General features: G+C 42.3%; 1 protein-coding gene across 1 annotated transcript; it reads right to left on the minus strand.

The window, feature by feature from the left end:
* Positions 1-7064: 7064 nt before the first annotated feature.
* Positions 7065-60417, minus strand: LOC125546946 (cysteine-rich receptor-like protein kinase 44). The gene is made up of 6 exons (XM_048711032.1): positions 60220-60417; positions 58935-59035; positions 58558-58711; positions 58228-58464; positions 51795-51800; positions 7065-7166 (listed from the first exon to the last, which is right to left on the minus strand). The coding sequence occupies exons 1-6, from the start codon at positions 60415-60417 to the stop codon at positions 7065-7067; spliced, it is 798 nt and encodes a 265-aa protein (XP_048566989.1).
* Between the last annotated feature and the right edge of the window lie 11672 nt (positions 60418-72089).

The raw sequence follows: 72089 nt of genomic DNA on the forward strand, positions 1-72089 counted from the left end.
GCACGATCGAAGCCCATCAAACGGCTATCGACACGGTTTAAGCCAGCCAAATTCCAGCCGGCTTAGAATAAACGTTTTCCTATGTTCTCAGAGATCTTGTGTAAAAAGGTAAGTTTCACAAAATGTATGTCTTCGATGTCATAATGGGCCACTCTCTGTAATGAAGCTATGCTAGATAAGTAGCATTGTTCTGTTCTATTGACTAGCAGCACACTGTTTTTCGAATTTTCCCTTTATGCGGTCATTCCATTTCTCAAAACTAGCTATCATGACCACATCTATTGTGAAATTTCATGAAACGTTAGAAACAGAAATAACAAGTTATTTGGTAAAATAACTGACCGGTTCTGAACTTTTATATTGTGGAACTGCTAATTAATACACCATGTTCATCGTGTGTCTCTTACAATATCAACATCTTTGTTTTTCTCATCATTGCCCCAACAGAGGAATTGCCTACACGCACTGTACCTGCCACCATGTTGTTTGTAACATAATACCACAAGGCCTGGGCAAGAAGATAGACCGGCCTTCGATTGTATTTAAAGGGTAGAGTGCAAATCATTTTTTCCTGGTGTATCATTTCATGATAGTTTTTTTAGAAATGGAGGTATACCCTGGCCTCTGCATCATGATGATGCATGCGACCCTTTTATTAAAAATCCAGAAAATATCATCATAAAGATCTTACAGCTCGCAAACGAAGCAAAGTCATAGCACATAAATCTGAAAAATACAAAGGGCCTAAAAACAACCGATACGGTGATAATAAGGACAAGCTCTGTAGCCCTCTATCATGTTATGCGAACGCCATCCGAACCGGTTGAATATAGCCCGAGCCACCATCTCTCATTGGTTGCACCCAGTAATCAAAGGCTCCCTGGAGTCCATAGGAGTGAGTAAGGACCACGTACGGATCCAAGCTGTAGCTCTGAATATAACCTGCAAAAAAGTTAAGTTGTGTTGTCTGTTAAAAATCATATCATTTCTGTAGTTCCATATAGCCCATAGTAACACAAATATTCCAATCCAAATACGAGCTGCCGTGATCTGTTCAACCCCCAGCTAACCACGTCCCAAACAAAGACGCAATATCTACTGGGGGATTAATATTAAAAGCTATATGAATCGTTCTCCAAAATAACTTGGCAAGTGGGCATTCAATGAATAAATGTTGTATTGTCTCATCCTGAGCACAAAAACAACACCGCGAGTTGCCTACCCATCGCCTCTTAAGTAAGTTGTCCTTTATGAGTATTACTTACTTGTGGACAAACCACATAAAAATTTTAATCCGCAAAGGAACCTTAACCTTCCATATATGAAGTGACCTTGAGAGGGGGCCAGAATTAATCAAATCCGTATAAAAGGATTTCAGCGTAATTATCCCATTTTTAGTTAACTTCCATTGTGTAGAGTCCGGCACGTCGGAGAGTCGAACTTCAATCAATCTCCGAACCAAGTGCATCCAAGTTGTCCATCTCTCACCCACTAACGTACGTCTGAACTGGATATTCAAGGGAATAGTTTGAAGGACTATACCTACGTAATCTTCCTTACGTTGCACAATATTGTAAAGGGTAGGATATTGTAAGGCCAAAGGTGTCTCTCCTAACCATGTATCCTCCCAAAATCTTGTTGACATCCCGTTGCCAACCAAGAATTTGACCCTACGAAAGAACAGATCCTTCGTTCTCATAAGTCCCTTCCAGAACGGTGAATCAGTTGGTCTGATGGTAGCCTGGGCTAGCGTTTTCGAGTGCAAATACTTATTGCGCAGGATTTGAGACCACATGCCCTCCGGCTCTGTCCCTAACCTGTACAACCATTTTCTCACAAGGCATTTATTCTTAATTTCCAAGTTCTCAATACCGAGACCCCCTTGGTCTTTAGGTCGACAAAGGATATCCCATCGCGCGAGACGGTATTTCCTCTTGGCCTCATCAGACTGCCAAAAGAATCGAGATCTAAAGAAATCAAGTCGCTTTCGGACCCCTTTCGGAATTTCGAAGAACGAAAGTAAAAACATTGGCATGCTAGTTAGTACTGAGTTGATCAGAACTAATCGACCTCCATATGACATCAGCTTGCCCTTCCAGCAGCTGAGTTTTTTTTCAATTCGTTCTTCAATACATTTCCATTCTTTATTGGATAATATACGGTGATGAATCGGAATACCCAAGTAACTGAATGGTAAAGCACCTAATTCGCATCCAAACAATTGTCTGTAAGTATGTTCCTCGTCTTTGGCCTTCCCAAAACAGAACACCTCGCTCTTATGGAAATTGATCTTTAAGCCAGACAATTGTTTGAATAGACATAAGATAAGTTTCATGTTACGTGCCTTAGCCATGTCATGTTCCATGAAAAGAATAGTGTCATCAGCATATCGTAGAATGGACACCCCTCCATCAACCAGATGAGGAACTAGACCCTCTACATGGCCATGTTGCTTGGCCCTGCCAATAATGACGACCAACATATCTACCACAATATTGAACAGAAGGGGTGACATGGAATCCCCTTGTCTCAACCCCTTATGCGTCTGGAAATAGTGACCAATGTCATCGTTCACCTTAATTCTGACACTACCCTTCTGGACTTGAGTATCCACTTGGTGCCTCCAGGTTTCACTAAAACCCTTCATGCGCATTGCCTACTAAAGAAAAGGCCATTTTACTTTATCATAAGCCTTCTCGAAATCCACTTTTAAGATAACCCCATCTAGTTTCTTCGAGTGAATCTCATGAAGTGTTTCATGTAAGACAACTACTCCTTCGAGTATGTGTCGTCCCGGCATGAATGCTGTCTGACTAGGTTGAACCACCGAGTGAGCAATTTGTGTCAATCTGTTGGTTCCAACCTTTGTGAAGATTTTAAAACTCACATTCAGCAGGCAAATGGGTCGAAATTGTTCTATCCGGACCGCCTCATTCTTCTTCGGTAATAACGTTATCGTACCAAAGTTTAGGTGAAACAACTCCAAATGGCCATCGAAAAAATCATGAAACATAGGCATAAGATCATCTTTAATGATATGCCAACATTTCTTATAGAATTCAGCTGGAAACCCATCTGGTCCCGGTGCTTTATTCGGCTTCATTTGAGTTATGGCCAAATGAACTTCTTTTTTAGTAAACGGTGCAGAGAGAACATCGTTCTCCACTGCCTGTAATTGAGGTATATCATCAATCACAGACTCATCAAGAGACACCGTGGAAGTATTGGGAGGTCCAAAAAGGCTTTTATAATAGTTGGAGATATACGTTTTCAAATTTTCATGCCCCACTATTGTTCCCTCGTCCTGTTCAAGCTGTATGATTTTCTTCTTCCTATTTTTAACATTTGCAACCATATGGAAAAACTGTGTGTTGTCGTCCCCTTGGACAACGTTAAGCGTTTTCGCACGCAGCGCCCACTTGAGTTCCTCCTCTCTCAAGAGAGCACGTAGGCCTTGCTCAGCCTCGGACTTGGTTCGATGTTCATTAACGGAAAGAAGAGTGGTTTTAGCCTTTACATCGAGTGCCTCAATGAGTTGCGTTAGATGTTCTTTTTTCTGCTTATAAATCCCACTCTCATTCCTGGCCCATCCTCTCATAAATTGTTGGAGGTGTTTAATCTTATTTTGCCATCTCTCGACATGTGTCCTTCCCGTAACCGGCTTAGCCCATTCGCGTGCAATCATCTCCATAAATCCTTCTCGCTCAAACCAACTTTGCTCGAAGGAGAAGATATTTTTGTTTGCAACATGGGTAGCCTCTCCCGAATCTAAAAAGAGTGGTGTATGATCCGAGATCGCTCTTTGCATCGCATGAACCGACACCAACGGATATTTTTGTTCCCACTCCGCACTAGCAAGTACCCTGTCCAGCTTTTCATAAGTTGGAACAGGTAACGAGTTGGCCCATGTGAACTGTCTACCGGTGAGCTCAATTTCTCTCAAATCGAGACTCTCGATAATCATGTTAAACATCATAGACCACCATCCATCGAAATTGTCATTATTATTTTCTTCTCTTCTCCGGATGATGTTAAAATCCCCCCGACTAGTAGTGGTAGATTTTCATCTCCACAAATCCGCACTAAATCGGCAAGAAAATCAGGTTTAAATTCAGGATGCGCTGCCCCATATACCGCAACTAGCGACCATCGAAACCCATCCAATTTTGATCTCACCCTGAATTTAATTGAAAAGTCTCCCTGCACCACATTAAGCACCTCTAACGTCTCACACCGTACTCCTAGTAAAATCCCGCCGGATCTTCCTCTAGGTGGTAAAATGTGCCAATCAAAATCGATATCACTGGAGAGGGTTTGAAGGAATTGGGATGTGAAATTATCTCGTCCAGTTTCCAAAAGTGCAACAAAATCTAAGTGATGCTCTAATGTTGTCTCTGCTAAGAATCTTTGTTTAGCCAAGTCTGCTAGACCTCTGCTATTCCAAAAGAGTCCTTTCATAAGTCATCATGGAATTTTTTCTTAAGTTTAACTCTAGCACTTCTCCGTACTGCCGAAGTAGGATAAATTTTCCGCTTCCAGAGTCGTTTGGGCTTCTCCCCAACACCCTGTGGGACGATATTAGTATCTATGACAGACACTGCCTCCTCCGTCAAGAGAGGCTCTACCGTATCTGTGTTCTCAACTTCCTCCTCATCTTCAGCCTCAACACTAGGCAAGAGATTATTACAGATATTTGCAAGATCATTAATACATAAATTATTCATGTTATTGTCATTCATAGGTTGGATAGAGGCAAGATTACGAATGATCTCAGAAGCCCTCTCCGCTTCCATGTCTAAAAGATCATTAACAGATTTGAAGACCTCGGTTTCATTTGATCCCAAAGAAATGCCTAAGTCGTTTGCCTTATCAACTAACTCATTCTCAAAGAAGTGTAAAATTGAACAACTTATATCAAATGACGTACCTGCAGTAGTCTCGGCACGACGAAGCATGGCAACCCTCTTGGCACGCGCTAGCTGAAAGTCATCCGCATCCGGTTGTCCCTGGATCCGGTTGCTGACACGCCTGCCAGCCGACATCGGATCCGTAATCCTACCAAAAGCGATGAGATCCTCCATGGTCCTCTCGCGCGGGGTGCGGTCAGGACTCCCACGCCCTTCCCGTATCGTCGGTGAAGGAGGATAGGACGTGGTGGAGTGAACTACCGCTGTGGGTGACAAGGGGGAAGAGGACCGTGGAGCCGCCTGCTCACAAATCCCGTCCCCCTTATCCCTCGTGGAAATCGTCGTACCTCGGCCACCCTGCTCGGTGCAAAACTGCAAAGGGGTTACGACACGGGACTCCTTCCCGCATCTCACCCCAACTCGACCGGAGACGTCAAAGTAGGAAGCGCGCCGTAGGTCTCCTGTCCAGGCGCCCCTCCCGCCGGTGAAAGGTCAGGCTGTGGTATCTGGGTGTGATGGACATCCTGCCCAAGGCCTCCCAAACCCGCGGCCATCCCAACAGAAGCCACCCTCGCACCGGGAGTAGGCTCCGTGGTCGTCACATCACCGACTAGACTCGGCACTGGTGGCAGCTCAAGCTCTGTCGGGTGGTCTGCCTCGACCCTGGTGCTCCATAACCGGCTAGGAGCGGACCCTGATGCAAAAGAGCCAAAGCAAAGCGTGTTCATCGGAGTGGTGGACGGGGGCGCCTCTTTGGTAGAACTGTCTACCTTATCGGACTGTGTAGCAGGCCCTCGTCCGACTCCGGCAGTGTGTCATCAGGCCCCTTCTCCTGGTTCCCGGGTGCACCGCCCCCTCAGTAGTATACATGTCTTGTGTCCCATCTCCATCCTCGGAAACTGCAGTATCCTCAATCTCAAGCTCTAAGACATAAGTGACTCCAGCATGTGTCCATCTGACTACATCTGGTATATGCTCAACACTCAGAACACTGACCAAAAGCCTCGCAGCGTTTTGTGCGCGAGTGAATGGCATGTCCACCTTTTCTTTCTTACCAATCAAACCACCCAAACTCCAAGCAATCAGAAAATGTTTGACATATTTAGGTGGCACGCCATAAAAACGAACCCACACCTTCTCCAAAGGTGTACCCTCAGGATCCTCCTGCTTCCACTCGTCGAAAGCGATAACAGTGTTTGTGCTCGTAACTCTGCATAAACCCCACTTAAGAACATGCAACTGATCCTCTTTAGTGGGAAAGTCAACCTTATAAGACCAACCTTCTAACTGCTCCAGGTGCCACTGATAATTACCCGGCACTAGCTCACGTAGCTGTCTGACGATCTGAGCCTCGGTCAACTGTCCATTAGTAACTCTGATAACTTCCGGGAAGGAACTCTCAATCATCTGTGGTAGAGGATCCACCTCCGGTGTCACAAAGAACATCAACTCCTTACAGTAGACCCCAAAGATGTTAATGCCAGGCTTAGGACCGGAAAGGAGAGGGCATTCCCCGGTCACATGCTGGGAACGGAGGCAGTAATCACAAAGCTCATTCGTACACTCTGCCACAAAATGCCCCGGTTCACCACATCTATAATAGGGCAACTTTTTCTTTTTAATTGCACATTTAGAGAGCTTTTCGCCCTACGCTTTCTCCGGCCCTTTATCAAACGTACCATCCTTAGACTTAACACCTCCTGTAGTCACCGGAACATTCACTGCTGCGAGAGCCCGAACCATGTCCAGTGCCACTGCGGGTAACGTGGATGTGTCTCCCACCCCCTCAGCTGCATGCTCAAGCTCCTCCTCCGAAGGCATCTCCGCAGCAGGCGGTTGATTTTGTTGTTCAATGTTGAAAGGTATAGTGGAACCAATGCCCTGGGTCTTCAAAATCCAGTTGGTGCGTCATGATGTTACTCTTCAAGCGAATGTTCATGAGCTGGCTTGAAATGGAATCAGTGCATTATTCGACAGGTTCATCAATAGTCAATTCCATATACTTCAAAGGTTCGTCATTTATGCTTTACAATAATTCCGAGTTTCCAACGCATCACATGTATGTGTATTGTTCACAGTCTGGCTTCTTCAATAATAAGTGAAGGCCCAACACAACGCTGCCATATCGTCCTCTGAAAAGTATTCCCGGCTCTCGCATTACCTAGGCTGGAGATCGGAGATGGTCACTTCATTGTCTGAACCGGGGGTAGGCAGGTGGCCGCTGGCCATAGCATCCCGGGTGCCCGGGTACAGGGCCGGCTCTGAGATTTCGGGGGCCCGGGGCAAGGCAACACAGAAGGGCCCTAAAGTCACATAAACATGTGCATTTTTTTCTACTATTTCAGCTGCAAATAAATTCTCAGTACCACTACAATTTATGGTGCCTTTTCTTTACTAGCAGAAAAATCGGGGTCATAAACATTGTCAATCGACACTTTTAGTAACATTTTTGTGCCTACTCAAATCTTTATCTTCCTATAATTTTCACAAGGTTTTTCTTCAATAACTAAAGCTAACTCAGAATTTCTAGTAGTATAAATACTCTTTTTTTGAAGGGAATCAACAGAGTACTTGTATCTATTCTAAAAAAATGCCAATACCTCACGTGGGACTCAGGGGGTGTTTGTTTTCAGGGACTTTTTTGTGTAGGGACTAGAAAAAGTCCCTCTTAGAGACTTTTTTACCAAACGGGAGGGACTTTTTAGGGACTAAACTAGGCATTTGGGACTAAATGAAGAAGACTCTCAAGGAGAGTCTTTTTGGGACTTTTCCAACAATGCCCCTCCATGCACCCATTGGCCCGCCACCCCATGGTGTTGTTTGATTGTTATTTTTCTATATACTAGGGGCAACATGGTCATTTAATAACCTCTAAGAAGAGACTAGGGAATTTTTAGTCTCTGAAAACAAACAGGGAGGGACTTTTTAGTTGGGACTAGAAAAAGTCCTATGACTAGAGAACCAAACACCACCTCAATCATCTCACATGCATGATTATACTTCTCATTATCACATGGACACATTCTAGTCTCTAGATACTAGCAATACTAGTAGAGTGCCCGTGCGTTGCCACAGGCTCTTGAAATAGTTTACCAGAGTTACATATTGTTTGTATGTGTGGATTTTAACATGTAACACAAACTGAAGTCCATTATTGCAATGTAACAAACTGAGTGATGTTACAACTTAACATCTATTACAAAAATATTAATATCTAGATGATGCACTTAAGAAATTCTTTCACAATATCAGGAAAGTTTCCTCTAGCTTCATTCCCATGATGATTTAGCAAGTATAATAAAAAATGCTTCCTCAATTCATACCCATCCTGCAGAAAAAATAAATGTAGTTAGTATGAAAATTTCACGCCGAAAGTATTAAAACATGTAACCCACAATACTCACCGCGCAAACCGGCTTGACCAATTCTTTACCGTTCCACCAGAGCATAAAATGAAAAACAAAATAGCCAGACGCATTCCTGGAAAACTTTCAATTAATAATATAAATAATATAATGATAACAAAAGTAAATATTCTTGTTATGAATTCATTACCCGTCTATACTCGTTGGAACACCGGCCGGAAATAAACGATGCTATTTAGATATATCGGAATTCCACCCAGGCAGCTTTATTTTGAGTGCTTCTTTGAAATCCCTTGAAAAACTTTTTAATTTCAGTGAATGCCTCAAGTTTTTATCCTCTGACGATTGTGATGATTGAATAGGATCCATAATATATAGACGACGTGCCTCTTTGTCGATGACGTACAAGATGTATCGGCCGATAGATGCATAGGGAAGATAAATCTACAAGTGGATCTATTAGAAACAAAAACAAAGCATGATAACAATGGACAAAATATTTTATTTACCTTATTGCAAGATGAGATGTCGGTCTCCATCCCAGGCCAGCTATCAAATAATGTTGCCAACGTCTGGATAGTTTCCTTCTCACAAAACTTCTGACCTCGTGTTAACTCTAGCAGCATGGACTAAGTAAAAGAAGAAATATTGTTTCAACATGTTGATACTAATGGCACCTAGAATGAAGAGTTACGGTAACTAACACAAAATCGTAGATCCATGTAGTGTATAGGAGGGTCTGTGAACAATACTCCCTCGTCACATGCCAGCATAAGCACGACGGTGTTGAAGCAATCATTGTCCATGGGCTGCTCCATGTTAAGTATGCACTGAAGTTTCTTAAGACTTAAACTCATTGGATCGGGTGTGGAGCTCCGGACCCATACCTTCCTGTAATTTGGATGGTAAGAAGAACAATAATATACATCTGCACATTAAATATTGATACATGATACTTACTCCAAACACCCAGCATCATTGATCGGCATGATGTAGTTGCAGAGGCCGGCAAGTATTTCACGTTGGTCCGTGGGAATGATAGTGATTGGGGCAGGACGTTTGTCTTCGACCACGTCAGATGGATTATCCAGGATCTCAAGATCAGAATTAGCTAAAGTTTCTTCGTTGACAGGTTGATGGTACATGGGACAACCTTTTAGCTTATTAAGCTCTGAATCGAGCAAAATAATTGCTATTTTTTGTCGAAAATGTTTCATATCCTCCTACAAAAAAATATGAAAACAATTTATAAAATATTTTGATAAAAAATTATGAGATAATGTATAAAACTGAAATACCTACGTGAACTGGTCTGACAGTCCATGTGATGTCCAGTATTCCATATAATTTAGCATAAACAATCCACATGATACACTATAATATTATAAAATAATGCTTTAGAATATCACACAAATGAATCTAAAAACAAACCATTGTAACAAGTGCTTACCCATCGGTTTGTATTGCGTCCTGAATTTGCTCTACAACAGTCCATTTTATAACATTGAGATCAGGCCACTTATGACCTCTGATAAACTCCGGACTATGCTCTGCAAGTTTCAGCCATTTCTCAAGCCCTAGTAACTTATATATATATATATATATATATATATATATATAAGAAATGCTAGGGATGAAGTCAAACGAAATAAATGTTAAGATGAGAAAAGAAATAGATAGTTACCGTAGTAGCAAGGTCATGCGTTTGACATTCTCACCAAGTGAGTCCAATACTTGGATCTCTCGTTTTTTGGCATTGGCAACTGCTAGATACCAATGGTAGCCCAGCATGTTAATCGGAATAAATAACTGGTATAAATAAGATACAAGTCACAGTCACAATTAGATATAGTTATTAATAAATCATTAAACATATGAACTAAATAAAAACAATTCATAATTATATGCATGGATTACGAGACAAAAACTAACCATATATTGTTGTAGATAAGTATTAACATGACGCACGATGCGACGATATTTTGATGGGTCTATATCTCTTTCCCCGTCTTCTTTTATCTGGCCCGATACAAACGTGCTAATAATGTGTACCTTTTCACCCGCCCTGTCTTGTAAATGCTCGTGAGCAAGCATGCAATATATGTAAGCATTTATCACCTACAAACAATATATAGATTATATTTACAAATTATGATATTATATATAATCAACTAATTACAAAGTTTGTGCAATTGGTCTTACACCGTCATGTAAGAACATGTCATTTTTAATAAGGCATTCCAAATTGTCAGTTGCTAACAAGGCATCTCCAATGTCCACAAACTGGGTATTCTTAGGGGCAGAGTTGATTGATTCGATGACTGTAATATCTTTAGGGGTACAAACATAGTCTATGAAATTCATAAAAAAGTGAGCCAGCTTAGTAAATAATAAAAGCCAAATTAGTTGAATACAAAATGCAATATCACAAAAAATTGTTGATAATAATATTAAAAAATACCTTGTGGGATAACATGTAAATTAGCATCCTTTTTTGGTTTATTATGAGATATAACTTCTTTGACATGATTATGTTGTGAATTTCTGGCCCCTTGCAGCGACATTGCATCTGAACCCTCAATGGATTCTTTCCGTGCATCTCCAGAGTTCATATCCATGTATACTATATTCTGAAAAAACAAAAATATAAATAGACCATTCATTTTATCATACATAATATAGATACAGAGTAAGGTTAGCTATATGCACCTCTTCTTGCGGTGTTTCATCGTTGCATCAGTGCGTATGTCGGAACCCATCAATTTATATCTATGCTGAAATATATTTAATATTTTTTACGGCATCATAAAACTATATATAATATACAATAGAACTGTATCTGAAACTAAAACAACTGTTTTATCTGATAATAAGAAAAGCATTTGGTTATATTAGAAAAATATGCTGCTTAAATCATTTTACAAACAGAACAATTCAGGGAAAACAACAAACTATAATGTTCATATAAGTTAGTAGGCGTCTGAAATTGCTTAAAATATTTTAAATTAAATGATAGGCTATGGAAAATTGACAAACAAAAACTAAAACAAACAACCCAACATTAACAAAGTTTATTTGTTTTTTATATGATTTTTTTGTGATACCCTTAATATATGTAACAAGCATAAAAATATTTATTTTTATGAACCATGTTTATGTATATATATACAATTTTTTTAATTACAAATCAATAATTACAATTGTTTTTGTTTAATATCATTTTGTGAGGTACAAAAATAATTACAAAAAAATCATCCTAACATTAATAACAAGTATACCATGATGAAATATAAATGATATTTCCTACTGCATCATATTATTATATGTAATATATGATAAAAATAAAAATGATTGTAACACAACTTATTTGTATGCAAAAAAGAAAACCTATTTGATATTATTAGAAATATATGTTGTTTAAATAAATGTCACACCCCATGTTTCTATAAAAATGTTCAGAATTTTCAAAAAATGTTCATGATATTTGAAAAAGCTTTTTGCTTTTTACATAAATGTTCTTAATTTCCAGAATATGTTTGGATATTTCATAATATTTTATTCAAATTATGCAAGTGTTATTGCTTTAAAAAAACTGATATATATTTTCAAAAAATATTAGGTATTTTCAAAATTTGTTCCTCAAATTCAAAAAATGTTTTTGCTTTTTAGAAATTTTTTATGGATTTACCAATAAATGTTCTGACTTTTCAAAAATTGTAATGGATTTTCAAAAATAGTTATTTTTTATTGAAATTAGTTCTCAAGTTTAATACAATGTTCATATTTTAAAAAATTGTTCACGTTTATGAAAATATTCTGGATTTTTTAAAAAGGTTATGATTTTCAAAGTTTGTTCTCAATATTCAAAAAAAGTTTGTGCTTGTAAAGAACTATTCACGCTTCCAAAATTGTTTGGGTTTTTTAAATGGTTCTCATTTTCGATTTTTTTAAGATTCAAAAACTGTTCGTGGTCCCAAATTTGTTCAAATTTGTCAAAATTATTATTTGTTTTAAATTTTATTCTCAAAATTCAAAATATGACCGTGTTTGAAAAAATTGTTCGCCTTTTCATATTTGCTCTCTGTTTTAAAAACATTCATGTTTTCAAAAAGTAATATTGAAATTCAAAGTTTTTTCGATTAGATTTTCAAAAGAGAAATAAAGTGATGAAGCAGAAAAGAAAGAAAAATAAATAAAAAAGAAAAAAAACTTTGGGCCGGCCCAGTCGGGACGAACCCTTTACGCGGCCCACCTCCCCCGCCGCGCTTGGCTTTCCACCTCCCCGCGCGACGGCCCACCTCCCCGCCTCTCCACCTACCCCGCCGCCTACCTTATCCAATCACTCGCTCCCCTCCCCTCCACTCGCTCCTCTCCCCTCCACTCACTCCCCCCTCGCGCCACTTTCCCATCTGCCGCCGCGTCGCCGCGTGCGTCCACGGGCTGGCGGCCGCGCGGCTCCACCCGGCGATCGCCGCATCAGGCCCTCTCCTCTCATCTCCACTCAGTCGCCACCTATCGGCCTCTCACCTCCCCCCCGCCGCATCACCGCGCACGTCGCCGAGACCGCAACCACCAAGACTCCGCCCGGCGACAGCTGCGTCTCCGGCGAGCCATGTGCGGCTGAGGGGATGCACGCATCGAGCTTCATCGCGCATGCGCGGGTGCTGGATCCGGTCGCGGTCCGTTCAGATCCGCGACGTTGCTGGTCTCCGGCGATTTCAAGGTCGATCCGAAGCGGGGTGCCTCGATCTGTAACGCTAGAAGCTACGGTACGCTGGTCCGAACCCTTTCCTCCTCTACTTCTTCCATTTGTGGATTCCCTGGCCTGGTCTCCTCCTCGCCTTCTGTTTCGAGGCGGCTCCCCGACGGCCAAGACACGGCCACGGTGGTGCAGCCTGTCGTCTTCATCGCCGGCAAGAAGCACCACCACGACGTGCAGTCACGGTGGTGCAACATGTGGTCTACATCGTCTACCACTCCGCCGTCTTCCACAATCCCCCCACTTCCGCGGCAAGGTGAGACAAACGGCCCCTCCCCCCTCCCCCGTCCCCGCTAATGGGCTTCTCTGGTAAAAACAAACCAAACAACATGTGTTCCAGATTCCTTTTTGAGTTCACTCTTCCAGATTTTCTTCATCCATGTGATTCCATGTGTAACTGTTTGTCAATGATCAGTACTATATGGTCCGTGCCTATCTTTCCAATGAAAACGATATTCTATTTGGCACATTGAACTTTTCTCTTAATATTTGCATTTTCCAATAATTAAATGAAATGCAAAACACTTATCCTGAAATAGGATTGAGAGGCACTCCACTGGCAAACATCAACTGCTTTTGTGAAGATTTTCATTTGCTGAATTCAACCTGGCTTAGAGGACAGTGACTGAGTGTGCTGTACTTATTCTAGCATTTTATCGCCTCATTTCTCACATATTCTTGTTTATTGCTTTGACAGGCTGAGTCACTAACGAACATCGGAAACCCAATTCAGGCAGGGCAAGAGTTGCTAAGAAGAGGAACCCGAACTAAATGGGTTGTGATCAAAATGGGTTCCAAGGGATCGACCATGATCACTGAAAGTGCTGTTTCTTGTGCACCTTCTTTCAAGGTACTTGTTGTGCTGATAAAGGATCTTTGCGATCTCAGCAAAACTAATGAATATTATTTTTCCTGAATTGTCACATTTTAAAGACGTCTACTTCTTGTTTGTTTGGAAAATCCTTGATCTGCTTGTTATTAATCCTTCAGAGTACAAAGGCGATCAATAGTTTTTCAATAAATGTCAAGATATTAATCCTTTGTTATTTGCACTCTATAGTTATAAATATATTTTCTATGGCCCAACATGTTATTGGCAACATTTTGCTCTTTAAAGAACTGACTATAATAAGTACCTTCTTTCAATACAATAAACTCTAGATCTTGTATTGAATGCTTTTTACAGCCTTTTCAATGTAGTTTTGTAAATCTGAAAGCCATTTTTTGTAGGTTTGTTGCTTTTATATGCACGTTCAATGACTTTCATTAACATATTTTTGTGGACGGAGAAAAGTTTATTTCTGTTGCTTGATGTTGAATATGGAGCATGATTGGCATTGGTTGTATGCTGCATATTGGTCTTGTCAATATTAAAGCGTAGAAGTGATGATAAAAAGTTTTATGGGAGAAGACATGGTAGTTAATTAGTGGAGAAGATGTGTGGTGGTGAAAAAGAAAGCCATAGGTACACAGTTATTTTGCTCGAATGCTTGTTCAACTGATGTTGTTATTAAGGAGGCACATGTAGTGGGTGATGAAGAAGAGTAATTTAGCGATATATGTTATGCACAGTTAGTGTTAAACCACTATGATTTGTATGCCCTCTTGATGGCGCTGGCGGATCAGCACAAAAAGGGAGAGGGGATCAGGGAGTAGAGAGGAGCGGTTGGCGGGGGACTCCTCCTTGGCTGTCTGTCGGGAAGTAGGGTGTGAAGGAGAGAGGTCATCATGCCAAATGTGAGATGGGCGTCATCCGGTTTTAAAGGAGATGGCTCCAGCAAAAAATGTCCTGCTACAGGGGAAAACTGAGCGAATGGGAGGCTCTCGCAGGAAAAGGGAAGGGTGTGTTGTAGGGTGGGGTTTTTGCGGGACCGGATGTTGAAGATAACACGGCTGATAGTCTGGACAATCGCATTTCTCTCCCACATATGGGATGGATTTGGGGGCGGTTGTTTGTTATCCAAATACACCTAGACATATGAGAAAGAAATGAGCTTTGACCTTAGAGACAACATTAATCATTTGTTTGAAATTGAAGATATTTCAGAAATTTTGAAATGTTGAACATAGTGACGCGAGAGGTTTTCAGGGGTTGAAGGAGGCGGGCAATGTCGTGGCAGGGAGAGAAGGGGGCTGGCGATGCCGTGGATGAGGGGGGAGATGGTGGAGAGAGGAGCGGGTGGGCTTCACTACGGCATGGAGGGGAGGTTGCTGGGAGAGATGGCGTCGACGACACTGTGGCAGGGAGATGAGATGCGACGACACCCGGTGATTGGCTGGCTATGTGGGAAGAGTAGGAGGCGGCTATGCGGTGAGTGAGTAGAGGCTGCTTTTTTCCGTAAGAAAAGAAGAAAGCAACAACTTCTATGAAGTGACATCAATGTGACATGGTCTAGCAGTCATTTCTAGGAAAACACCAACCAAATTATCTATAGGTAGCCTACAATTTAAAGCTCACTAAAATTAGGATGTGACTTACATTGTACCAGGGAAATGAAGTTAAAAACAACTTCCTCACATTGTACATAAATATCTTAAACACACCAAGTGAAGTGAAGTGGATGACTGCTCTATGTGTACATTACAAGTGAAGTGGATTTCAATTACTTTTACGTGCTATCATTTCTATGCATGAAATTTTTTGACATGCATTATATTTATATATGCAACTAATAAAAATATATTCATGGCCCGTAGCAACGCACGGGCAAAATATATTCATGGCCCGTAGCAATGCACATGGCCTGCTATTGACCGTAGATTTTATTTATTGTCATTGCAAAACAAATTGATGGAGGATATTGCCTTCTTTTCAGCACGAAGGGCCATTTTTTGAGTCGCTTGGTGACCATGAGATGCTGGCCTCCTAATTGTTCCCCATACCCTTTTACAGAAGATAAAGATCCAGAATTTTGGAGGTATGCTTTTTTTAAAGTACTATTAAGGACAAATTTAATGTATTAATTCTATATAGTGGTGGAAGTTGGATGAGGGGCCCATTTTGTGAATAATTTGAAAAGTGTTTGTTTATTTGTTTGTTATCTGCCATGTTCATAATTGCATGCATGCTTGTATTGCCACAAAATGTGGTTCAAAAAATCATGTGTTCAGATTTGCATGCATAATGTTGTAGGTGAACATACAGATAATGCAAGATAAAACATACTTTCGATAGTATACCTCAACCAAACATGATCCTAATATAACAACTTTTACACTTTAAGATAAGCTAAAGATCCTGAATCGTTCATACCTAGAGGAACTCACCTCCTTGATGCTGCTTGCTTACACAAGGTTCTCCTTGTGAAATTTTCCTCCAGGTCTGGCTGTTGTGATGGCCGAAGGGAGAGCAAGGAGGGGGAGGAGGAATGGCAGAGGAGGTGAACATATATGGTTAGGCCATGCGAAGGATAACTGGGTAGCATATCATGGCTTAATCTAGTTCTATCATATATACCTGTACGGTGCAGATCTATTTCGTTCTTCAATCTAATGGTTACTTGTTAATAAATTAGAAAATATGTAAAAAATCAGAACTTACTAAAGAATTAAATTATTGTATTATTTAAATAAATAACTTTTAATTGCTTGCATGCCAAGTTTAGCTACCGCAAAAAGAAATTCACGGCATGCGCACTAATCTTTTTCCTGCTTAGCTATTTTTGTAATATTACTTAATTTCATATTTTGCTAGTAATGTACAGTCTCAATATACTTTGTGCAGTTGTAATATATGAGAGATCACACAAGTTCGATGAATGATCTCAATTCCATATTTTCCATGATTTCCCAATGCCAGAGGTAACCAATACTAATACTGGATGCATGAAAACAGCTTGCCATACAGGTTATTAGTGAACCAACACTAACACATATTTTTTTAGGAAGTAACCAATATATAACTGATGGTGGCAGTACAATACATATATACTGGATAAGTCCGGGCAATGTGTAAAACTGAGAAAGAACGAGAGTTCTAGGTATGCTGTTGTTATTGCTCATCACATTCCATATTGCTCATCAAATACAAATCTGCAATGTTCAGTATTCCTTTTTCACGAGCTCTTAACTATTCTACTCAATCATATATTTTTTAGCACAAATATGAACTGCTATGAGGTGTGCTCAGTTTGATACTTCTTAGCACAGTGGTTGTCACTGGATGTTTGGTTGTTTATTTGTAGATGGAACTATTGTGGGATCTGGATCATGTTTTTTAGTTTTTGAGCTAAGTCACTACTACTTTAATTAAGGTAGTTATGGATAATTAGTTCACACATAGTAAATTGATATGTTCCAGTGTTTACCAGACATGGCATGGTTTGCCAGTTCGTCACCAAGTCCCCAACGCTATCACCGGCCGGACCTACGACGGTGCTAAGATGAGTCTTCCTCTCTAAAAGCTTCTGTTAACTCTATAATGGATCTATTCTTCTAACCAACAAGCAATTTAAGTAGCAAGTTCGTTTCTCGATGGTTAGTGTATCATTGTCTGCCAACACTGACACTAATTGACAGCCAACCATGACCATCAATTTAATTTCATTTTTTAGTTTCCAACTATTTTTCCAGCTAAGGCTCAATATATATGAAGCTATGAAACTTACCTACGACCATGACTTGACTCTTGGTTGTGAATTATAAATGGAGAACATACAGCCAATCTTTTTGAATGAATTTGCTCATGATTTGTCTGGTTATTGTTCACTATGGGTGCATGTGTATTCTTGGGTTTGAGCCTTAGGCATGCAACAATGAGATCTATTTGTATTGTTTTGTTAACTACTTAATCCGAAATCATTCATCAATTTTGATCCTAAATCTTATCACAATACTTTTGATACAACACAAATTATTTCAACTTGCCATGTGGAAAATCAAGTAAGAGCATATCCATGTGTATGTTTCCTACGAATGGTACGGGATTTGCAAACTTAAAAGGTATTAGATGTTTGAAAAATATTTTTAACCAAAATTGTTTGAATTATTTGTTCTAATATGGCTATTTGACTGATTGCAATGTTGTTTGTTCGTAGTTTTTTTCAACTGTGTAAGCATAGATTTACATTTTGTACACCCGGTGCAACGCACAGGGCTTTTATTACATGAAAGGACTTATTATTATGACTGTCATAATATTAAGATTTTCATAAGTGTTTGTTTATTTGTTTGTTCTCTGCCATGTTAAGAATTGCATGCATGCTTTTATTGCTATAAAATGTGCTTTAGAAAATCACGTGTTCAGAAGTGCATGCATAATTTTGTAGGTGAACATACAGAAAATGCAAAATAAGACATACTTTTGATAGTATACCTCAACCAAACATGATCCTAATATAACAACTATTACACTTTTAGAGAAGATAAAGATCCATAATTGTTCGTACCTAGAGGAACTCGCCTTCTAGATGGTCCTTGCTTACACAAGGTACTCCTTGGGAAATTGTCCTCCAGGTCTGTTGTTGTGATGGCCGAAGGAAGAGCAAGGAGGGGGAGGAGGGATGGCAGACAAGGTTAACATATATAGGTAGGACATGCGGAGAATAACTGGGTAGCAGATCATGGCTGAATATAGTTCTACCATATATAACATTGTTTTCTACCATATATACCATTGTTGATGGTGCATATCTATTTCCTTTTTCCACCAAATGCACACCTGTTAATAAATAAGGAAAGATGTAAAAAAATCATAACTTATTAAAGAATTAAATTATTGTATTAATTAAATAAAAAGATTTTCATTGCTTGCATGCCAAGTTTAGCTACAGCAAAAATAAATTCACGGCATGCACACTAATCATTTTCCTGCTTAACTATTTTTGTATGATTTAACAGTTTGTACTAATACTTCATTCCATAATTTGGTATTAATGTACAGTCTCAATATACTTTTTGCAGTTGTAATATCTGAGAGGCCACACAAGTTCGATGAATGCTTTCAATTCCAGTTTCTCCATGGTTTCCCAATGCCAAAGGTAACCAATACTAATTCTTTTTTTTTTGAGGGGAAAAACCCGCCGCTGCTTTTATTTCTTAAACAAAGTTTGGAATGTCATTTGAAATTACATCTAAGATAAAATCTGGAGGAGATTCAAGCCAAAGCTCACTTCTCCCTTCACCTACACCTACTCTCGCTAGCTTGTGCGCGGCCACATTGGTAGACCTCCTTACCCATGAAACTCTGAACTCCTCCACTGAATCGAGCATCACCTTGATATCCTGTACCCATGGCGCTACTACAGACAAGTTCTTTTCCTTTTGTTTTAACATCTGTACGACTCCTAGGTTGTCCAGCTCCAAATGAACCTTCTGCACGTTCCTCTCAAGTGCAAACTGAACCGCTTGCCTGCATGCGAGGATCTCTGCAGCTTCCGGGTCAGCTACATGTTGAAAATGTTGGCAGAATCCTCCCATAAAAGCTCCCACATGGTCTCTAATGACAGCCCCGCCTCCAGCGCTATTGCCATGTTTCGAAGTGGCACCATCTGAGTTGATCTTGAGCCAACCTTCATCAGGAGGTTTCCATCTCTCAGTTATTTTGGGAACTGAAACACGCACCTTGGGAGCATGAACTGATCGCCATTCGCACATATGCTCCCACACAGATTCCATTATTTCATGCGGAGATGCTATCTTCTTACAGTCTCTTGCTGCGTTGCGAGCCAACCATAAGCCGTATACCGATTGAATCATCGCCTCCTTCTCCCCATCGGTAGCCCCGGCGAACCATCCCAGCAACCAGCTCGCCAATGCACTCTGAGAGTCGATATGACACGGTGGGATCGCCATCATAACTCCCTTTTCTGACTGCATCGTTTGCAAGAACAGCGATGAATGCTGACATGCCCAGAATCGATGGTAAACCGTCTCTTCCCGTCCACATGCAACACAAAAAATGCCAGGCTTAATCCGACGATGGTGAAGTTCCGCCCCAACTGCTACACCATTTTTAATAACTCTCCACATGTGTATCTTGGCCTTTGCTGGTGCGTTTGTAGCCCACAGCCCCAAGAATCCCTTATGACCTTGGACAGAGTTCGAAGAGCCCGACTGTCCGGTCCTCGTGCTGTTCAGCGCCATTCGAAGATGATATGCAGACTTGACAGTAAACACTCCACTTTTTGTAAAGTTCCATGCTAGGAAATCATCCACTCCCAGGCCACCAACTGCAATTTGTTTGATGTCATTTGTATCCGTTGGTGAGAACATGTCCTGTATCTTTTGAGCATCCCACGTCACACCATCTTGTTGAAGCAAGTCTGCCACCTTAGTGATCCCATGTACATAGTTCTGCCCTAGTGGTTTCAGACTCCCTTGTCTAGGAATCCAATTATCATGGTGTATGTTGACTTTGGCCCCATCCCCTATCCTCCATACGAGCCCCTCCCGGAGCAGGTTCCTACCATGGATGATGCTTCTGAAGGTAAAAGAACCCCCCGATGGACACGTGGCCGTCAAAATCGAGTGTTCAGGGAAATATCTCGCTTTTAGCACTCGTGCACAGAGAGACGATGGGACCTGCAAAATACGCCAAGCCTGATTTGCTGAGAGCGCTTGGTTAAAAGCTTCCGGATCACGAAATCCCATTCAACCACTCCTTTTTGACGCACACATCTTTTCCCAGGCGATCCAGTGTACCTTCCTTTCACCATTCATTGGCCCCCACCAGAATTTCGAAGAGATTGATGTCAGTTTCCGGCACATTTTCTTTGTGAGGTGAAAGCAACTCATTGTGAAAGTCGGTACAGCTTGGAGACCCGATTTGATAAGCACTTCCCTTGCAGCCTTGGAGAGTCCTTGCCCCTTCCAGCCGCCTACTTTTCCTTTCGAGCTCTCTGTTACATACTTGAAAGTGCCCTCTTTGGACTTTCCAACCAGTGTTGGGAGTCCTAGATATCTCTCAATACGTGAAAGTAACCAATACTAATTCTGGATGCATGAAATCAACTTTTTATTTTAGCGCTGATGTTGATCAGTAGGCATTGACGTGATATTTACATATAGTTATTTTTGCCAAATATAATTCATGACTTTATGGATCTTTTGACATATCGTGTATGGACTTTACTATTTAGGGCTGCCCATGTGTTAATGTGGGAGTTGTAGGATTTATACAAGTATAGTAAGCTATAAATCTGCTACGTACTATACATGGAATAAAACTTACATTCACTGCTATGATTCAACATTTGGTGTGAGCCTAGGACCACATACAACAACTGAATATTGCAGCAAGTTGAGAACTACCTAGAAAGCTAGAAATATTTGCAACAAAAAGGCACCAAATCTCTATCTTCTGCCACATAGAGATCCCAAGACCACCTGAACTTTTAATCAAATGGATGATTAATCACTACACATCAACATTAGATCCAACATATATACTGTACAAACCAAACTGTGACTTGAGAGGGAGATAAACAGATCGAGTTTAATCATGGTCCCACATATTCCAAGTTTTCCTTGCTACTGTTATTTCGATCTGTGCACACAAATAGTCAGGAATTAACTGTTATAGACAGAGGAATTAGCAGGGAGGAAGACATAGAGGAATAGTACAGGCTGCACAGTATATTCTCTGAACCACAAGAGAGAGCACAACCAGCTTCCTCTTCCCAGCGCCAAAGCCGCCAACCCCTCTGCATCCTCCATGAGCAGAGCAGAGCAAAGCCGGCACCATGACAACACGCCTGCTTCACGCCCTTACAGGAAACCCCTCTCCATGCTCGGGCGCAGTCGTGCCCCTGCACACCAAGGCACCAACCGCGTACAGCAGGCCGGCCGCGCGCTCCTGCCATCTGCTCTCTGACCGCGCCGCCGACGAAACGAAGCCTGTCAGAGGCAATGGCTGAATTTATCTTCACCTGCACCATTAAGCGTGGCTAACACCTACTCTCGACTCGGATGCCGATTCCACTACCTCGGCTTCTTGCTCGTTCTCTTCTTCCTTACAGTATTCCTGCACATCTCAAATTCCTAGCGTGGCAGAGGTCAGGGCAAAGGGCTAGGGAGAGGCGCATGGTACCGGCAAGCGAGTGGAATAGGATAATGGAGGAAGAAGGATAACTCCTGATGCGCCACCCCCGCCCCATCAACGACCGCTCGTCGACGTCCAAGACACTCATGATCCATATCTAACCCACGTCCGCCTCCACATCCTTCTTCGGTTTGCCGTAGGCGACCTGAGCGGTGGGGGCGAGAGTTAGTTATGGTTGGAGGCGCTGGAAACCAGTGGGGGTTTTGAGGGAAAGAGCAGCGAGAGGGAGAGGGCTACGGGGATCTCGGGAAGATCCGTAAGGGGAGTGATCCTCGGCAGAATTTTTCGTGAATGGAGCGTGGCACGGCGGGGGAATATTCATCCGCTCGGCAGAGTATAGACCGTCAATTAATTGCTACGTGCAATCCTAACCTCTGTTTTAGGCCGTTAGATATCATTAAGTGGGATAATCTGATGGCACCAATTAATCTTGGTACACATAATGGGGTGGTTATAGAAAAGAAAATGTTCATTTGGTTAATAGTAGTATAGATATTAACTTACTAATGTGTCGGCCCATTGTTTTTTTAATATTATTTGAATGTTCTACATGATGATAGTGTTTCTAAAACTGAACGGTAGAGGAAGTGATAGGGGGTTTTGAGCTGGATGCGGGAATTGATAGATGTGACAATTTCCGCTTTGTACCTCTTCGAGGAAAATGACAGTAGGTGCAGAAACAGTTGGAGGCACAATGCTGCCGCCGAAGGATGTAAATATCCTGTGCACACACATGCATTTGCCTAGTTTAGGAAAAACATTAAACCCTGGTGACTCATCTCATCTAGCATCAAACCCTATTACCCATCTACAGCTTCCCAAATGGGGCTAATGGCTCATTCATGGCAAACAACCGAATGATTTGTTCATGAAGTTGCAACAAAATCAATTAATAATCCAACAATATGGTAATAAAACCAAACTTCAATAATACCAAAACACCATAAAGTTTGAATAGTTTGATAATACCAAAACATCCTAAATTTTTTGAACATACGTCTATAGAAGACCCCATAAAGTTATTATCTAAGTATTCATATCAAAAAAAATTATCAAATTGATCCATAACAAATCTGAAGTATAGGAAAATATTATTGGCATATCTGCATGCATCAGTCCATCTTCAGTTGCTTAAAACCCTCAGGGCCGCTCTAATCTCTGGCGGGATGTTTGCAGCAGCTTCATTGTCTTTGAACATTAACATTTGGACCGTAACTTGGTGTCTAAGCTGTATTGGATCCTAGGAAAGGTGCAAAAACTCAATCATTTAATAAACTGGTTGGATAATAATTAGCACACATCAACTCATAATTTATGTACTTACGGTAGTGTTCATCCAGCCCATGCTACGCAAACGACCAATCTGGTGGGCCATCTCCTGTAGCACAAAGAAGCCGGAGTGTTTGCTACGTCAAAAAAAATTAAACATTATAACGGTCTGCATCTTATGTATGCGATCAATTTAGTAGATTACCGACGAGCAGCACAGGACATGGTATCTTGTTCCCAATCCATGATTTGGGTATTCCAACCAGCGATCCTAGCCTGCAACACAGTGTTGAATTCTTCCTTCAGCAGTGTGATTTCCTTCCTCATTAATATGTTATAAGTGCTATCTTCAGGATCAAACGTGTTGAAGGATGGATCCATCACGACAACCCTCCTCCTCAGCCGGTTGACTACAAGTAACCCGTACGATGAATCCGAAAGTTTCAATGGGAGTAGATACTGTGGCAGGTCGACACATGTCAATTGCTATTATAATAAGTAAAACTAACTTTAAGAATGAGCGTCTCTTACAATTATAGAGTTGAACACATCATATTTAGGAAGAGGCTGGACCACAACATAGTTAATCAGCATCGTGATGCGCTCTCCTTGAGTCATCCAGGAGTACCTCAGGGCCTGTGACTAAGCATGAAACTGCAAGTCGAAATAATGTTTGCTACCAACCCAGTTGGTGCCTGCGGTCCTCTCTACTTCAGCGCTCGCAAGCTTACGTACAACAAGGTTGAAGCATTCAAGATGAAGTTTTTTATGAAAAAAAGGGTGTCCTGGATCATTCGGAGGCTGATGTCGATCTGGTACGGCTGGGAGCTTCTTATCCATATTGAGCTGGAAAAAAATGCCCAAGAACATTTAGGAAAAGACCTCAATGGTCATCTTCTAGTTTAACTTTGTCTATACTAACCTATAAACCGAATTCATGTTTATATTGCATGACATTGCACGATGCCATTATGTCCTCACCTAGATGTATCTACACATATCAAATCTAGAACCTGAATTCATGGGCTTTGCATCACATTGTTCATGTAGCGTCGGATTCAACTAAAAAACGTATACATGTACCTATGGATATTTTAGGATTGCCCATCTAGCTATCTTTCCTTGCTGTGTAAAAGAGTGTTCCAACATGATTTGTATATAGCAAAAGAATGTATAATAAGACAACTTACTTTAATATATCTTGGTCTCGAATGCCCATGATAAAGTGAAAAATGTATTCGAGTGCATCTTCCACGGCATGCATTGGTGGGGGCAAAAGATCCATGGGCGCAGGCACATCCTCCTGGGCCGCAGGCGCACCCTCTTGGGGTGCGTGCGCAACGTTCCCAATGATCACCTCCATGGGATAGAAAATTAGTTCTCGATCGGAAATTGCAGATGGGATATATGTGAACTTGGGTGGGTGGTTAAATAGTAGGCAGATGGAGTTTATCATTTTGTTACCATGACATCTAATACATTGGAGAATTGATATTGCCTTCCAAATGATCAACATCGTTTAATTAAAGCAGTTATTCATTTCCATGTATAAAATATTTTTACTTGTGGACGGATCTGATCTTTCTCCCAGTATCAGATAATATATTCCCGATTCCATTATTTCAGCCCACTTGTTTTGTGAATACAATAGAAAAGGAAATATAAGAAACTTCCTTTTCCTCCTCCCCGTGGTCGTCGGTATGTACAAGCATTATATTTTTATTAGGGTAATCATATCTCTAGATTTAATACAATCTTATTTTTCTATCCCAGAAAAATGAAATATCTAATTTATTAACTCATATTAATATATACACCGAAGGATTGCAACGGAGTAAGTATGCTAATAAATCAGAGAAGATGTAGAAGATCCAAACATGCTTAAAACAATTTTGTTTCTTTACTATTTCTTTAAGTTACTAAATAGTTTTTATGAGGTATAAAATTTTCGCATATAAAAATGCAATATATACAATCTGTGATTTGTCTATTAAAATATTTAAGTTGTAACGGTGAAATTATAATGAATTATTTGTTCACTTATTTTCTCACTGAAAAATAATGCTTTGGCCTTTTATGTCACTTGTTTGGTTGACTGTATATGAACTCATTGTAGTTATCTTTTGATGTTTTGATTTGGCAGATTTTATTATGAAGCTAAGCTTCTAGACACACATCTGTTCTGGTAGTTATTTGTATGAGTTGACATTCAACATTAGTATCAAGGACATTCGACATGAAGCTATTATAATACATCCCGTTCGACTGGTATGACATATTTTCTGCTTTCTTGAACTCGTCGTGCTCATGGTAACATGGGATTTCCTTGATACTAATGTATCGTATTACATATGCCTATTTTCAGTGTAAATGTGTTCATTTATCAACCAAACCTTGGTGAATGTACAATCAGGGGGAGCCTTGATGCCTTCTCATGTAAGAGTAAGATCCACAACATTTTGATAACTTGAGTCCATTACATCATGATAATAGGGTCAAGCTCCACTTTAATTTGCAGGTAAAGCATGCAGGAAATGATTGTTGACTTTCAATAAGCTTTGAATATGAGGTACATAATTTCCATCAGCCATAGATTTACGACAAGTGCTTTTTCTTTTAGCGCTGATGTTGATAAGTAGGAATTGACGTGTTAGTTATATATAGTTCGTATTGCCAATTATGTAGTTCATGACTTTACTGTTATAATTGACATGATATTTCGAGTTCTAGGGTGCTCACAAAACAAATGTTTAATATATCCAAAACAAAAAAAGTATTTAAACCTATATAGTTCAAGCTCCCCTCATTTTGGACGCTGGCTTAAACCAACCTATGACCTCTTCGCGCTTCCAATTCGATGCTTCCTGGCTTCTAGTGGAGGGATTCATCAATATTCTTGCCACTAAGATTTCTAGCCTTCTTTACCCTTCACATCGATCCTTTCGGCCCATGGACGACTGGCACAAATGCTTGTATGAGCTTCGTAAGTTTCTTAGGGGCTGGTCTCTTAACAGAGCAGCGGAGACCCGCAGGGAGAAAAATTCTTTAGAGGCCCAGATCGCGGGCTTGGACCTTTTAGTAGATGCGATAGGCCTCTCGGAGCATGATTGGTCAGTCCGATACAACCTTGAAGCCGCTCTGGTGCAGCTGCATCAGCAGGCAGAGATCTATTGGCGTCAGCGTGGTACCCTCAATTGGACTCTTAAAGGGGACTTCCCAATGACCTACTTCTTTGCCATTGCCAATGGTAGAAGAAGAAGATGTTTTAGATAGCCTCATCATTAATGGAGTTAGGACTTCGGATCAATCCCTCATCATATCCCATGTTGTGGAATTCTTCTCTTCTCTTTTGGGGGCTAAGCAGGAGGGTGGTCTCTCTATCTCTCCCTCTCTATGGGTCAATTGTAACATGATCTCAAACACCGAGAATGAGGCCTTAATGATTCCTTTGTCTGATGAAGATCTGGGAGGTCATTAACTCTGCCAACCCGAAGGTAGCCTTTGGCCCTGATGGGTATTCTATTCCCTTCTTCAAGAAGTTTTGGCCTTAGCTGCATCGGCTGGTGTGTCAAATCATTCAAGGTTTCTGTGTGGGGATAATTGACATTTCTCGCCTTAACTATGTTGTCATTACTCTTATTCCTAAAGTGAAAGGAGCTGAGCGTCGTGATTTATGACAAGTGCTTTTCTTTTAGCGCTGATGTTGATAAGTAGGCATTGACGTGTTAGTTATATATAGTTCGTATAGCCAATTATGTAGTTCATGACTTTACTGTTACAATTGACGTGATATTTCGAGTTCTAGGGTGCGTCGCAAAACAAATGTTTAATATATCCAAAACAAAAAAAGTATTTAAACCTATATATACCATCCAATGCATTTTATAGTTATCCGTATTGCCAAATAGATAATTCTCAATTCGATCCCTAACAAAGATGTAGTAGCCATTTATTTGCGACATACGAAAATGCAATAGACCATATTCAGTCGTTTAAAACCCTCAATGCCCCTTTAATTTCATCTGGTATGTTTCCAGCTGCTTCATTGTTTTTTATCGTCAGCATCTGGACCAGCAGGTTCTTTCTGAGCTGTATTGAATCCTAAAGAAGATGGAAAAATAGTAATTTATAAATTGCTGGAAAATAAATCGCATGATAAACTTTGTTATTGTGTACTTACGTGAGTGATCTGCCTACTAGAATCAGTAGTACCATTCTAGTGGGCCATCTCCTGTAGGACAAGGAAAGCAGAGTCTTTGCTGTTACAAAAAAAGTAACTATATTAAAACTATAACGGTCTGCTTATAACGCGTGTGATCGATTTACTATATTACCGCCTGCCGTTTGAAGCGATGCCGTGCGTTGACCAGTCCATGAGATTGGTATTCCAACCAGGGATCCTCATCTGCAACACATTGTTGAACTCTTGTTTCAACATTGTGATTTCCTTCCTCGTTTCAGTGTTATGAAAGTTGTATGGTCCACCATAGACGTCGATTGATGTATCAATTGGGAGAACCCTCCTAGTTTCCATGCCGACTACAAGTAGTCCGTACGAAGAATCCACAGAAACAAATGGTAGTAGATACTGTCGTAAATAGACACATGTTAGTACAAAATAGAATAAGCAAGTTAAATTATAAGAATGAGTCTCTTACAATGTTAGAGTTGAACACATCATATTTAAGAAACGGCCGAACAATGGCATTGTCAATCAGCACTGCGGTGCGTGTTTCTTACTCCATCAAAGAGTGTCTGAGGGCCCGTGCCAGAGAATGAAACTGCAAGTTGAAAAAATGTTTGTTTCCAAGCATTCTTGTACCTGCAGTGCTCTCTACTTCAGCGCTCGCAAGCTTACGGACTGCAAGATTGAAGCACTCAGGATGAATTATTCCAAAAAGGCTAATTGTTTCCTGGAGCATCCGTAGGCTTATTTCAATCTGATATGGTCGTTCGCTTCTAATCTAGATTGTGCTGACCAAAAAATGCAGACCAGTCTTTACCAAATAACATCCATCCATATCTGTATCACATTTAGACTAACTCTTTTGTATAATATAAAGCAGTACAAAAAAGTTACTTAATTTAAAACACGCTAGCTCTTTTGTGATAACCTGGTAGCTATTTTGTCTTTAATAATGTTATAGATGTATAAAAATAACATGGGCACATGTACCATAGGTAAAAAGGTGTGATACAGGGGCACACATAAAATATTTAACAACGGTGTAACAGTGCAAAAAATATATACACTAAAATATATAACACCTAGACAACCAAACATAATATAGTGAACTATCATGGTTAATTATGTCTAGCCTGCTGTGTTTCCCAACGGATATCTAGCATGCTGTGTACGAGAGTAATATGAAGAGCAATACAACTTACTTTAGTGCCTCATCGTCCTGGACAACAGTGATAAATTGAAAAATGTATTCAACGACATCTTCTAGGGCATTCACGTTGCCCGCAACCTCCTGAGGGGCGGGCAAAGCCTCTTGTGGTGCGAGCTGAACATCCACTGGCTCGTGCACAACCTCCATTGATGAGAGTCGTGAGTGATCGAAAATTGGTGAAGACTGGGATGGGTGTTAAAACAGGAGCTCGTCAGAGGTTATATGAAGGGATCAGATCCTGTTTGGCAGCTGCATCATATAGACTTAAGTGCCTTCCAAATAATACGACAACTTCCATTGTTGAAAGCCAAATAATAAGCAAACTTTTCATTACGCTTGATTTTCAGCATCGGATGCATTAAGTCTCACAACACATGGTACCTAAGGCAGATGGAAGGTGCCCCATATCATTCCATCCGTGCATGTCTATATTATTCATTTCCCAGTAGAAATTATTTTCAGCTGCGGACGAATCATATCTTTCTACGATAAGTGGAAGGTGTCCCATATATTTCCGAAACAAAACATATAAAGAAACCGGCCTTCTATTACCAAACAAACTTTCTATATAATTTATGTGTATTTAATTTGTTCAACGTGTACTATAACATTTTGTCTACATTTATTTGCAAACTATTCAACGTGTGTTAAAAATCATCGTGCATAAAAAAAGTCTACAAATATGTTAAGACATGGCAAACGTGTTTATAGAAATGTTAGAATAATTTTACACATTATTTTTTGTAATACATGTAGATTAGTTTTATATTTTTCTTACTATCTTTTGAGTGCATGACGTACGTTTTTCAAAAATACTTCTAAAATTTCCTAATACACGAGAAATTCTGAAATATATGTTGAACGGTGTTTTCTTCAAATGCATGAACACTTCATTCAAATTTGTGCCAGCTGTAATATTTTCTTACATTTCCTTGTTCAAACAGGAAAGAGAACATCAAAAAATGAACATGAATTAGGGAAATAATTGAAAATAAACCTATTGAGATCAGCTTAAAATGCTTTCTTGCATTTAGTGTGTAATACCTATTGAGATGCATATGCCTATTTTTCGTCCTTTGAATCAGTCATTAGTGCCTCCTTTATTTTATTGTTATTTAACGTCATAGGTAGGTATATATGGCTATTATGTTTAGAGAAAGTTCATCCATACAACACAAATGTTTTCTTCCTACCCCCCCCCCCCCCCCCTCAAATTTGAAAATGTTGGCAACGTATACTGTTTGTCGAAAAATGCTGGCACCGTCTTGTACTTTATATAGTCAATAAGAAAACACTTTGGCGGGGGCTTATGTTGGTTACTCTAATCAGGAACACATACAATATAATCAGATGGTTATCAGAGACATCATGAGCATGACAGAGAAATGTGGATCATGTGCGAACTTGAAGATCAAAGGCAATTGAAGGTACGTGCATTATATCCGGCATGTTTTTAGTTTGGCTATTCCATAGATTGCATGTGAGGATGGCCGCCAAAGTAAACCTCGTATCGTATAGCAGTGCGTGTATGGATGGAGTTACACGATACGAGTTAGTATATGATGTGAGGCATGACTATAAACCTCACTTGCCGGCTGAACCTGCCATGGTCCATTACAAAATGCCTCCGGTTCACCTGGAGCAACAAACCTGCTCCTGACCGCACGGGTATTATAGTACAAAATATACATAGAAGTCAAAATTAATAGATAGAACCAAAACAAGCAGACAACGTTGAAGCGAATAGGAAGCTAGAGGGATCCATCAAATCCTTTATTCCCTGCATATATATATATATATATATATATATATATATATAATCCAATACATTATTCATATTGCCAAAAGGATAAATCTCAATTTGATCCCTACCAAAGTTCTATTAGCTTATTATATTTGCGACATTTGAATATGCATCAATCCATAGTCATTCGTCCAAAAACCTCAAGGACGCTGTAATTTCAGCTGGGATGTTTCCAGCTGCTTCATTGCCTTTGATCATCAGCATCTGGACCAGCAAGTGCTTTCTGAGCTGTATTGAATCCTAGAAAACATAAACAAAAATTTAATAACTTGTTGAAAAATTAATTGCACAACAGACATACGTGATAGGAAGAACATAAATTTATAATTAACAAAGCTATGGAAGACATAAACTTGTTATATATGCACGTACCGAAGTCCTGGACATGTTATGCCCGCGAGTATCATCTTGGTGAGCCATCTCCTGTAGGACTTTCAATCCAGAGTCTAGGCTATGACCAAAAGTCTACATATATTAGAACCTATAGCTGTGTGGCTATAATACGCATGACCAATTTAAACAATTACCGCGGGGCTGTAATAAATGTATGATCTTGTGGCCAATCCATAAAATGGGGATTCAAACCAGGCCTCCCCTGTTGCAACACACTGCCAAATTCTTGCAAAACTATACGGGCTTCCTTCTTAAGTTCCTTGTCATGAAAGTCCTCTGAGCCTAAGAATGACTCATTGGAATGATCAATCAGGAGAGTCCTCCTATTTTCAATATTAACTGCATGGAGGGCGTAGGAGGAATCCACCAAATACAACGGCAATAGGTACTGCAATAGGTATACAAAGTTAATGGTGAACAGATAGTATACAAACCAATTGTTAAGAATGAAAATCCTTACAATGGACGGGGTCATGAGCACGTCGTATTTCGGCAAAGGCCGTACAATGACATTGTTAATCAATAAGTTGGTGCATTCAGCTTGGCCTAAGCCAGTCTGAATCAGCACCCGTGCTAGGCGATGGAATTGCAAATCAAACATATGCGTGGAGCCAACAAAGTCTGTTCCTGCATTCCTCTGTATCACGTCGCTAGTAAGCTTACGCACTGCAAGATCGAAGCAGTTCGGATTGACCCATGTACCACCTCGCATGGTGTCTTGGATAGTCCGTAGGCTTAACTCGATCACAAATGGACGAGGGCTCCTTATCCATATTGTGCTGCAAACAAAACAGCATGATAGCAAAGCTGTTAGAAAAATAAGGGTATCAAAATAATGTAATACTTCAATTTGTGGGCAAACAATAGTACATTTTTTCCAAACTTTAGTAAGGTCTGAAATGTATGTATCTTCTAATTGGAATTGTAGTGTCATTTCAGGAGAGAAGTACTATTTATTGAGATAACTAAATCTATTCTGACATGTTCGGTTGCAATGTATTGCTGTAGTATTACAGTTATGAACAAATCTGTAGATGGCACATGTATCATGCACCAGGACCCGTTGCAATATAGTACCGTTCATAAAAAAATATTGTAGTTTAAAATAACGTGGTGTGGATGGTACTATCATGGGGTAATGTAAAAGGATAATATTAGCACATGGCCATTTTTTTTGCAACCACTACGTTAGATCTTAAGAACCTTATGTATTTAGAAAGGATAGCATGATCCTAACCAGTAAATGCATGCAACAAATTATGAACGTGGCCAACTAATCGCCCTGGATTAGGTGAAAGAACGTGTTTTTACTCGGGTTTAAAATAAAAAGACAATAATACAAACTATAATGGTAGTGATCTGCAGCTAACAATTGCAATTAAAGTATAGATGAAGTTTAGGGCTGCCAGAACAAACTCTAATTCCTCCTCGTCCGAGGAAACCATGACGTAGTTGTAGATGTACTCGACTGCATCGTCCACTCCATCAAAAATCGGCATTGCAGCCATTACCGTGGGAAGAAAGTCGTCTTAGTACCAGGATGAGCGAGCGAGGGGGCATTAGACAATGGTCGACTCACAGCCAGGCCATATATATGATAGTCGGAGGGGAATTGTCCTTCCAACAGGTCGGTGAGGCATTAGCATGTTGTATGGATTGGAAGGTGCCCATATCATTCCATCCGTGCATGTATCCATTACAAAACCTTGCTAATAAACGGACAAGCATTTATTTTTATTCCATACTACAATGGGCAAATAAATAAACGCCGATTATAATTCGGTTATATACGTCTCCCTTTCCAGATCGGAACAAGCAGGATTTAACTTTCCTTATAAGCAAATCCGACTAAGGGAAAATTAATGGCCAAATTGCGAGCGCTGATTGAACGTATTGTAGGCCACACCGTTAGACTGGATACTACATCGTATTGGAAGGAAATGACTTTAAGGAATCGTTGTCATGTACTCGGAAGGTGGCCCATATCCTTCCATAATTACAAGTTGCCATAACAAAAACTATAGACATGATGATATAATCCATAGGCGCATGTTCGTTGCAACGGGGTACATATATATTTTTAGTGGTTCAACACCTATATCACATAATATAACCTATACCATGTGGAAAAATCTATATCTTTACCGTTAATTGAATTATGCAACTACAACACACTTCTTTTACATGTATTGTTCCATATTCTTAACGCACGGGTATATCTCCATGGAGAGAAAAATTTGAGTTATAAAATACGTTTTTGCTGAAGCACATCTAGATGTGCTTTAAGTAGTATTGCACATCTAAATCACATGTAATTGGTGTGGGTAGCTTTTTTCTTTAGTTTTATGTTTGAGTGCCTCATATCAATGTGGAATAACTAAGACACATCTAGTTAAGCCCTAGAGATACACATAGGACACCTTCTAGAAAGAAATATTCCCGCAAATCATGTCTATAGTTTACTTGATCAATAAAATACAGCAGTAGTGAGTCTTGTCACAATATAATAGTGCATGAAACACCTAACATTGGCCTTTTATTCCCGCAAATCTGTAAAGATCAAGTAAGAGTTTATAATGCTCATAGTCTTGAGAAAAATAAAAGTTGTAAAGGAAAAAATGAAGCAACTATTGTTTGATATATATTCCAACCGGAACATAATCCTTACATGCGCGCCATGCGCGCACCATCGTGTTAGGATCGATAAGGCATAAATGGAGGAGGGATAAGAGAGGGAGAACATGGACCAGAGGACTCGGGCGGATGGGGGCAAGCATGCGTCGGCGGAGGCGTGGGTGCGCGTGTTGTTATCCCAGGATCATGCCTGTGTTGGGATCGCACGAGGGGAAGAGGACTTAGTTAGTTATTCCAATAAAAAAACTGCTGGGTGCGTGTGCTGTTTCCTTTCCTGGCTTGTGTGAAAAAAGGAATGGTGGGGGAGAGACGGACAAAGGACGATGGCGTAAGATGAAAGACTGAACACTGCGTATTATTAAGGTATATATATGTATAATACATTAATCATAATGCCAAAATGATAATTCTCAATTTGATCCATAACAAAACTGCAGAAGCCATTTATTTGCGACATTTGAATATGCATCAGTACATAGTTAGTCATCCAAAACCCTCAAGGATGCTCTAATTTCAGCTGTGATACTTCTGATGTCCATTGTTCCTACCTTGAACAACACGATTGACGTACGCACGTGTTTCATCAAGTGTCGTCAGGCTGGCTTCATGGATATCTACGATAACAATCAGTGTTATATAGTAGTGACCTAGTATTATAGAAAAAATATATTGAAAACAAATTTAAAATAGCCCCTACCTTGTAGATAATGATGATCATCATTAATGTTGGGAGAGAAGAAGAATGTGCTCTCCCTCATAGTTTGCAAGCAACGCTGCCTCTGATTTACCTGTATGTAAGTTACAGCAAACTTCTCGAACAGATTGTTAGTGCATTGCAAATGCCAGAAGTGAGGCCCAACGTGCTCTTCACATACACGTAAGAAAATTATCTGCCGTCTACAAACAAATACAAATGTGAGTATCATTGCAACAATAGAATTACAAAAAGAAGCATATGCTAATCTCATATTATAATTGGCGCTTACTGAAAGTTCATGAGGCCAATCTCGAGGGAAGGGACGCGATGCCTATATATTGAATCCCACTTAAATTCTATCTGACCAACATAGGCAAGGATAGCAACCACATCTGCAAATTTGAAATCACAATGTGGGGTTGAACCCGACGCGATTGAAATCATAGGTCCTACCGGTTTCTAGCACGCTGTTGAAACGGATTGCCTGGCTGTTGTATGCAATCGCTTTCATCTTTGTTCCCTAATATATTTTCATGAAACATAACAACAATGAGCAAAAAAACATGTTTATCAAAATTGTATTTAAAAATTGTGGGCTATAAAGTATTCTTACATGCCGATCGAGTAGTATGCACTGAAGGTACAAGTTTCCCATGCCATTCTCTTTGATGTGAGCCTTCCACATGACCCTAGCTTGAATAATCCAGCAATTATGATATATGTGTTCCATTTGGACGCGATAAAAATTCATGTTCCTGTGCGTGTAAAAAAACAAAAGGATCAGGTAAAATTATTTTCCAAGGGGAGCATAAAATTTAGCACACAAGGAGCATAACATTCTAGTGGCCCAACACTAATCATGCCAAATTTATACATATTATTCATGTTCTGCTTATTTGTTTTCTTCTTGCAATCAGAACTATTGCATATGGGATAAAAATGGTTTTGAAAACATGTAGTACCCAATGGTTATAAGAAACAACCCCAATGAGATTACAGCCAGACCATCAATCTATTAGCTTAAAAAACTATATAAATGAATGTTAATCAAATATTAATATACTCAGGTGATTGTGTTAGTGCTTGCTACATCTGGTTTGTACACGATGAAAAAAAAGATTATGTAATTCAGACTCACTGTCCATCTGCTTCTAACTAATATACAAGATGAAAACAAGCCGACAATAGATGATTTGATCGCCAAGCCTATTACTATGTTCTAGTGTATCCCATGTGCTCCATCTTTTTAGATAAAAGAACAAGTGGCAAAACAATGGTGATTATTTCAAGAAAAAAACCCGTTATATAGTGATGGCAAATAGACGTACTAAAAGATTATTCTATCTTTCCTGTTCATCGGAGGGGAGATGAGTTGACTGATGACAGGAGCTGGCGGCGGCGCCACCACCCTCTTAGATGTGATCGATCTGTATGAGATCACCATGGTCATCGTGGAGGAGATGAGTTTTCCTTTATAGAAAATTTGTGGGCAGTGGGGATTATGTATATAAGCATAGTGGGCGGCGGGAAAATGAAATAGTGATGAAAATTTGTTTTTGGCTGGCTAGGCCCCCGTGGGTGACATATCTATATTCAGATATGTAATATTCAGCAACCTATTAAATATTGATTATTAATCAAGGAAACGTACATATCAAAATCGGTCCATGATCTTCAGTTTGATTCACATTATGATCACTTGCCTATGTAAATGGATATGGTTTATCACTTGCCTTTGAAAAACAGACTTTCTTTTTTATGGATATTTATTAACCTTTCTGATATTCACATTAATATATTAATATATTAATTATATTTTAATTTTCCATTACCTTGATGATATATAAAATTATGATATAGGTAAATGCCCGTGCGTAGCTATGGGACAATAGACAATTTTAGTGTTTTCACATATATCATGCCTAACACATAATTTTACGATCATCATCTATATCAAAAAATATAATTGCACTATGGGAGAATATTGTTTATTCTTTTTCATCACGACTGTCTTAATGACACACAGACGTACAAATGAGAAACAATAGTAGAGCACGTCTCGTAATAGTAGTAGAAGTACACGCTCCGATAGCTAGCAAACAACATAATGTTGTCTATTTATGCGTATGCATTAGCAGCAATGTTATTAGGCAAATGCTCTCTGTTTATGCATTAGCAGAAGCAACAGATCAGCGGGATCATTCAGTATTTAAAAATTATAGCTCATCTCTCTATCTCTCTCAACGCGTGAGGCCTGGCTGCTGCTGCTCGTCGGCATCAAAATTACACAGATGGATAGAGCTGCTCCGGCCCTTGCGCCTTTCTCACAAACATGCCGGCGTCGGCCCCCCTGCCTGAAAAGTGCAGATCCAGAAAAGCCACTCTGTTCTGCTTGATTTGAGAAAAACAATGGAGGGAAGTGAACGAACCTGTAACACGGATTAGTAGGATCATAGTGGATTGGCAGAGGAGATCAAAGGCGTGGCGGCACCAGGAGCCACCTGGACGGCAGCGAGAGACCGGAGAGATCGTGTTTATGCCTGCAATGAGGACTTTCGGCTAAGAATTAGGGTGACAAATTATATTGTGATATTAAGCTGTTTTTTTGGTCACGCTATCATCGTGTAGAATTAGTTTAAGAAATTAGAGCGTAATTAGGGAAATAAATAAGATATAAGGGAAAATTAGATTGTCATTGAGCATATTTAGCACACACGTAGCATGCATAAATCAACTGAAAATCAAACTTTATTATTGTTCAAGTCCGAACGGTTACACGGGATGGAAAAAAACAATCTATCATCTCAACATTATTGTAGATCTCCTTATGCTTCGTCCTTATCAGCTGGTGGTGGCTTCTTGTCACATGCTTGAATATGCTTCTCGACCACCTTTGTCAAATGATTTATGTGGTCAATCAAAACCTGCACCAACATGCTAGTATGCTTTTGTGCCTGAAGAATCTCATAGTTGTTGGTACCCCAAACGTCTTTCCTCGCTACACTTGACCCCGTGTCACGCTGGATATCCCAGCCTGAGGGGACATGTGCACGAGGGATGTGATGCACCTTACGACATCAGATTAGGTTATCAAAATGGTTCGACGAAAGCATGGATGGGAATTGAACAGGCAGGTTATGATCATGCATCTTTAGTTTCTTACATCTCGGTGCAGATCCCCCACCAACATTCCCATCTCGGCTCGGTTCTTCCTCATCTTGTTCCAGCTGACCAAGATCATCAGGGTGCAGCTCCCTCGTTTCTTCTTGTTCTTGATGATTATCATCAGCCCCATCGATGCTGTTGGATGACTACATGTCAAAGTAAGCTGTAGTGGCAAGGGTGTTAGAGCGTTATGGTTTGGGTTTGGCTAATTAAAGGGTTTAGCATTTTATAGATGTTTATAAGGAAACAATAATTACAAAATCGGAAAATGAATCAACTCATATGATCACAATCACAAAATATTCAATGGAATCAAAGTTGTGATTCGGCGTGATCAACCCAGTAGTATATTACAATGAAAAACATCAAACATGCCATTATGTAAACACCGGATATGACCACCTGCCGTAATTAATACTAAGTATGCCGATAATATATCATTTGTTTTCGGATATTATATCTGGATATTGGCATCTTATATTTTGGATATATATTAATAAGTCTGCATTTTGTAAAATTAAGTTATTTCTAATTTTGGTTTGAGGTTATGTTTTAAACATGCCATTAAAATATAACCTGCATGCTAAATAGTAGGAAAATATGATAATCTCTAATCAAATCTTATATCATACGGGGTTTGTTTCATCCTCAAATCTTTTTCCTACTTCTGCTCCAAGTTTCACACCAAATTCTTCAGCTACTATTGATGCAACCGTCTGTTCAAATTATTAAGATGGGTTGAAATGTTAAGTCATCACATAATGATAGGCATCTACAAATGTAGTCTAAGAACAGAAAAAAAACTTGAAACACATCTCATTAGTAATACAAATGCAGTAGAAAAAATATTCAGCTACCATTTTCTCAGAAGTACACATATGGTTATACCAGATTTTTTTGTCCGGGTAGGATGTCAAAAATCACTGCCGGTCCACATGAATATATTTTTCAGCTAAATGCACTTCAATGTTGGATTGTCAACAATCTGTCAAATGTTAAAAAAAGATAATTTTGTAGGATGCAGTCTCATGTTACAGACACACCTTTGGGCACTATGGCCACTACCACATGGCAATGCTGTCACAAACGGCCAGGTCACTAAGGATTAGCAACCTAAAAAATCTCCGTGGCTGAATCTATCAGAAGTCCTCCAAGCTTATCTTTTAGGTGTTATATATCTATAGTAATTTCCTTCATAGATTCATGTTGCTACGGTTTGATTATTTAGCATGGACTTGGAGCTCTATATATAATGAGATGTATAATGTGATAGGAAAATATCCATAAGTAATAGATAATCTTGCTCTAGAAAATTAGCTAAGAGCCTTACTTGCCATGCTAGATCGTACGGATTTAACCAATAGAATAATCTAATGCATGCTCTCATCAGAAGGTAAAAAGAGAATCCTAGTATTACATGGCATCTAGAAAAGGATACACATTTTGATGAACATTTAATTATTTGATGCCAGCACATCAAATCGTCTTGGCTGGGTGCAACTATAAGTCGACCACCCTCAGACCAACCAGCCATCTTAGTGGAATCCTTGCTGTCCCGCTAAGGCACCAGAACACACGATGCTCGATATCAGCCTAACACAAGTTCTCATGGACTAGAAATCCATGAAACGATGCTTGCTCCTTGAATCAATCCTCGCCAGGTCCTAGATTAATGCAGCCTTGTACAAATTTATAGTTTAGAACTCTTTCCGATCTGCAGTAAACTCATAAAGGTAAATGAACCAATGGAAAAAAATAATATGTAACTTGAATTGAACAGTTAAATAATTAGTATAGCTGCGTGAAAGTACAAGTAATATAACTTTTGCCAAATATTGCACACTTAAGCGAACAAACATGTGCATTGTCACAATCTACAGAGTCGAACGGGCATTTAAACTTATTAGCAAATACGCATTACACATATTTTATTATTTATTAAAAGTACATATGCAAAATATAATTCCAAAAGTTGCACAAACTTCCCTTATGCGTGTGTTGGTCTTATAATTCAAACCAATCTGAATCTTTTAGTTATGACATATCAGAATAATAGATAGATAATAATGACGCCAATAAATTTATAGTCAAGCATAGTATCAAATTACCAAAATAAATAAGAACGGGTATGATAACTTGCCTTAATTCAAAAAGTTCATTGCATGTCCAAGGTATTTAGCAGACCAATCATTAGATCTGGATCACAGATTACACACTAAATACTACACTGTGTGACATGTACATTGCCATAAAAACAACGATAGTAGAAAAACCATAACAGCGATGATGGTGCCAATATGGCGGCTGATTATTGAACTGCAGTGCGTAGCTCAAGTTGATCGAGTATACCTCCAGCTATCAAAATAACAAATAAAAAGATACATGTAGTAAAATGAATTACAACATGTCTTGACAATCGCAAGAGTAATTGCTCTATCATTACAAAACCTGCCTTGCTATTAACCGGTCTTCAGCCTGTAAGGACTTCCTTGTAGACGATGTTCTTCATCGAGGTCAGTAAGGACACAGTCGTTCTTTTTCGCTTGTTTGGATTGTCCTTATGCTTGTTGGCCTTCTCCTTCGGCTTCTCTTTCTGAATGAGTATCTTTATGTTTCTCTTCGCAGTGGCTCGAGACAAAGCAACATAGAGCTGACCATGTGAGAACACGGGATTGGGTAGGTAGACACCAACAATCGGGATGGTCTGCCCTTGAGCCTTGTTAATGGTCATAGCAAAGCTAAGCCTTATAGGAAATTGCTTCCTCTTAAACTTGAACAGAAACATGTCATTTTCAGATGGGCAGAGAGGTATTCGAGGAAGGAAGACCCTCCTGCCAGCGTGTTGTCCAATCACGATTTCTGCATCAATGGTGTTCCTCTCAAAACCTCTAACAACAAGCCTAGTGCCATTACACAGTCCATTAGCTGGATCAATGTTCCTTAGAAGTATGACAGGGCAGTTCAGCTTTAGCTTGAGAGCATGCGGAGGAAGACCATTAGGAGTCAATCCATTCAGAAACTCCTGAGCATAGTAGCCATATGGGTCATCCTCCGCATTATCAAAGCTATGGTAGATTACTTCATCTCCATGAAAATGCTCTATCATGCGGATGTTTATCTTGTCTACATTGTTGTTTTTTGTGCAAAGGATTGCTCGAGATGTCATGTAATTTGAATCAGCCATGTTGTCGTCTAGACTCGGAAATACATGGTCAATAAGCTTCTCCAGGTCGTCAACCTCGCTTGTAGGCGGCAGGCAAATATCTTCAGGGAGTACTATGTTGCCTTGATCGTCGACATCCTCAGTGCCATTGCCGACCGTTAGCAAGTAATCGGCAAACCACGTGTCATTATGAGCCCTCATGTTGGTGATGAGCCAAAGCTGCCGCATACCCTTCCATAGATGAGAACTTCGGAGGGTTGCATCAATTATCTGGCCCCGCGACCCCCTTCTGACGACCGAAAGAACCTGCCTAAAGTCCCCGCCAAAAACAACAGTCTTTCCTTCAAAGGGTCGGTCGCGTATTCCCATGATGTCACGCATGCTATTGTCCAATGCTTCAACTGCTTGTCGCTTCGTCATGCTGGCCTCGTCCCATATTATCAATGAGGCCATCCGTAGCAGCTTGGCGGTCCCACTCTGCTTGGTGAAGCTGCACGAGGCTCCATCATCGCAACTCCATGGGATCTTGAACCTCGAGTGGGTAGTCCTGCCGCCAGGCATGATAGAAGCGGCGACGTCGGACGTCGCGGTAGCGATACCAATCTTGCCCTGGCTCCTCACCTTGGCAAGCATCGCCCTATATAGGAAGGTCTTCCCTGTACCTCCAGGGCCATCAACAAAGAATACACCCCCATCACCGCGTTCAACAGCCCCTAGTATCTCATCGTATGCGGCCCTCTGCTCCATGTTCAGTGAAGATGCCAATTTTGTGTCATCCATGTCAAACTCAACGGTTGATTCCTCGATAACCTCTCTTGCCTCGCCCTCTGTTGGGTCAAACGCATCATCTATGCTTGGAAGAGCGAAATCAACAATGTCTTTACCCATGGACTGCAACATACCCCTAATGTCAAGCAACACCATCTGCTCCACCTCGTCAGGGGACGTGCATGATCGACGATAGTCATCTAACATAGGCTCGAAGTGACGATCCCATAGACCATGCACGTCGCCTGGCTCGCAGTGCACCAAGATGGTTGCGAAGAGCCTCCTAAGTGAACATGGCATCGCCCACTGCTCAACCTCATTAAGATAGTCGTCGAGCGTGTTGTCTGCCTCGATGAGTCCCAACCTTTCAGCAGCCTCTCTAAAGCTCCCACATAGCACGCCGTCCACGGTGAGCAAGTCGTCGAAGGATGTTTTTCCCGTAACATGGTTAAGCAACACAAGCATGTAGTATCGCTCCCCCTCGGCAGGATTGGCAAACACTATGCGCCCAATTTGAAAACGCTCGACCCGCGGCTTCAAATACTTCTTTTTCTTCTGCCACGTAAAGCTTTCGGGAAAATCCTTGTACAATATATGCCTAGCCCGAGGGTGTTCCTGGTTAGCCTTGAAATACTCCGTTAACATGGATTTTGAAGCACTTTCGGAGGCGACAACATTCTTCAAGTTAGCTGCGCATTGAATGCAACCCTGTGCATATTCGGGAGATGAAGGGGCAACTGCAAGACAGGCGAGTAATTGGTGCAAAGTGGGAAGCCAAATATCCTCCACATAGCCTCCGGAGGGGTGACCCACCTTGCGTCAACGTATCTCTTGATCTCATCAATGTTACCATCGGCGTCGGGCTGATAGATGCTGAAAGAAGTCTTATCATGGCCCTTGTAAATGTACTTGTAAAGATATTTGATGGCCTTTATGCTAGAGCAGACCTCAGTTTGATGTGGAAATTGAACATCCGTAGTAGGTATGGGTTATAAGGCACAACCCATCTGTTGTCCAACATCTTCCCTCGGACCTTAGCACGTCTTCCATCGTCTCTCCGTCGATAAACTGGGTATGAGTCCTTCCCCTGTGCTGTGTTCTCATTGAACGGCCGTGGATATCTGCACTTGCAACCGTTTTCTTGCATGCAAACATTCTTCGGGTTGAGAGCACCGCATGGTCCATGCATCATATGTTTTACCACCATTGCATACAATTCCGGATACTTATGCTTGTCTGGGAGCTCCGCGGAAATGAGTCGGTCATACCGCTCCGGGACAATAAGCTTATATGTTGAGTCCATGATAAAAAAAATGTGCGTGGGGGGAGGCCCCTTTTTTGGAACTCGACTATGTATACGTAAGCGACTACAACACCCAGGATCTGCTTCTTGAACAACATGTATTTCATGTGCTCTAGTTTGCCATAGAACACACGAGCCACAATATCAGGTCGGTCTTGCGCCGTCTGACCAGGCAACAACTCATTCGTTATCTCTTCCCATTTAGGATTGCAAGTCATGGTGAGGAAGATGTCAGGCTTCCCGTATGTATGGACAATTGCCATGGCATCCATATGCCTCTTCTTCATGTCGCGGTCGCCACCAGGGTATGTTCCAGGGAGCACTATTCTAACCCCAACAGCGCTTGCTCGTGTCTCCCCCGAAGTGATGGCATCAACAACTCCTTTATACAAGTCGGCACGAATCTGCGTCTGGTTCTTCCTGTACCACCTCAACCGACAACTCTCAATCTTAACGTACATGTCGACCGCCCATTGCTGCAGCAGGCGTGCTCCACAGAGTATGGGATTGAAGATTGCAGGCTGTGTCTGCAGCATATAACAGTAGTAGTCTCTGACAGAGACGCACAACCTGCTATTACCCTCTGCACATGATGGAATAGCATCAAAATGATGACGTATTTGAGAAATAATTTATTATTTGAACCAAAAAGGGACACAGACGTCATACCTGCATCCTCATCATCATCATGGACCAGTTGAGGATGTAGTACAGCCTCCAAAGGAACATTACGTTTAGGTAGCTTCGGATGCCAACCTAGTTCCCCCCTTAGATAGAATAGGAGATAAGACAACGGATCATATGCTCCGGATGACACGCGTATACTATGCCTTTCATTGTTGTTACCACAAAGTCTTATCCTCCGGTCAAACCTTTTTGCCAGGTCGCTGCCCTCAACCCAAATTGCAGCAACCTCAGATGACAATGGTCTATTATATTTTCTTTGGTCAAGCCTCTTATCGGTGTTTAGGTCTATCCTATAATCATCAAGGTTGTCCTTGTGTGCACCCAAACTCCTAAATTGCTGGGAGTACGGGTTTTCTTTAAGTATGTCTACTAACTTCTTCACCACATCTTGGTCTAATTGCTTGGTGGCCGCCTTACGATGAGTTATGGTTGGGTCGTCATCATAGAAGTACAACTGCAGATGTTCTGGACGTGAGCTAGGCCTGAACGAATGCACATTGTGGTAGATGGTTCCGTGTGCCCGGAATGTGTACACCCCAGACTTCATGTTTGTGTAGTTCTCATCAAGGCTGACGCCAAGGGTTGTGAAGGCGAAATGCCCGTTGAAGAACCGTATGTTCTCACGAAAATGTCTAGAATCTGCATCCATGCTGGACCATAGCCTCATAAGCTCTGGGATTGGTTCCGGTTGTTTAAGCTCGATCTGTCCATTGCGACAGCAGAATCCGTCAGTCTTAGACACAAACTTTCTGGCCTTGCAGTGTTTGCAGTTTGCGTCGAGCTTCAGGATGTGGGTGCTGTCTGGTATGTTTGTGTACACATAGTCTAATGGATCAACCTCGCTAGGTATAACAAACGACATGCTCGCTTCCTCGTCATCCTCGAATGTCTCATTATCGGATCCTACAGGCATTCGTTGAAATGATCATCAAAATAATATTCACATAGTACTACAATTACAATAAAGCTCCACGCATACCAAGTTCCGAGTTGACCATACCTTGGTCGCGATACATGTAGTACTCCTCATCCATCAATTCGGCTGGTGTCGGCTCATCGCCCATGATGGGCTTTGGGAACACATCGATGTCGTCTACATTAACATTGCGGAGAATGTGACAAATACCGCATCATGTCAGAACAAGGTTGATGAGAATGAGCAACAGAACCAAACAAAAGCTGTTACATACCATTGGTGCAAACACCGTAATTCGGCATGACCGTGGGAGGGTCGCGATCCGATGAATCATCTTCGGCAGCCCGAGAGAGGGGTATTGCGAGACTATCAGTTGTTGAGTTAGCAATGTCTGGACGTGGGAGTGCGAGGGACTCTTTGCACAGGGTGTTTTTCCTTTTAGCATAACAGGCCTTCCTTTGAGCACTTGACTGCCCCTTCTCAATCACCGACATGCTTTTGCGGCATTGCACGCGCTTCCCTCGTATCTTTTCATTCAAATCCTCTCTATCATCAACCGTTAGTTCTTCATTTTTCTTCTGATAACATGCTCGGCTACGAGAGTTTCTCTGTATCCTCTTAGCTCGGTCGTTGTCATGGGTAACACCGGAGGCGTCTAATGATGGAGGGGGCAATGTTGCATCATCATGCAATGAGTCTGTATAGTTAGGGCTATCAACGGTGGCTGTATTAAAAAAGGTGTGTAAGCATCATTAGAACAATTTTGTTTTAGTGACTAATGAATATCAGAACATTCTTCTCGTACTCAAATATAATTAATTTACATTAAGATCAAGCATATGACGGTACGCTTTGTGCATCAATTATATTAAGTTGGTTCTATGACAACAATTATTTGTCAGTCAACGTGAAACTAAAGAAACTGTTGGTATGAGAAGGTATGCATTGTGCATTAATAACAACCATATTTACCTGAATTAGATAGTGGCCGTAGATTTTCATCTGCTATTATCTTATCCTTTTTCCTCCGATAAGATGCTCTCCTAAGAGCATTTCTATGATCTCTCTTACGATTTTCCTCGGTTATATGAGTTGTTTCTTCAAGTATATTCTCGTCAACGTCTGGTGTCATTGAGGACATAATTTAAATGTAGTGAGTAAAACATAATCTGACCACATTGATGACATCTTATTCACAAGTCGATTACCATGTAGATCATTGTCATTAACCAGACCAGATGTCTCCGTAGTTGTAGCAGTAAATGCTAAATCAGTATGCGATAATGTTGTATAGGCGGAGCTAGTTGGGTTGTCTGGTTAAACATTGTTAATAAAACAAAAAAAAAATTTAATGGTTAAGACATGACTTGAAGATACTAAAGATAATGGTTAGAACATTTAATTCTTACCAGATAAATTAAGGGCGCGGAGTTTATCTTCTTGGAGACACCCGCTCTTTTTTCCTCCGATAAGAAGCTCTCCTGAGGGCGTTTCTATGATCTCTTTTGCGATCTTCTTCCATTATTGCCGCATTATCTTTGGTGACATTCAAGTCATCTGATTCAACATGATAGGTCAGTAATCTTTTATGATATACCAAGGGGACGCCAAGCTGAAAAATTGATAAACAATGAGTAATTGATGTACCTGAGATCACATGTCTAGGTTGACGAACATTCGTGATATCACCTAGGGTACGACGTTGAACAATGTGGCCATCGATTTGTTGTTTTTTCAAACCCTCTGTCTTGCTCATGCGATAAGATTCCCGCCTCCACGCGTTGTTAAGTTCTCTCTGGTCTACAAGATGAATTAAAAATATGGTAGTTAGTGAATAAAAACAGCCACTGCATGTAGCAAGATTATGTTTAAAACTTATGTAGATCACATTGACACAAAATATAAGAAAACAGTTCCAAAACTTGAATGCCGCAAATATTAGTCAGCAACCTGCTGTTAAACAACTTGCAATAACACATTGTCTTGGACTTTTTTCTTATGATAAGCTGCACGCCTTTGTGTGTTGAACTGTTCCTTTGTTATATGACTTAGATCTATGGATCTGATATTGTCTGCATCATGTCAAAAGTATAAAACACAAAGCCCATAATGCTTTGTCGCACCATCTGTACATCAGGTCAATATGTATGTTAGATAAGCATGCGTGGGAATACCTGTTAGCTTTGTCGCACCATCGATATCATCGTTTGGAGGTTCACCGCCTATAGATTACCAATATGAAAAAATTGCGGTATGTTGTAAATGAAAGTGACTTCCCATAAGTGCACTAATGGCATTTGAAATATGAATGACTCAATACCAATACTATTGTGGCCATCTACATTTGTGCCACAATCGAGAGTTAGATTATTGGAACCCAACAACGAACCATCATGATGGTCTTTATTCCGTAGCGAACTTGTTCCATCTGTAGAGTTGTAACCAGTAGGAAAAGAAAATCAATGATATATAGGCGACAATATATGTTTATAACAATCTTGGCAGATGTAATGCGGCTGAGTGAGTACCATCTTAATTTGTGCTAAAATCCAAATTCAGTATACTCGGAGCTGTGAACGAAGCCTCATTATGCTCTCCATCCGAAAACGACATTGATCCATCTGTAGAGTTATAACCAGGATGAATATAAGGCCAATGATATTAACGCCGTATCTACATGGCAACATTCCCAACAATATTCACACAAGCATTATACCTGGAACAGTAGCTGAATTTTCCCCAACATTTTGAGCTACGGGTATGATGCTTGCATTGTTATCTTCAACTATTATAGAGCTTGTAAGGCCTGAAAAGCATTATGCATTAAGCATGTGAATATCAGAAATGCACATAACTCATGTGTAGCAAATTATGATAGGTATAAGCATGCCCGTAGTATTATCTTCAATAGTTATCATGCTTTTAAGGCCTGCAAAACATGATAATAAAAGATTGCGAACGTTCATTTTTGCAAATAACCTATGTGTAGTACTTTCTCATAGAAATGCAGCATACCCGTAGTAACGTCCTCTTCTGGTTGATGATCAACTGCCTTGCTTCTTGAATTACCCATACGCACCTATGTAAGTACACATTACTGACAATTAATGACCTTTGTCTGAAGTGAAGTAAGGATGAGGCTTCAACTCTGCTAGATGTTCTCTTTGATCATTTATCTGTGGACCGTATACATTCATCATTTGGTCATACTACTGTATTTTCATGAAGCAAACCCTTTTCATGGTATTATACAGTAAAAAATGCATGCTTGCAATCAATCTTCTAGCTCCAGTGTTTATGCATGATGAGATTTAAGCGCAGGACTGGATTACATGCGCAGCCGCACAACAATGAGGGTGCTACAAGCTCGAAACTGCTTAACTGGCATACTCATGCAATTTTCTTATGTTGTTATTTAATCACTAAGGGCTTGGATATATATAGCATCCCAATGATCATCAGAACTTGCTGGCGCGGCGAAAGAGCCGGTTCATGTGATCTTTGGTGAAACCTGTAGATATGCCACTTGCACCTACTATAGTACTACTACTGTTTCGTTAATGCATTAGGTTTTGCGAAGCTTCAGCTCAACCTTATGGTTTATTATTAGTTATGGATCAGTTCATAGTATAAGTAGTTTATTGGTCAGTTTTATTGTTTCTCTTCAGACTGATGGTTTATTTGTGTCACCTTTTGCATGTGATCCTGTTGTGAGCTACAAACTCGAGATCTTCTGCAGTTCTGAGATGCAAACTCGAGATCAGGGTGCTCCCCAAGCTCAAAATCATCTCAACAAGGTTATCAGGTGGTCACCTATGTACTACAATCTGATGGTCACCTATGTCAAAATGATCAACAGAACTTCCTGGCGCGGCGAAAGAGCCGGTTCCTGTGATCGAACCTATTAGATTCAACAATCTGATGGTCACCTATGTCATTTTTCCAGGTGGCATACAAACCTTGACTATTGCATCGAACCTATTAGATTCAAGTGTCATAACTACCTTTTGTTTGTGTCACTTTTTGCATGTGATCATGTTGTGAGCTGCAAACTCGAGATCTTCTGCAGTTGAGAGCTGCAAACTCGAGATCCTTGCCAGATGCTGCTACTGATGACACCGTCTCCGAGGGCTGTCACCAGCCCCAAACTCCTAGAGTAGAAGTCACCTGCAAGAAAACTGGGTGTCAGTTATGTGCAAGTAAAATGAGATCCTTGCAATACGACCGGCAAAAGAGATGACTGTTGCCACTTGATGCTTCTACTGACACCGGCAAAGAGATGACTCACCACCTGCAAGCATTCACATAAAAAGAGTAATGAATTTGGGGCTGAAAAAATGACCAAAGCAGGTATGGCCTCAGCATATTCGCCAGTTAGGTGCAGATTTCCTTTTTTAGAGTCATTGTATGGTGACAGAACCTGTATTTTTCAATTCCAGGTTCTCAATCTACCTGGCGAGGAGTGGACAGGAGTCTACAGTATGACCACGCTACCGAGTAGAGATCCAGATTTGTAAGGGTTAGCAATAGGATTTGTAAGGGTTAAAATACATAAACGCCCAACCTGGGAGGGTCACGCTGGTCCATATCATGGGCACTCAGAGGGATCATACGGGATCTTCATGACTTTGCAATCGCCGGTCCAGATAGTGTCCACTCCACTGTATCGCCCGCAGATCCGATGATCAGCGATGGATCATACGGGATCTTCTTGTCTTTGCACTTCCCTCCTGGCGTCGAAGGGATTGACCGGCGGTGAAGGCGGTCAAGGGTTTGAGCGGCGGTGACGGCGGCCAAGGGACGGAAGCTGCGTGTAGAAAGGGACGATAAGGACGAATGACGGCGACAGGCAAGTGCATCGAGGGCACGACGATTTTTGGGTGTTAGGGGTTCTGTTTCGGATCGTACGATCAGGTGTAATTTCGTAGGTGAACCGTAGTAGATTTTTTTAGGTCGTTTTTCTATCGCTGAACCGTCGCGGTTCACAATGGGCGTCGTTGTAACTTGACTTTTTTTATCGGTCGGGAGGGAAGAAGCGGGGGATCAGTGGGTAGCGGGAGGTGGGACGAAGTACCAAAAAAAAACAGGGGAGGTGGGACGAAAATTGGCCGGCGGAGACTATCAACTGCTCCATTAGGAGTAGAGATTGCTAATTAGCACACAAACATATGATACAAAAAATTAAGAGCACTGCTAATTGCATAAAAGTGCTAAAGAAATGCATGAAACAAGTTACCTGGATGGCTATAAAAATTAGAAATCGCAAGATTTTGCTGCTGCATACGCTTGATGAACAAAAGTCCGAGTTTGTCTTTTCTAATCCCAGTCAATATACAAGAAATTGGAGTGTGAGAAAGAGACCTGTACAAGGATGATCTTTAGGAAACGAATGAAAGAGAAAATTTGCATTAAAGAGGAGATTGATGGAAATCTGGAAATCGCATTGCCTCCTTCCACTAATCACGCCCAACAGCCAAAATTCACAATTAGATGAATGGACGAGCCCCATCATCCATGGCATGGTTGATTCGTTGCCAATTAGGGAGGAGAGTATACGAGAATACTGCATGGCGAGCGACAAGCCGACGATTAATCAATCAGTTACATTTTTTCCCTTTGTGAGAATCAATATCAGGCAGGCTCGGGGCAGCCGCCCCCTCTGCCCCCCGCTATTTTTTTAAATAATATTTTTTTATTAATTTACACAAATATTATGTTCAAAAAATAATTTTCAAAAATAATACACCGTCGGCCCGCAGCAGGCCGAGTGGACCTAGTCGGCCCACAGCAGGCCGACTGAGATCCTATCGGCTTGCAGCTAGCCGATTGGCCTATCGGCCACCAGTTCAGGTCCAGTCGGCCAGTAGTGGGCCGACAGGGCCTAATTGGCTTGCTGTGGGCCGACAGGGACTAATTGGCCTGTTGTGGGCCGACATGTGCATGTCACCATTTTTTTCCCGAACGATCCCCGGATTTTTTTATAAACTATGACGTATTTCGCGCAACCCTTTACCCGCAATATTTTCCCGCTATATGTTCGCGCCAACTCTTTCCCGCAACCCGTTTCACGCCATATGTTTGCGCCAACTCTTTCCCGCCACCCGTTTCCCGCCATATGTTCGCGCCAACTCTTTCCCGCCACCCGTTTCCGCCATATGTTCGCGCCAACTCTTTTCCGCCACCCGTTTCCCGCCAATCGTTTCCCGCCATACCGCAGTCGTTCTTTCCCGCCATTTTCTCATCCCTATCTATAAAACCCCCTTTAGACAAAGGAGGATAAGCATTCCAGTGTAGTGTAGTTGAGATGTCCCATTATCCTTTCGATCGTAGTTTTCACCCTGAGATGAGCAGGACTCTTCTGAGGCTAGCTACCGATTTCAGGATGGACAATAGGATAGTTCCATGGGACGAATTCACCGGTAGTGACACCATAATGAATGAGTTGGCTCACGAATTACATATGTCTGGGTGGCCTGAAAGGACCTATGAGGAGGTACGTATAGAACTTCTTAGGTTGCATGCAAGGTGAAAGAAGGTAGTGGAGCCGGAGAGTGAAACTTTCAGAAGGACTGCAGAAAAGCATCCATTTTTATGGACTGAGGAGAGCGAGGACGAAGATGATATATTCATGCCGCCGCTTCCGGGTTCTGCATCGTCAAAGAGCAAGTGTTTTGCATCGTCCAAGGGCAAGAGTATTGCATCCTCGAAGGGCAAGAGTTCTGCATCGTCCAAGGGTAAGAGTTCTGCATCCTCGAAGGGCAAGAGTTCTGCATCGACGGAGGATGACGATGATGACTTCATGTAGTTTTTATGATGTATGTTGTAAGTTTAGTCGTACGTACCGTTAATTTAGATGTAGTTCTATCTAGTTGTTTATACTGTCTTGTTGTACGAGCATTATGTTCTATCTAAATATGATGTTGTAGTTCGGATAACAGAGTACTAAAATAGAGTAGGCATATGTCTCATGCATAAGTACATAGTCATTTGTCTCATACATAGAATAGACATAAGTCTCATACATAAGTAGATGGTCATGTCTCTACTGATAGATGGAAGCGTCAGTGATGACGTTTGGCCTGGCGGGGAGGCAGATCTGGAAGCGGCGACCATCCCAACCTGTTAGGTGGCCTAATGTTACAAGGAGGAATTTCAGACTCTCCCTGGTCATGCTGTGTATCCTGTGTGGGGCCTGGTGGAGGAGTTTAATACATGTTCATCCACTGGGTGTGCTGCGACATCTGAGCATGTATGTTCTCCTCGGGATGTTGATCACTCCCCCACGTATCATGTGATGCTGAAGTAGACGCATGATATCCGTAGGCTCCTGCACGATGGAACGTTTAGTCATGAAGAATGAGGTCGCCTCAATTAATATTGAAAACAATAAAAATGAAGACACTTACCTGCTGGTTGTGACGGCTGCTCTGGCTCAAACACGAAGCTCGATGAGGGACCGTGTTGCTGTGGCTGTGGAGAAAACACGAAGCTCGACGAGGGACCGTGATGCTATGGCTGTGGAGAAAACATGAAGCTCGACGTGGGACCATAGTGTTGTGGTTGCTGCCAGGTTGGTTAGGACGGGGTGGCCTGGTTGTCGGCTAATGTGCTAGATGTGGACGTGGTTGATGTCGGTGCATGGAGTGACGCGGCTGCTGGTGCTGGTGCTGAACAACGTCGGTTCTCCGGGTACACGTGATAGCCTCGTACACAGTCTGTATCTTGTTCTGAATTCGTTCCAAGAAGGGCTGTAGCACTGGACGGTGTTGAAGAAGCGGTCCAGACGACAGTGATCGTCCAAAGGTCATCACGTCCTCGTAGAGTTCGTGTGTCAAGGTAGCCTACAAATTTCCATGACGATTAATAATGTATGTCTCTTGCACGTCAAAGTATGTGACAACATTACTTAAAGAAAATATATCTTACTGCGTACTGCCTAGAGCCCGAAGTGTCATAGCTCGGGTACATATCCGACGGAGTAGGATCCGGTATCTCCTTTGGGTGGGAGTGCTCAACGATGCGTAACCGTGTTCCGGTCATGTAGCGCCACAAATAGAGATTGAATTCATTGAGATCAAAATTGTGATTCTCGTGCCATAGATGTGTGTTTGCTGTCTCCCATTCTATAACATACGACTCTAGTCTAACTAGCCAGTCAGCAGTTGTCCTGTTCATGCCCTTCCTCCTCGTCCTAAAATTGTGGTGTGTGTTCAACAATTACCTAAAGCTTCAAATGGAGTACTATGAAAGATAATGCAACATTGAAAAACTAGTTAATACCTGTGGATGTGTGCTGGCACCGGGTTCTCTATAGGGGGAGGCAGCTCCAACTGCAGAAGACCAAATTGCCTCATAACCCTCTGTTGTGCCATCTCCTCGACGAAGACATCGAAGATGATCATTGATTTTATCATACAGTAATCTCGGTTCCTTGTGCATAGCACAGACAGACCACCAGGGTATCTCGCTTGTATGGCTGCTTCCATGTAGGGCTGCCAGATGACCCCGTTGTACGCATCGAACTGCTCGTTCAATGCTGTGTATGCCTTCCTGGTCTGATCACTAGAAAAGCGTCGCTGCAGAAAACAAAAGTTAGTAGCCGCTAGCATCGAACTATCTCTTGTGCAGAAAAAAGTTGCATTAAACAATAACACGATGCATACCTCGCGACATGTCCAACACAGACCGAAAGTAGGCATGTCGATGCCGTCAGCATCAAACATGGCATCTATAGGCTCACAAACACGTACATCTGGTCGCCCTATAGAGAACCTCTCCCACGACCATAGCTGCAGGAATAGAGGGCATCCAAGAATGGCTGGCTTTCTCGATGTAAGCTGGCAACCATTGCACATACCTCGGTATGTAGCCGCTAAGACCGCCGAACCCCAACTCCTCTGTCTGATCTGATCCGCCGTCTGAGCGCTCGCTATCTCGAATGCCATAGGGATGTAGAGCACGCTAATAGTGGTGACATGGTTCTCTGTGAACATCACCTTGCCGAAAAACCACATCAAGTAGGCCTCCAGGCTCCGAGTGATCTGTTCCGCAGTCAACGGCGCCCGGAAGTTTTGGATCTGCATTAAGCAAAGAGAAAGTTTTAGTTAGCCGCAGTTATTTTCTGTAAAACCATATGCACGATAACTTGAAGATAAGAGGTTGGGGAAATTACCCGGAAATTGAGCAACCACTCATACTTAGGTCCGTGATGCTCCCATACCAGATCCGGAGCATCCGCAAAAACACCATGAAAACGTTGTGTAAGGGCTCGCTCCCAACCAGCCGGTGCGTCCAACGGTCCTATGGCATGACCTGCCAACGGTAGTCCGAGCAAAAGTGACACATCCTCCAGAGTAGGAGCCATCTCTCCCCCATCGGAAGTGAAACGTGTGGGTCTCTGGCCTCCAACGGTCCACTAAGCAGCTCAGCAAGGACCCGTCGATGGAGATGCGTTTCTCACCCGGGATAGACTCAACAAGATGCGCGAAAGGTAAAAGGCCGGCCCATTTCAACCTTCATCAGAGAACATTTCAATTAGTGTCTCCCATTAATATGCATGTTAGTGTGCAAATTAATAAAGCACGTACCGCTGAAGCCATCCTGGGTGTATCATCCAGTTTTCCTTAGGAGTGTGAGTGACCAGAGGCTCAAGCTTGCGCTCATACCATATCGCACCACGATGACCCCTATCAATGTCACCATTCAGCAACCACATTCCCGACATTCCTGCACATAAAAAAAATTAGAACAAAGCGCCACAATTAATAAAAATTCAGAACATAGAGCCACACTAAACACAAATTCATAACATAGTGTCACACTTAATAAAAATTCAGAACATGGTGCCACACTTAATACAAATTCAGAACATAGTGCCACACTTAATAAAAATTCAGAACATAGTGCCACACTTAATACAAATTCAGAACATAGTGCCACACTTAATACAAATTCAGAACATAGTGCCACACTTAACACAAATTCAGAACATACTACTGCTAGCTTAGCTTCTTCCTCTCGCCCTTACTCCTCTACTGCCTCTACCTCCTCTTATTCCCTGGTTGCCTCGTCCACGCCCAGTGACGAACATGGGACAATTAGTTTCCCTATGGCCAAATTCATTGCATAGAATGCATTGCCTAGTCAGACCTCCTGCTTCAGATTCATCCATATCATTCCGGATGCGCTGACACTGCCGTCTGCCTCTACTTGTACACATATGCTCTGGGTTTGGAATGTAACGCCTTTCAGCGGGGTTGACGCTGTTGAAATTACCCATTGATCGAAAACCCATCAGCTCACATGTCCAGGTATTGAGGACAGACTCTTTCAAAAAAATGGAGACACAAACGATATTGCATCCATTCCAAGCTGCCCGCAAGCAGCAAGTACATGTGAGCAAGGTAGGTGAAGCAATTTCGGTTTGTTGCATGTGCACTCACACGTTGGCCAGGCTTCATTACCAATTTTCACCTCATGCGTCCTCAACTCATTTGCACATCCGAATTTGTTGTTGGCTAAGCGGACCTCAAACCTTCTTTCTTGATTACCGATGGCGACTACAGTTGTGATCTAGCTTTTTGCATCTTGTTGTCCATGTACTTCGTGACTCTTTCACAGTACCGTGTATTCGGGTGGTTGAAGATATGCTGCTCTGCTTTTTGACGTCTATCTCTGAAATACTTGACGGTGCCATAGAAAATACCCTCAATGATGGCTGTAAGTGGCAATGCCCGGTTTCCTTTGAGGACAAAGTTGTATGTTTCTGCGAGGTTAGTTGTCATGACACCGTACCTTGCTCCATGTGTGTCATGTAGCAAAGACCACCTCTCCAGAGGCTCATGCTCTATCCACTGCTCGAAGGTTTTAATCGACCTCCCAAGCCTTCTCCTAGTACCAGGTGGGTCAAAGCCTGGCAGGTCACATAGCCCAACAGGCTCCTCCTCCACGGCCGTTGTTCTTGTTGCCAACTGTGCAGCTACTGCTTCAACATGTGCCCTCACCGCTGCATCTCTTGCAGCTTTCCTGTCCCTCACGTATCTCTGCGTGCACACATTAAGTCTGTCGCGTATCAAATTGTACTTCCATAACTGGTTCTGCTTGCAGAGTTTTTTGAACAGATTCATCAGGTTCTTATTTCTAAACTGCGAGAAGAAATTAGCCCCCAGATGGCGCATGCACCAACGGCTCTGCAAGTCCTACCATGGAACTTGTTCCTCAGGGCCTGGGTTGTCAGTGTCCTTATCGCACTGAGTATACCTGCATGCCTGTCATGAAGGATGCACACATTGGGCTTCTCCTTCACAACTGATATTTTCAACTGCCTGAAGAACCATGTCCAACTTTCAATGTTCTCACTCTCCACAAAAGCAAATGCGAGTGGGACGACTTGATTTTGGCCGTCTTGACCTATGGCTGTCAGGATCTGACCCTTGTACTTGCCTGTGAGAAAAGTACCGTCAACACATATCACCGGTCGGCAATGCCTGAAAGCTTCGATGCATACACCGAAAGAGAAGAAGAGACGATGCAGCACCCTCACAGTTGGGAACTCTGGCATGAACATGTCTTGGATATCGATATAGGTGCCTGGATTCCGCTGCTGCAGGGTGTGGAGGAGCTGGACAACAGAGTCATATGCATCAAAATAAGAACCAAATCTCCTCTCAAGCGCCGCATGCTTAGCCCTCCAAGCCTTGCCATAAGAAATTCTATACTTGAACCTGGCGAAGACTTTTGTCTGGACTACCTTCACTTCCATAGCTTTGCCCTGCACTATCTCATCATAAAACAACCGAGAAATAAGCGTCGATGAAAGGTTGGCATGATCCTGAGGGATGCAGGGAATAAGACAACTGTGATTAACTAAGTCACTTATCACCCAACTTGTGCCATACTTAGGGAGAAAGTCGTGCACCCTGGCGGGACAATCTGCGTTCTTGCATACCATTGTCAGGAATTTCTAACTGGACACCTGAGCTGTGAAAACCCTTTGCGTGGACATTGCCCAGTTAATTATTGCATCTTTCAGGGCTTGCTTGTTCGGATACATAGCACCCGTCGCAATATTGTTCTGGTGATATTGCCAGGCTGAATCATGTCCATCATCCACGGTCATTGCAGATGAGAAGTCATGATTCCACGATGCAGGATTCGGGACCTCCTCTGCATTTTCTTCTTCATCTCACTCGTCAGAATCATCGGCACGACCCCTTTCAACATCGGTGTCTTCTTCTTCCATCTGGTCCTGCATGTGCCCATCTACCTCGTCAGCGTCCACCTCGCCATTGTAATCACCATCGGCATTTCCTCCTTCTACCTGACTACTCTGCCCTAGTTCATAACCATAAGTATTTCCTCCTTCTACCTGACTGCTCTGTCCTTGTTCGTAACCATCTTCTCCAACATTTGACATAAATAACTGCCTCCCTACACTGCTATGACCAGGATCGTAGCCACCCTCGCCTTCATGTGCAGTGACCTCCTTCACGACGGGAAGCACTAAAGCAACATGATTGCATCCCCTTCGTTCACAACCTTGTAACCACCGCACCCATTCGGAGTCTCACTCTATCGGCCTCAAATAAAAGTAAATTATTGAACTTGACCGTGTCCACAATGCATGAACACTGATGGTGTGTGTTTCAGTATCAAGACCTAAACTTGCCGCTATCCATTCTTTCAACTGACTGACAGACCATGTTTGAGGTGCGCTCATTGGCACATCTATGTGAGTAAATTCACTCAGATCTGCTCCCATCTCAGTTGTTTGGACAGTACCAGGACCATAGCAAAATCTGAAGTTCACTACATCGGACATCGCGGCTCACCTATTTTTTTTCAACAACGAAATACAGGTATTAAGCAACAACTTAATATACCCCCACTAACAAATATTAGACATGTCTATATATTAGCTAGCTATATATTACAGAATATTAACGAAGCAACTAATACTACCGGAGCAACTACAAATTTTTACACAACTAATTAGTTAACATCTAAATATATTTACGTATACTATCGGAGCAACTACAAATTTTTACACAACTAATTAGTTAACATCTAAATATATTTACGTATACTACCGGATCAACTAACAATAATCACACACCTAATTTATTTCACATCGAAACATATTAACAAACACTACCGGAGCACCTACGAAAAATAAAATGTTGGTTGAAATATACCCTTGAAGCGTGCGTGCGAACGACGAACGACGGCCTTCAATCACCGGAATCGGAGCGGGAAACTCCACCAAACTGCCGGAGCTTCACCTCCACCGCCTCCACCACACTGCCCCAACTTCTCCACCACCACCTCCACCTCCACTGCCGCAACAAGCTCCAGCAATGAGCTGGAAAAAAACTCCACCTAAATGCTCACCACGACCGCCACGAGCTACCCCATCAGTAGATTGAGGTCTCTTTTGGTTGCCCTAAGTGAGTAGAATCCATTCATGGTGCCAAATCCACAAATAAATGGTTCATTTAGGTGTAGAAATTGGGGGCATTTTGGTGTATAGAGAGGAGAAGGAAAGAACAGAAGAAGAACGCTCACGTGCGTGGGAGGAGGAAGAAGACACACGGAGCCTGCTGCCGTGCGAGGTGGGTCCACACCCTGTCGGCCCGCGGTAAGCCGACAGGGGCTCACCCCGTGACCGCCGTGCCGACAGCTCCCTCTCTCCCCCCTCGCGACATGGCCTGCCCAATCCGTGCATGACACGTCGTAGGCTGGCCAGCTGTCGGCCTGCTACTGGCTGAGTGCACCCAGTCGGCCTGCTGTGGGCTGATTAGGCCCAGTCGGTCCGCAGCGGGCCGACGGTGTATTATTTCTGAAATTCTTTTTAAGCGTAATATTTGTGCAAATTAATAAAAAAATGTATTATTTAAAAAAAATTAGCCCCCCTCCTCCTCCTCAGGGCCGGCCCTACCCGGGTAACCGAGCACCGGGTTGACGACGCCAGGCTGTGTGAAGCACAAGGCCGGCCTGGAGGGAGTCCGCATGGTGATAGATGTGGAGTGGCTGTCGAGCATGAGGACCACCTCCGCCGCGTCCGGCCCGGTGCTCGGGTCCTCCTGAACACACAGCAGCCCGATCCGCACGCAGTTGAGCACCTCGCCCACGGTGTAACGTCTGCGCAGGGAAGGATCCACCGCCTCCTGTGTCGTCCCTGTGCTCCACTTATCCCATACCTGCAAAAGATATGTTGTAGCTGGCTGAGCAGTTGTCTCAACATATGAGGGAGGCAATGTGTAAACATATCAACATATGTCTGCCGATCTTACGTATCTGAGCAGAGATCTGGAGGCTGTGTTATTATCTTCTAGTGGCCTATTGTTCCTCCGACCAGTCACGATCTCGAGAACGATGACTCCAAAGATGTACATGTCAGACTTGGTAGAGACTTGGCCGGAGTAGGCATACTCCGGAGACATGTATCTTTTTTAGAGAAAAAGCAAACGCCTGACTTTATAAATAAAACCATAAGGCAGGTAGCAACCACATAACAGAGAAGTTCCAAACAACACCCAGGCCCCAACGATGGGCGAGACAAAAGAAAAGACAGTCAGGTACATGGCTCCCACGCCAGTACACGGCATGCAGGCTGGAATAGAAGGATCAACTAATGCTAAAGCCACCGATCCAAAAGAAGCACTTAAACATCCTGCTCTTGTTGCATAACTGAGACGCCATAGCTCGGACTTTGGAGATCAGCAGAGAGAGCGTCTGTTGGTCGTCGACCTTAGTCAATGATTTCCACGGCTGTAGGAAAGCACATGATTTAAATAAGCAGTTAGCAGGTTTAGCCGGAAACACGTGATCAATAGTAAATTTGTTCCTAGTCGTCCAAAGGGACCAGCAAAAGCTCCCAGGCCCACCCAAAAGATACGTCTGGAGACGCATGCAAGGTTGTTTGCCAAGCTGCGCAGCTCGGAAAAGGAGCCAGGGGCCCAAGAGACAAGAAGCCAATCCCTTACACAACTCCAAATGAGTTTAGCCAGGGCATAGTGAAAAAAAAATATGATCCGTGTCCTCCACAACACCACACAAAGCACATAACTGAGAGCCCGGCCCATTTCTCTTACGAATTTGATCAGCCGAGGGCAATCGGTCTCTAAAAGCTTGCCACAAGAAAATCTTAATCTTAGGGGGAATATGGGCCTTCCAGATCGGGGAAAACCGATTAGTGGGCGTGCCACCAACAAGCTTAGAGTATAGCGATTTAACAGAGAAACACCCAGAGGCAGACAGCGACCAGACCACCGAATCCCTATTCATCGAGAGCGAGGGGAAGAAGGCAGTAAGACATTGCCAGTCTTGAAACTCTACAGGCGACAGGGAGCGGTGGAAGACTAGGTTCCACCCCTGGGAAGCCAACTCCGCAATAGAAATATTCGGATTAGAGCAGTAAGAGAAAAGGGTGGGGAAGGTCACCGAGAGGGGTGAGTCTCCACACCACCAATCAAGCTAGAACCTAATCGAGGAGCCATCCCCAACAACAAACTTAACAAAAGATTGGAACACATGCCTAACTCTGACCAGGGACTTCCAAAACTGCGAGCCACCACGCGACCGAGCAAACATCGGGCTGGAGGACGGGAAATATTTAGCCTTAAGAATCGACAGCCAGAGGGGGTGATCCTCAGCACTCATAATCTTCCACCACCATTTGATCATTAAGCATTGGTTCATGATGGAAGTATTAAGAATCCCTAACCCCCAAGGTTTTTGGGCTTACACATCAACTTCCATTTGACAGAGCGGTATTTGCGGCGATTGTCCGCCGTGTTCCAGTAGAACGCCCCACGGTGTTTATCAAAACCAGCATGAATCCCAGCCGACAAGAGATAGAAGCCCATCAGGAACATGGAGAGGGAGGATAGACAAGCATTAATTTGAGCCACTTTACCCGCATTAGTATTATACCTACCCCGTCAGGGAAGAACCCTGTTGCCCACCTTTGTGACCACCGGGGCAAAATCTTTGGCATGAAGCACGTCCGGGGATATTGGCAAGCCCAAGTATTTGAACGGGAAGGACCCCAACTTACAGTTGAGAAGATGTGCCACACGCACAGCTTCCGATTCATCCACACCAGTAACAATCACTTCACTTTTGGCGAAGTTAATCTTAAGGCTCGACATCGCCTCAAAGCAGAGTAAAATAAACTTGAGGTGTGCAAGGCCGGCATTGTTCAGCTCAACCATAATAATAGTGTCATCCGCGTATTGGAGGTGGGTCAGTCCTTGGGGAAGAAGATTAGAGCTAACCGGAGAGATGTGCCCATAGGTAGCTGCCCTAGATAGCAAGCGGGATAAGGCATCCGCAAAGAAGTTGAACAGAATGGGCGAGGTAGGGTCACCTTGCCGTAGGCCCCTATCATTGGCAAAGAACTTGCTAACCTGAACATTAACATTGATGGCAGTGTGGCCTCCCGAAACCAACTGCATGATTCTATGAACAAGGGGCCCCTCAAACCCTTTAGCCAATAAGACCCTACGCAAAAGGCCAACTCACGGAATCATAAGCCTTCTCAAAATCTAGTTTAAGAATCACCGCTTTCGAATTGCGAATCTTGAGGTCATGAACAATTTCATGAAGGCAAAGAACCCCGTCCAAAATGAAACAACCCTTAATAAAAGCCGACTGAAACAGACTAATGGTCCGATGGGCAATGGGGGAGAGGCGAGTGTCTAGCCCTTTGGCAGGAAACTTGGCGAAATTATTGATAAGGGCAATAGGCCTAAACTGTGAAATCGAGTCCGCTCCCTTGACTTTAGGTATAAGGGTAATGACAACGTAGTTAAGATGACAGATATCCACCGTTCCCAACCAGAACCATCGGATAATTTTACATATGAGATCCCACAACTGCGGCCAAAATTTCTTAAAGAAGGGGATCGAAAACCCATCAGGCCCAGAGGTAGCGTTCGGGTTAGCTGAGCTGATCACCAGCCAAATCTCCTCATCGGAAAAAGGGACCATCAGTCCCATGTTTTCGTCCGGAGAGATCCTACAACCCACATCCCAGATATCAGAAGAGAGGGAAAGTCCAGGGTCCGACTTAGAGCCGAGAAGATTGGAATAGAAACCTACAATGTGATTCATAATGAGGGACTGGTCCGAGATTCTAACGCCGTCAATCAACAGACTGTCAATGTAGCATCGTCGGCGCCTGCCATTAGCGATCGCAAAGAAATAAGCCGTCATGGCATCCCCCTTCAATATCCAATTAAGGGCACCTCACTGACGCCAGTAAATTTCCGACTGCTGGTGCAGCACCATCAATGCGTCTTCCAGGGAGTAGCGAGTAGCCCACTGAGAGGCGGAGAGAGACCAGACACGTCAGCAGACTGGTCCAGATCCCGGAGTAGAGATTCAAGGCTATCTTTGTCTCTACGGAGCTCAGCAACCCTATTCCGAAACCAACCCCTTAAGAATTTACGAAGCTCATATGATAGATTGTGCCAATCATCCATGAGGCCAAAGGAGCATCAAGGAGAAGAGAGAATATTAGAGATCTTAGAAGCCATCATCTCACAAAAGCCCTCCACAACAAGCCAAGAGGCATCAAACTGGAAACGGGAGCGAGACACAAGCGAGAGGATGCCCGTGTCCATGACCAGGGGGACATGATCAGAGCCAACCACAGGCCTGGCCTTAAGCAGCGCATGGGGGAAAAGCGAGTCCCACCTATCAGAAACAAAGACCCTATCCAGCACTGACCAGACAGGAGAGGACTGATGGTTAGACTAGGTGAACCGCGCCCCCACCCTAGGGGGCTCACAGAGCGCACAACTACTAATGAAATCATTAAAAGCATTGGCAAGAGGCCAAGAAAAATTAGGATTATTCTTATCCGCCGGTGTGCGTAACAAATTGAAGTCACCCCCAATAAGAAGAGGAATAGTACAAGCTTCAATCTTAATCAAAAGTTCATCCAGAACAAGAGGGGCAAGTGAGTGATCTGTGGGGCCGTATACCACCATAAATTCCCATAAAGTATTCAGCTGACGGTGATGAACCACACAACTAGCCCAAAAGAAGCCATGATCAAAGGCAATGAAATCAAACACGTCCTGCTTGGACCCTATCAAGATGCCCCCAGAATGGCCCGAAGCAGGGAGAAAGTGCCAGTCGAACTGTCCATACCAGCCACCGCAGAAAGTTCAGAAGAGGAGAAGGATTCCTTAAACGTTTCAACCAACCCTAAAATGTCAATATGTTCTCCACAAACCAAGTCATGAATCTGGTCTCAGCACCCCCTAGCACCGAAACCATGAATATTCCAAAAGAGAGCTCTCATTTGAAGGTAAGGTTTTTAATACGAAGGCTCAATCTACACGGGGCCAAACAAGCCTTAGAGCGCTTGGAATGACCTTTCTTAACTTGTGCGGGGGGTGAGGATGTCTGGCCACAACCATCTGTCGCACCACCCACCCCAGACTGACCCTGAACCCCAGCAGGGCCAGTGACATTCGCAGCCTCTATGGCTTTAGCAATGGCAACCTGGGCTGCCTCATTCGCCATAATGACAGAAAGAAGGTGAGAAGGAGAGCCCAACCCCGGTTCAGCAACCACCCCAACATCAGACATAACATGAAGCAAATGATCATCCGATAATGCAGGTAAAACAAGGTAAACAGGGGAAGTAGGGAGAGGTGGTTGGACAAACGAACCTGCAGGAGGAAGATCCTTGGCCGCGGTGCACCGCTCAGCCCGCACCACCACCGAGACGCCAGAATCGTGCACACACTGGCCCTTCCACGCCGTGGACACCGGAGAGCGCAGCACCAGGGAGCACCGGACCGGCGACGCCGGACCCAGGCCAGATCCCGAGGCAGAGCGAAGATCCTTATCCAGACGATGGGCCAGACCCGCCATCGAAAGCTTGGAGGCTGAGGATGCCCGACTCTTAGAAGAAAATTTCCAGACCAATGATTTCTTCCTCTTCTTAGTTGAGTGCTCGTTGGAACGCGGGGGAGAAGCGGGAAGGTCCTCAATCCCAGAGAAGGAGGGAGACTGCGGGCGAGTAGGCACATTGGAGCATACACCAGAGAAGGGGGTTCCTTTACCAACAGCAGAATCACGGGGAGCCAGGCCCTCCTTTTGAGGGTTAGCAGCCGGGGCGTTGTCCTTGAGCAACTCCTGTTCATCCGGCTCCAGTTTATCCCATTCAGATTGAGTAAAGCGAGGATCCGTACCACCACTGGGGTTCTGCCCCCCGGCCGAACCATCCCTTTGCATGTCATCTTGATCAGAAGCCTTGGAAGGAGGGGGTGGAGGGGGAGCATGGAGATTAGCACCCTCAACCCGAACACGCAGTCGCACACCCTCAGGAGATGGAAAAACATCCACGAAACCATGAACACAGACATGATCGATACACCACACATTGAGACGAACCAGACCAACCTTTCCCAAAGACTCCGAATCAACTTCCACAGGCTTGCCAATGAGATTACCAAAAGCCATCATGAACTCCATAGACCGTAAACCAACTGGCACGTCATCTACTAACACCCAAGTCTTGGTGAGGGGGCCCACCGCCTTCGCACCACAAGTAGCCGCCTTGAATGACACCACAAGCTGGTTTAGAGGAAGAGTAAAACTGGTGCACGAGGAGATCATCCTTAGTCAGTCCTTGGAGGGAAACACCGCTGCGAACTCATACTCTGAGAGGTAGCGCACCTGCCAGTCCCAACCACCATCGTCCCAGATTTTCAGACCATCCAGGAGGATCTGCGGGGAAATCTTCTGACCACACACTGTTATGATGGCCGCATTAGAGAGAGACAGCGCAGTCATCACCATAGGAACATTAGCATCCAAAGCGAAGAAAGAACACCCGAGCAAACCCATCCCAAACTGTATGAAGGAGGGGTTCTTGGATCGATTACGGCAGTCCACTGTAAGATGACCATCCGAGCGGCAAATGAGGCATGTATCCACTGCATGCATCAATTAGTTCCAAAACAAACAGTACCGTCAGTGGCCTATTGTTACCAACAAGATGGTGTATGGTGATACTTACTGCAATAATCACACGCATGGTATTTTTATCAACATCAACATGTACATGTTTTGCAGGTAAAGTACAGACTTACAGCGTGCCGACATGCCATTTTGTTATGTCGATCGACTGATCTCCACCAAAAGCCCTAGACTGTTAGGTACCCACTACTATTCTCTCATAGATCAATGGAGGAATCGAATATGGTGGCGATTACAGGAGTTCTGGAGGAAGAAGAAGTATAGGGGGAAAAGATACAAGTCGCCGCCGCCGCCGTTCGTTTGATCCCAGCCAGGATGGCTGCTCGTTGTGTTCTCCTGTGTATATGTAGTGAAGCATGGTGGGCTGGGCCTTCATCTGTCGCTGGGCCGCACAATGGAAAGGGTTGCTAACACCCTTCCATTCTTGAAACACGGTTTTTCCCCAAGCCGTTGACATGAAAAGCTTCCCATGATCCTAAGGGCTTTGAATATCACTCGTAGTTCCAAAATCACCATGGTAGCCATTGCAGTAGTAATCATGGTTGAGGTCGACTTGAATGAGATCAAAGGAGAAGACCTCCTGTATGTACTAGTCATAGTAGTTGGGAACTTGCTCGAGGAAGATGTCAAGGTAGTACTGGTGGCCGACATGGACTTGATCAGAGTAATAGTAGGCATGGTCGAAGACACAACAACGTCTGTGAAAAAATATCATCATTTCTTGGCTATGAGCAAATTCTAGCAATGTTCCCTCCTTGAAACTCTACTTGCCACCAAGCTGAATGTTTGAACAAGATCGAAGAGCTGACTCGCCTGGATCCCATTGATTGTGAAGTTCCTTGATCTTGTTTACATTATTGCGGTAATCTTCATGGTAGTCACAGAGGTCGATGTAGTCTTGATCATAATAGTCTTCATCAAAGTAGTAGCCGTAGCCAAGATGAACAGGGTCAGAAAAGGCAACTCTAAGCATGACATTCCTCCCTTCTTGAAAAGAAGCTTGTTCCTAGCGAGTCGACGACTCCATGTCATCCCTGGGTCATGCCCCAAACCCAATTTGAGGTGCACATACTGGGATCATTAGTGGCCACTGAAGTCCCTCAGAACAAAGCAGAGGACTATTCCACAATTTGTTAGAGCTGCATAGTTCAGACGTGCAGCCATCAGGATCCCAAGAATCATCCAGTATTGAGCAGCTTCGTTAACAAAGACCACATGCACCAAGATAAATATTGTAGTCACAACCTAACGTCTCACTTTACTGATCTGGGAAGGATTATTGTAATGAGCCAAAATGGACACTCCGAATGTTGGCTAGGATTTGCTATGAAGAGAACCCCAATAGTACACCCCTTTTACTGTAGTGTGCCACTTAGGCGGGTGCTTCTGCAGCAAGATTTGTGAACGCCACCAAGGACCAATGGATTGTTTCCCATATTGACAAACCAAGAGAAATTCCATTGATTTTGCACTTTCTTGTGACATCTGAAACTTCCAACCCGATGGCTTGAATCTATTTGGAATAGATTGCAACCAACTAGGAATTTTTGTTTTGTCTAATGCACTACATAAGTCGTAACCTTGACCCACAAGATTTTCCTCCCAACACAGCAGATTAACAAGGATACTGTTAATTGCAGGTTTCATGATGCTGCATATAACAATAGGCTTACCATGAACAACCAAGTCCTTCCCTTGTACTGCAACTTGTGGCTCAATCTCCTTGAGCATAACTTCTGCTAATTGGTCATTAGTGTATTGCAGAGTATGTAACACGGCATTCAAACACTCGACAGCTGAATTAAAATGTTGCAAACTGGGAGATTCTTCTCCAATTAACTTCTGAAGTATCACTATCTCGTGGTAATTACCAGACACAACTTTCACCTCCATATGAACCAATAAAGATACCCCCCTGAAAGGACCAAGCTGCAGATTAATAGCCTCGACTGTTGGTTGCATAGTATAAACTCCCCTCCTCAGAAGGTTGCTAAGGATACAGTGACAAATAATATGGCAGACCAAGCAAGCTTCATGTGCATAAGTATGTCTGAACAATAACATCACTAGCCATGAATTGACTAGTGAAAGGCTCACCATGTGTATTGCTACTAAATGTTCCATTTGCAGATGCGCATAAGAACTCACTGTAATGTTAAGAGACCAATTGAGCTCATAAAAACCAGCAAGATGTGCATTAATAGGCAACGGGGAACTATTCCAATTCCAGCAAGAAAAACTCCCGAATTTGGTAGTGTTTTGCGGTTATTGACTTGCTTAGGATTCTTCAAGCATGCCCATGACCCAGTACTAGGATGGAAACCTCCATGATCGAATTGCTTCTCATGAAGGAAACCACTAATCAGGCCACAATCGTTCAGTCGAACACCAAACCTGAATTCCACCCTGTTCGCACCATAACGTGTATCATCTCCAAGGGTGAAACCCAAAAAATTGCTCACAAAGCTCCAGTAATGAAGAATTATTGTAGATCCTAGGTGAGACTCGGGTGAGAGGAAGGTCACGAAAGAGAGGGAGAAGATTTCTCTGGAGAACACTGTCTGATTCATTCCCAGATGCAAGATGTATATACATGTGCTTTTACAGTTTTCACTTTGTACAGTCCCACAATTACAAGTAAGTCCGACCAACACTCCCCCTCAAGATGGGGCAAACATATCAATAAGCCCCACCTTGCTACAATTCTTAACAAAAGATACACATTCAACCCCTTTGTTAATACATCTGCTAACTGATTTACAGACTTAACATAAGTAACTTGGAGAATCCCCACATATAGTTTTCCTTTGATGAAATGTCTATCTATTTCTACATGCTTAGTTCTATCATGGTGAACTGGATTGTGGACAATGTTAACTGCAGCTTGATTGTCACAATATAGTTGGAGGGGTACACCACCAAGCAGATGAAGTTCTATTAGTAGCATTTTTAACCACATTAACTCGCATAACCCAGATGCCATTGCTCTAAACTCAGCCTCAGCCATAGATCTTGCAACTACACTCTGCTTCTTGCTCCTCCAACTAATTAGATTGCCACCAACAAACATACAATAACATGATGTAGACCTTCTGTCATCTAAGCACCCAGCCCAATCAGCATCGGTATATTCCTCAATATTCAGATGTCCATGAGCAGAAAACAGTTCTCCTTTTCCAGGAGAACCCTTAAGATATCTAAGGATCCTGTTTACTGCATCCATATGAATAGACCGTGGGTCATGCATATATCTACTCACCACACTTACGGCATATGCAATATCTGGTCTAGTGTGTGATATGTATATAAGTTGCCCAACCAATCGCTGGTACTATTGTTTATCCACAGAGTCCCCAGAGTCAGCAATTATGCAATGATTAAGTTCAATTGGTGTGGCTGCTGGTTTACAATTTAACATTCCAGTTTCATTGAGTAAATCTATCACATATTTCCTTTGTGAGAGATAAATACCTTGTACACCATATGCTACTTCGATCCCAAGGAAATAGTGAAGATAGCCTAGGTCTTTAACTTTGAATGATCTTGCCAGTGCCTTCTTCAACCAAGAGATCTCACCATCATCATTCCCTGTAATGACTATGTCATCAACATATACAATAAGCACATTAACTCTACCATGATTGTGCTTGCAAAATAGGGTATGATCATCATTGCTTTGTTTAAATCCCATAGAACAAATCTCATTTCTAAATCATCCAAACCATGCTCTAGGTGATTGTTTCAAACCATATAGAGCTTTTTTCAGCCTACACACTTTTCCCTTGTCTCTCGTGTACCAAACCCTGGGGGAATCTCCATATAAACCTCTTCATGCAGATCCCCATGAAGAAAAGCATTTTTAACATCCGTTTGAAATAACTTCCACTTATTATTTGCAGCTATAGATATGAGAGCTCTAATGGTGTTCATTTTCGCCACTGGTGCAAAGGTTTCATCAGAATCGACTCCATAAGTTTGACTGTACCCCTTAGCCACTAATCTGGCTTTATACCTTTCTACCTGTCCCTCTAAATTTTGTTTCAAGGTAAATACCCACTTACAACCAACAACCCTTTCATTAGGAGCAAGAGTAGTGAGTACCCAAGTATTGTTCTTGTCAAGTGCTGTCATCTCCTCTATCATAGCTGCCCTCCATTTTGGGTTTGACTTTGCCTCCTGCCAGTCCCGTGGTAAGATGAAAGTGCAACTATCCCTGGGTGGTTTTGGTAATTCCTAACAACATATAGCTTATTGAGCTAATGCTACTTGAAGATAAATATTTCAGAAAAAGATCAATGATTGGCATGGCATGGATTAGAAAGTGGACTCCTCAAAATGCTAAGGATAAAATATTGGCTCAAGCTCAAAGCACAAGACTCTACATTTTACTTTTAGTGATCCAAGATCACATTGAGTCCATAGAAAAAGCCAATACTATTAAAAGGGGGTGAGGTGTTGCGTAATGAGTTGCTTGCTCAAAATGCTTAGTGATATGCTCCAAACACCCTCAACTACTTTCTCATATCCACATATGTCCCAAACCAAAAGTCAAACTCGGCCCCACTGAAATCTTCTATCCGGCGCCACCGAGTTCACTTGACATAGCTACTGCAAGAAACCCTAGTCACTTCGATCTCACCAATAGGGATCTCGGCCTCACCGAGATGGGATTGCAAACTCTCTGTTTCCCTTCGTAACGTTTCGGTCCAACCGAGATGAGCGATCGGTCCCACCGAGATTGCAATGCAAACTCTATGTTTCCCCTTCGTAACGTTTTGGTCTAACCGAGATGAGCGAATTAGTCCGACCGAGTTTGACTGACCAACTCTCTGTTTGCCTATTAGCAAAATCGGTCCCACCGAGTTTGTGTAATCGGTCTCACCAAGGTTATGTTATGCCCTAACCCTAATGGAATTGGTCCCACCGAGTTGACATATCGGTCCCACCGAAAATCCTAACGTTCACATTTTGCACTAAATCGATCTGACCGAGTTATATGATTCGGTCCCACAGAGTTTGGTGATTTGTGTGTAATGGTTAGATTTTGTATGGAGGCTATATATACCCCTCCACCCACTCTTCATTCATGAAGAGAGCCATCAGAATATGCCTACACTTCCAACATACATTTTCTGAGAGAGAACCACCTACACTTGTGTTGAGGTCAAGATATTCCATTCCAACCACATAAATCTTGATCTCTAGCCTTCCTCAAGTTGCATTCCACTCAAATCATCTTTCTACCAAATCCAATCCTATGAGAGAGAGTTGAGTGTTGAGGAGACTATCATTTGAAGCACAAGAGAAAGGATTTCATCATCAACACACCATCTATTACCTTTTGGAGAGTGGTGTCTCCTAGATTGGTTAGGCGTCACTTGGGAGCCTCCGTCAAGATTGTGGAGTTGAACCAAGGATTTTGTACGGGCAAGGAGATCGCCTACTTCGTGAAGATCTACCCTAGTGAGGCAAGTCCTTCGTGGGTGATGGCCATGGTGGGATAGACAAGGTTGCTTCTTCGTGGACCCTTCATGGGTGGAGCCCTCCGTGGACTCGCGCAACCGTTACCCTTCATGGGTTGAAGTCTCCATCAACGTGGATGTACAATAGCACCACTTATCGTAACCACGCTAAAAATCTCCGTGTCTACATTGCGTTTGCTCCCTCCAAAATCCTCCCTTTACCTTCATATGCAATTGTTTTTACATTCCGCTGCTATACTCTTAGAATTACATGTGTAGGTTGATTACTTGTTTGTGCTAAGTTGCTAAAATCTGCCAAGACTTAAAATTGGGAAAGGCTAGATTTTTATTTGGTCAAGTAGTCTAATCACCCCCCTCTAGACATACTTTCGATCCTACAAGTGGTATTAGAGCTTTGGTATCCATTTGCCTTGATTTCCATTGCTTTGGTGATCATAGCCTTGGTTTCACAACCTAGGAGAGTATGGCGTCTAGTGAGGGAAATTACCACCGTAGAGGTCCTTACTTTGATGGTACTAATTTTGCTAGTTGGAAGCATAAGATGAAAATGCATATTCTTGGACATAACCCTGCCGTTTGGGCTATTGTGTGTATTGGCTTGCAAGGTGAGTTCTTTGATGGGAGGGAACCGAACCATGAGGCTAGCACGGAAGAGTTGAAGATGCTGCAATACAATGCTCAAGCTTGTGATATTCTCTTCAACGAATTGTGCCTCGAAGAATTCAACAAAATCAGCCGTCTTGAGAATGCAAAGGAAATTTGGGATACTTCGATTGATATGCATGAAGGTACCGACTCCGTCAAGGAATCCAAATTGGATGTGCTTCAAAGTCAACTTGACAGGTTCAAAATGAAGGATGGTGAAGGTGTCGCTGAAATGTACTCTAGGCTTGCTCTCATCACAAATGAGATTGCCGGCTTAGGAAGTGAAGAGATGACCGATAGATTCATCATCAAGAAGATCCTAAGAGCCTTGTATGGAAAATATGATACCATGTGCACATTGATCCAAATGATGCCCAATTACAAAGATCTCAAGCGAACAGAAGTCATTGGAAGGATTGTTGCTCATGAGATGTAACTCAAGGATAAGGAAGAGCTTCACAATAAGTCAAGTGGTGCTTACAAAGCCTCATGTGATGCTCCCACATCATCAAGTGAGAAACAAAACTTCAATGAAGAATTGAGCCTAATGGTGAAGAACTTCAACAAGTTTTACAAGAATAGAAGCAAGGAAAGAAGTTCCAAGTCAAGGTCCTACAATGACAAAAGATCTTCAAGTCGTGAACGCAATTGCTATAATTGTGGAAGACCCGGACACTACTCCAATGAGTGTACGGCTCCCTACAAAAGAAGAGAAGATTCTCCCAAAAGAAGGAGTAGGAGAGAAGAATCACCACCAAGAGAGAGAAGGAGTAGAGATGACCTTTATGAACGAAGAACAACACAGAGAAGCAAGGATTCAGAAAGGAAGGACAAATCATCAAGGAGCCACACAAAACGAAGACATCAAGCTCACGTTGGTTAATGGGTATCCGGCTGCGACTCCGACGATCACTCCGAGAGAAGGTATCACTCCGACTCCGAATATACTCAAGATGAAGGTGTTGCCGGTCTAGCACTTGTGTCAACCAACTCCTATGACATATTTGAGTCACAAAATGAAGGAATTGGAAGATGCTTCATGGCTAAAGGCCCAAAGGTATCACAGCCTGAGTATGTTAATTTTAATAGTGATGAAGATGACTTTCTAGGTGTTGATGATTTACTTGTTGACAATTCTAGTGATGAAAACTATGATGAACTTGCTATTAATCATGCTAATCAAGACAAAACGAATGACGATGATAAGAAGGAGATTGAGCGTCTAACTAAAGAGCTAAACACTCTTAAGTTAGCTCATGAAACTACCTTGGAAAATCATCGAGAACTTTTAAAGACTCATGAGAAGTTACGCTTCGAAAAGATCAACCTTGAGCAAGAACATGGGTTCTTAAAAGCTATCAATGATGATCTTCACAAGAAAAGTTCTTCTTACATTGACAAGCATTTACTCTTGTCTACTTACATGCCACAAGTTAAATCTAGCAATAAGAGTAAGAAAGATTCTTCTTCAAGTAGTAACAATAATCATGCTAAACCCAATGATGTTGCTTCTAGTAGTTCTCTTGGTTCCACTAATGATTCTCTTAGCCAAGTTACACTTGAGCAAGAAAATAGCTTATTGAAGGGAATTATAGAGAAAGGTGTTTACAGGACCCTTGCCGGAAGTAAGCAATTTGAGGAAATTGTATGCAAGCAAGGAAGACACCGGAAGAATCAAGGTGTTGGTTTTGAAC

The sequence above is a fragment of the Triticum urartu genome, chromosome 3, assembly GCF_003073215.2.
Source record: "Triticum urartu cultivar G1812 chromosome 3, Tu2.1, whole genome shotgun sequence".
Classification (NCBI taxonomy): domain Eukaryota; kingdom Viridiplantae; phylum Streptophyta; class Magnoliopsida; order Poales; family Poaceae; genus Triticum; species Triticum urartu.

Excerpts from the sequence above, each read along its gene's own strand:
- LOC125546946 (XM_048711032.1), bottom strand. The coding sequence starts at position 60,417 with ATGTCGAGCCTTAAGATTAACTTCGCCAAAAGTGAAGTGATTGTTACT. Across the intron at positions 59,036-60,219 it reads TCACAAAGGTGGGCAACAGG|CCGTGGAAATCATTGACTAA; the intron begins GTTCTTCCCTGA and ends GCTTTCCTACAG. Across the intron at positions 58,465-58,557 it reads CCAGATCTCTGCTCAGATAC|GTATGGGATAAGTGGAGCAC; the intron begins GTAAGATCGGCA and ends TATCTTTTGCAG.